Below are 72,089 nucleotides of genomic sequence, written 5' to 3'. Positions count from 1 at the left end.
GTGGGTCAGTGGGGGAGGGGCCTGGAGTGGTTCTGTGGGGGAGGGGCTTGGAGTGGGTCAGTGGGGGAAGGGCTTGGAGATGCTCAGTGGGGGAGGGGCTTGGGGTGGGTCAGTGTGGGGGATGGGATTGAAGTGGCTCAGTGGGGGAGGGGCCTGGAGTGGGTCTGTGGGGGAGGGGCTTGGGGTGGGTCAGTGTGGGGGATGGGATTGAAATGGCTCAGTGGGGGAGGGGCTTGGAGTGGGTCTGTGGGGGAGGGGCTTGGAGTGGGTCAGTGCGGGAGGGGACTGGAGAGGGTCAGTGGGGAAGGCGCCTGGAGTGGATCTGTGAGGCAGGGGCTTGGAGTGGGTCTGTGGGGGAGGGGCTTGGAGTGGGTCAGTGGGGGAGAGGCCTGGAGAGGGTCAGTGGGGGAGGGGCCTGGAGTGGTTCTGTGGGGGAGGGGCTTGGAGTGGGTCAGTGGGGGAAGGGCTTGGAGTGGGTCAGTGCGGGAGGGGACTGGAGAGGGTCAGTGGGGAAGGCGCCTGGAGTGGATCTGTGAGGCAGGGGCTTGGAGTGGGTCTGTGGGGGAGGGGCTTGGAGTGGGTCAGTGGGGGAGAGGCCTGGAGAGGGTCAGTGGGGGAGGGGCCTGGAGTGGTTCTGTGGGGGAGGGGCTTGGAGTGGGTCAGTGGGGGAAGGGCTTGGAGATGCTCAGTGGGGGAGGGGCTTGGGGTGGGTCAGTGTGGGGGATGGGATTGAAGTGGCTCAGTGGGGGAGGGGCCTGGAGTGGGTCTGTGGGGGAGGGGCTTGGGGTGGGTCAGTGTGGGGGATGGGATTGAAATGGCTCAGTGGGGGAGGGGCTTGGAGTGGGTCTGTGGGGGAGGGGCTTGAAGTGGGTCAGTGGGGAAGGTGCCTGGAGAGGGTCAGTGGGGGAGGGTTTTGGAGTGGGTCAGTGAGGGAGGGGACTGGACAGGGTCAGTGGGGAAGGCGCCTGGAGTGGATCTGTGAGGCAGGGGCTTGGAGTGGGTCTGTGGGGGAAGGGGCTTGGAGTGGGTCTGTGGGGGAGGGGCTTGGAGTGGGTCAGTGGGGGAGGGGACTGGAGAGAGTCAGTGGGGGAGGCGCCTGGAGTGGGTCTGTGGGGGAGGTGCTTGGAGAGGGTCAGTGGGGGAGGGGCCTGGAGTGGGTCAGTGGGGGAGGGGCCTGGAGTGAGTCAGTGCGGGAGGGGCCTCAGAGGGTCAGTAAGGGAGGGGCCTGGGGAGGGTCAGTGAGGGAGGGGCCTGGAGTGGGTCTGTGGGGGAGGGGCTTGGAGTGGGTCAGTGGGGGAGGGGCCTGGAGTGAGTCAGTGCGGGAGGGGCCTGAGAGGTTCAGTAAGGGAGGGGCTGGGGAGTGTCAGTGAGGGAGGGGCCTGGAGTGGGTCTGTGGGGGAGGGGCCTGGAGAGGGTCTGTGGGGGATGGTTTTGGAGTGGGTCAGTGGGGGAAGGGCCTGGAGAGGGTCAGTGGGGAGGGTTTTGGAGTGGGTCAGTGAGGGAGGGGACTGGAGAGGGTCAGTGGGGAAGGCGCTTGGAGTGGATCTGTGAGGCAGGGGCTTGGAGTGGTTCTGTGGGGGAAGGGCCTGGAGTGAGTCAGTGGGGAAGGCGCCTGGAGTGGGTCTGTGGGGGAGGTGCTTGGAGTGGGTCAGTGGGGGAGGTGCCTGGAGTGGGTCAGTGGGGGAGGGGCCTGGAGTGAGTCAGTGCGGGAGGGGCCTGAAAGGGTCAGTAAGGGAGGGGTCGGGGGAGGGTCAGTGAGGGAGGGGCCTGGAGTGGGCCTGTGGGGGAGGGGCTTGGAGTGGGTCAGTGGGGAAGGTGCCTGGAGAGGGTCGGTGGGGGAGGGTTTTGGAGTGGGTCAGTGAGGGAGGGGACTGGAGAGGGTCAGTAAGGGAGGGGCTGGGGAGGGTGAGGGAGGGGCCTGGAGTGGGTCTGTGGGGGAAGGGCCTGGAATGGGTCAGTGGGGGAGGGGCCTGGAGAGGGTCTGTGGGGGATGGTTTTGGAGTGGGTCAGTGGGGGAGGGGCCTGGAGAGAGTCAGTGGGGGAGGGTTTTGGAGTGGGTCAGTGGGGGAGGGGACTGGGGAGGGTCAGTGGGGAAGGCGCCTGGAGTGGATCTGAGAGGCAGGGGCTTGGAGTTGGTCTGTGGGGGAGGGGCTTGGAGTGGGTCAGTGGGGAAGGTGCCTGGAGAGGGTCCGTGGGGGAGGATTTTGGAGTGGGTCAGTGGGGGAGGGGCCTGGAGAGGGTCAGTGGGGGAGGGTTTTGGAGTGGGTCCGTGGGGGAGGGGCCTGGAGTGAGTCAGTGGGGAAGGCGCCTGGGGTGCGTCTGTGGGGGAGGTGCTTGGAGTGGGTCAGTGGGGGAGGGGCCTGGAGTGAGTCAGTGCGGGAGGGGCCTGAGAGGGTCAGTAAGGGAGGGGCCTGGGGAGGGTCAGTGGGGAAGGTGCCTGGAGAGGGTCTGTGGGGGAGGGGCCTGGAGAGGGTCAGTGGGGGAGGGTTTTGGAGTGGGTCCGTGGGGGAGGGGCCTGAGAGGGTCAGTAAGGGATGGACCTGGGGAGGGTCAGTGAGGAAGGGGCCTGGAGTGGGTCAGTGGGGGAAACTGGATATGTTTACACTGGTGGGAAAGTTCAGAACTAGGGGTCATCAATATAAGACAGTCACTGATAAATCCAATGAGGAATTCAGGAGTAACATCTTTATCCAGAGATTGGTGGGAATGTGGAACACACGGTCCGGTTGTGGTGAATGTCATAGATGCATTTTAGAGGAAGCTAGATAAGCACTTGAGGGGGAAAGGAATAGCAGGATGTGTTGATAAGGTGAGAGGAAGAAGGGGTGGGACGTGGCTCTTGTGGAGCACAAACATCAGCATGGTCTAGTTGGGCCGAATGGCCTGCATCTGTGCAGTAAACCGATTAGTTATTCAAATTAACAGTCAGCCCTATGTTGATTTGATCGAACCTAACCGTATCAGTCCTGGACGTTCAGCATAATATCTCAGTGTAATGTGCTGCTGTGTTACTGTGATACACTTGAACTGACTGTATTAATAGGACGTTGTGCACTTACTGCTCAATGTTAATAAAGAAATATTGGTTTATGATCTCACAGCCTGGCTTCCTTTGATGAAGGTTGGTTAATTCAGTCACTGAATGGCGTCCAAGTATTTCAATAGGGTTGATAATGTAAATGGTAATACTAGGCCGCAGAGACATCCAGTCGACTAAGGAGGGTTAACACACCATGCTTATACAGACTGTCACTGAGAAGAGGTTATTGCTGGTCTGTTGCTGTGAGGGGTTGCAGCGTTGCAGGGAGGCTTGGGGGCCTGGGGGAAGTAAAACCCAAGCCTTTAAGGAGGTAGTGTACAGGATAGGAACCGGAGCCTCCTGAATGATGCTGTGAGTGATTTTTCGCCGAGGAGACTGATTCCCAGTGGCGTTTGACCTAGTCACACAGGTGGTCAATGAATGGTAGGCCAGTCATGTATACGGAGGTCTATGCCGCATGGACTTAAGCTGAATGAAACACAAGCCCTACCAGGAGAAATGGCCAGGATAGGAGACAGAAGGTCTTGCAGAGGACAAGAGCATCAAAGATGGTGGTGAGGAGGTGGTTGAGCAGATCAACAGAATTATCGCGATGAATGGAGGGTCAAAGGGTAGGTAGTGGGGGTGGGGGAGATTTGCCCAGGGGGCACAAGGAAGTGGGTAGAGGAATGTGGCTTGTGAGGGATAAAAACAAATAGTCAGAGGCGGCCTTGTGTGTGATCGGGAGCATGGCAGTGGAGAGGCGGGAAGCTGAAGGGGTGCCCACAAGAATGGGTGGGTGAGTTTAGCAGGCGACGAGGCTTAGGGGAAGTTCAGGGAATGCAAAAGAGAGGTAGCAAGGGGCGCTGAAATGGAGATTGAAAACACTTTGGAGATTGAGGATGAGGAGTCACTACTGGCAGAGCCTGAAGAAGGAGAATTCCCAGTATAGTGGGACCCATATTCCCAGTGAGAAATGATTGATAATTCCATTGAGGTGGGATTGATATTCCCTGTGAGGTGGGATTGATATTCCCTGTGAGACGGGACCAATATTCCCAGTGAGATGGGACCAATATTCCTAGCAGGATGGAATTGATATTCCTGTGAACGGGACCAATATTCCCAGTGAAACAGGGCCAATATTCTCAGTGAGGAGCAATCGATATTCCTCGTGAGACATGATCGATATTTCCAGTGAAATGGAATCAATATTCCCAGTGAGATGGGACTGATATTCCCAGTGAGATGGGACCGATTATCCCAGTGGGATGAAATCAAAATTCCTAGTGTTACAACCAGGTGCGAAAGGTGTCCAGGGGTCTGTTACTATCTTCACCTGGTCTTAGTGTAACAGGGTTTAATTTTAAACACACTGTGTTTTGAGCTCCCCCTTTGTAAATCCTTGTTCACCGCTTTCCAATTATAAGGCAAATAAATGAGCACAAACAGGCTTTCTGTGCTTTAAAGAAGAAAGACGAAATTTATTAAACCTTAAACTTAAACTCTAATACGGTTAACGCCTACAGATATATGACACACCCACGCTAGCATGCGCGATACACACAGGCAAATAGAGACAGAAAAGAGCAGAAGGAAAGATAAGTAGAACAGTTTGAGGCAATATCTTGTTACTGTTTCTCCAGCTCGCAAGATATGGTCTTGCGTTTCATTGGGGCTCAGTATTCCTTGTAAATCTTGTTCACATGGGAGATTTTTCTCTCTCTGAGTTAATGTGTCTTCACAAGATTCAGTTCCGTGGGAAAGCGATGGAGGCAGGCAGAAAGGGTTCTGCTTCAGTTCCAGGAGCACAGCCTTCTTCACTCCATGATCACACAGCTTTGTCTCTTGACATTCCTTTGTTGGGAGTTCAAATTGAAAAAAAACTCCCAGGATGCCGAGCAGGTTAGTCATGTGACTAGTTCCTTATATGGAACAGTCTCTCCTGCGAGGTTTGTGGATTGGACCTTAGCAGTCTCTGGAATGCTAGCTCCCCTACCTTCAATGTCTGGTAATCAAAAGTCCATTGTTGGTTGAATGAGTCAGGGCATGGCCCTTTGTCCCTTGTTCCAACACTGTCGGTTACCATGGAAATGTCTTTCCGGTCAGGGACTTGCAATTTTAAGTTTTAATATTCATGTAGCAAAATAATGTGTGCCTCAGTCTTAGTAGGTGGGGGTTTTGGCTGACACTAGAGACAGGACAGATATTCCCAGCCAGATGATGTGAACACTCCCAGTGAAATGAGACTGATATTCCCAATGAGATAATAGCGATGTTCCCAGTGAGATGGGACCCATATTCCCATTGAGACGGGATCAATATTCCTAGTGAGGTGGGGATGATATTCCCTGTCGTTTGAGACCAATATTCCCAGTGAGGTGGGAGAGACATTCCCAGTGAGAGGCAAATACTTTTTCCAGTAAGACTCTCGACACATCCTCAGATTACAGGGGCTGTCTCTACTTTCTCCACATGCCTCCTTTACCCTTTGCTATTCTGTTGTAACCATTTACAACTCCTTTCGGCCCATCGTTTGTTTGTTCACTTGTTCCTTTAGCACAGGGGTGGGAAAACCCTTCGACCTGAGGGCCACATTTTTTTTTTAAAGAGATACAGCACTGAAACAGGCTCTTCGGCCCTCCGAGTCTGTGCCAACCAACAACCACCCACTTATACTAACCCTACAGTCATCCCATATTCCCTACCACTTACCTACAAGGGGGGCAATTTACAACAGCCTATTTACCTGCAAGTCTTTGGCTGTGGGAGGAAACCGGAGCACCCGGCGAAAACCCATGCGGTCACAGGGAGAACTTGCAAACTCCGCACAGGCAGTACCCAGAATCGAACCCGGGTCCCTGGATCTGTGAGGCTGCGGTGCTAACCACTGCGCCACTGTGTCTGGCAGGCCATAAATGTTCAAGGAACAAACAATTCATGTTCAAACAGGGGCAATACAATTTTGTTTTAAAGTGAACACCATTACAACTATGCTGTTGAGCAATGCATTGCATCCAACAACCCTGCCCAGCATCACAAATAACCTTAACACTTACAGAAAAAAGTGCTAAAAACAAAACCTCAAACTAAAATTCTAGTTTTTAAACAGTCAAAAGTATCTTTCTAAAGCTTGCCGGCAACAGCACCAGGAGCATTGGGCCATCTGCTGGCCCTTTAACATTTCGAGGTCTATATTAATAACAGACACAGCGAAATTCTAACATACACTGACCACAAACATTTTAACATCCCGAGAAACATTGACAACGCCAGGTTGTTCAAATGGAGTTTCATCCTCCAGCTGTTTAACTTAAAAATCCCGAGCATTGCGTGAAAAAATAACACCATTGCAGACGCTCTGTCCCGAGTTTAAACAGACAATACCACCAGCAAGCCTAGTGATAGTGACTGACGAATGCATGTGAATGAATGTGTGTAAGTGTTTGCTCACGCACATACACACACACGCAGAAAGAGACAGATAGAGAAGGGGGAAAAGAAAGTGACCTTTACTGGAGGGGACGTCACGGTAAACCTGTTAAATTTTCTTGGAAATCAAGTCCTCGATGGGCGCAGGCCTGAGATGATTGTAGATTTCTGTCTTGATTGGATGTTCAGTTGAAGATGGTGGGTCACTTCTAGTACTCACTGTTGGATAAGATAGACGTAGGATTCTGTCTTCTGGCTTGGCTGCAACACAAGCTGTTAGGATGCTGCTTCTCTCTCTCTCTCTCTCTCTCTCTCTCACTGTCTCTTGTTAAGGTAAAACTGTGTCACCTCTCACCTCCTGGTAGGAGACGTTCACTTCCCCTGGTGATCGCACAATGGCCCAGGACGTGGCTAATTCACACTTTCTTTGTTTCAGAAGAAGACGTTAAATTCTGAAATGTTTATAGGTTGAGATGCAATTGACACCTCTTAGCTTTGAAAATGTATCCTTTGTCTTTGCCAGACACTTTGAATACACAAAAGGCCAGTCCCCTTTTACTTCAGTGGCCATTTTGGATCATTGTTCACTTTTTAAAATAAAGGTTCATTTTTTTAAAGACAAAGTCAGTTTTCCATAACTCTTACCTTAGTCCCTAGTTTGTATCATCACACTTCTGGTGTGTATGACACTTCACCCACAAGGGTAAAAAAGGAAAGTCCTTGGATCTCATTTTTCACACCAATTTGTACTACTTTAGGAATGTTAATCTCCAGGACCATGTGATTGTTGTAGAAGCTTGTAGTATGCAAATTTCTGTTACTACTTGTGGCAAGGTTCACTGTTTGTACAAGCTTTAACCCTTTAGCTACTGCTTCCACAATGCATGGTGTTAACCATTCAAGCTCTGGCACTTTGATAGTTGTTATTTTTAGGGAGATAGTGGGTGATACATGTTTTTTTAGCCTCTGCGAGGCAGCTGGAATTTCTTCCTGTCCCTTGTTCTTGCTGAGTTCTGAATCTAAATTGTTGGGTTTGATTAGTTTTGGATCTGGAGCCCGGCCGTGTGATTCTTCAGTGGGTAGATCCACACTTTTAGTTTTCTTGTGATTTTCACAAGTGTGGTTCACTATTGGGTATGTTAACTTCCCTTTCCCTTTTACTTCAGAGATAGGTGTTTCCCTAATCTGCCCAATGTCCTCTACCCCTGCATGGGTAAGCACAGAATGACCCGACAGAATCCACCCCAGTGACCAACTTACTCTGTAAGTAAATTTTAACTAAGGTAACCTTCAGGCATTTGCTAGTGAGCCCATTTATTAATACCATGGTATTTGTTCTGCTTTCTGGTGGCATTTCTGTCAGCTTGGCTGCCAGTAGGGTTTGAAAACAACCAGCATCCCTGAGGGTGGTTATCTCCTTGTCTGGTGCTTAGGACACAAAAGGAGTCATTTTCCTTTTGTGCAAAGAGTTCTGATATGTGCTCTGCTCTTGAGTGATATTAGTATACAGGCTTACCCCTTTCAAAGCCACAGATGCGAGCTTGACTGTGGCGCCTCCTGCTGGTAGACCAACAATCGGCCTGTACATGCCCAGATTTGCCACACTGGAATCGGACAGACCCCTACTGGTTTTATCACCTGGATTCCTTCTTTTAAAAGTTGGAGACTGGTAGGGTTTTCCTTCCCTGCTCTCCTATTCTCTCAAGCTCATTTCTGCTTCCTCTGCATCCCTGCTATCTCTCCCTAGCTTGTATGAGTTACTAGACCCAACTTTATTCAGAGTTAGGGATTTGTGTGTTAATTCATAATCATCGCCCATTTTAGCTGCTTCCCTTACTCTTGTGACACTTTATTCTTCGATGTGCGTTCTTACACTACTTGGGATGCTATTTTTAAACTCTTCCAACATCACTTCTCTCAAATTTTCATATGAGGGTTCTAGCTTGAGAGACCATATCCAGCAATCAAAAGCGATATGTTTAATTCTTTTGAATTCAATGTAAGTCTGTGTGTGTCTTTTCTGGGCGAGTATGTATTTCTGTCTGTATGCTTCCGGTACTAGGTCATATGTATTTAGAATTGCAGTTTTAGTTTGTTCATAATGAGAGGAACTTTCTTCTGATAGCAGGGGAAAAGCCTCACGAGCCCAATGCACGCTCACCTTGTAAGAGGAGAGTTCAGAAATCTTTTGGCCATTTTAGCCCAGTAGCTATTTTCTCAAATGAGATAAAATATGGCTCAACCTCCTCCTCATTAAATTTTGGCATCGGTCTTGAGTATCTCAGCACATCAAAGTTTTATTCTGAATTGGGGATGAGGTTTGAGTGGCAGTTAGCATTTCATTTTGGGTTTGCAGTCTCTGTAATTCAAACTTTAAGGCTGCTTCCTTTCCTCTCTTTGCATCTCTCTTTCCTAATTTTCCTTCTGAAATTGCATCTCTTCCCTTTGCAACTGAAATTCTCTTTCCTCTTTTTCCTTCCTTACAGCTGAAACTGTACTTCCTATTCATCTGCAACGGGATTCTAGCTAGAATTACTTTTTCAGTCTCTGATTCCAGGCTTCCTTCTTCTAGTTCGGGGGTAAGTTTAAAATGGTTGGCTAGACTTTTCACCAGTTTAGGTCTCTTTGCTTTCCATCTGAAAGTGATTGCCACCTCTGTAGCTAAGCTTTTTAAAACTTCAATACTTAATTTGTTTATCTTATCATGGGATATCTCTCCCTGCTCTGCAAACAAGTTTGTTTATTATTCCACAGTTTTAGAGGTCAATTTGCCTCCCATTTTCCAAATCGATGGTTTATCTGGTGGTTCAGATACTGACTTTGAGCCCTCAGTTCAGCCACGTGGTGCAACATGGGTGGTTCTCACTGTTCACCTCCCCACCTGACCACAAGTGTATTTGTATTAGGGTTTAGTTCCTTGGTGTTTCCTTGTAGGTCTTTTAAAAACACAAAAAACAGTTGTTTATTGATCAATACGCCTTATTCCAAAACTGTCGCAAATGCTTCCATTCACTCATTCACTCACACGCGTACACACACACACACACACACACACACACACACACAGATACAGAAGGGAAAAAGGAAGTTGACTTTTAGTGGGGGTGTGGGGAGGTCACGGTAAACCTGTTGGATTCTCTTGGAAATCAAGTCCTCAATGGGTGCAGGCCTGAGATGATTGTAGATTTCTCTCTTGATTGAAGGTTCAGTTGAAGATGGTGGGTCTCTTCTAGTTCTCACTGCTGTATAATGTGGATGTAAGGTTCTGCAGCTGGGCAGGTGCTTTCTGACTTGGCTGCAACACAAGCTGTGAGGATGTTGCTTCTCTCTTTCTCTCGGTTTGTCTTTTGTAAGATAAAACAGTGTCACCTCCCACCTCCTGGTAGAAGACATTCTTATCTCTTTCCCATGGTGATCACACAATGGCCCAGGACGTGGCTAATTCACACCTTCTTTGTTTCAGAAGAAGACATTCAATTCTGGAATGTTTACAGGTTGAGGTGCAACTGGCACCTCTTAGCTTTGAAGATTTGTCCTTTGTCTTTGTCAGGCAGTTCAGTGGCCATTTCGGACCATTGTTCACTTTTTGAAATAAAGGTTCATTTTTTTTTAAAAGACAAAGTCAGTTTTTCATAACTCTTCAGAGTTAGTCCATAGTTTGTATTACACTTCCAGTGTGCATAACACAAGGAATTTCATTGTTCACCTTTTTGTGGGGAGGTGTCATGCACACGCAAGGAGAAACTATGAACTATAGAATGACCTCATGAAACAAGCAACAAACAAAAATCGGACGCTTTTCCTACAAAACAAAATGGAATCAAGAGATCAGGTGACCTTATCCTGTACCACTCATATGCATGGAAACTGCAAGAACCCTTAGCCGATCTTCATGTCTGAACAAGCCTTGGATAAGGCATTAAAATATAAATGACCCATTCTGTGTTAATGGCTACTTCTCTCCAGTGAATTGGGTTAACAATGAGTTGGGTCAAACTCAAGCGAATGGGAGTGAAAAAAACTCCACTTTATCAAAATGGAATGAAGATGAGTGACAGCCAGACTCCATTGTCCAAGAATGGCCTCACCACCACACACCATTTATGAGGACAATGGGAGAGGAACTCTGGTTACACGACAGAGACCAGATTTCTCATAAGAAGTTTTAATAAGAGACATTCTGTGCAGATGAACATATGAATTAGGAGCAGGAGAAGGCCACTTGGCCCATCGAGCCTGCTCCGCCATTCAGTAAGTTCATAGTTGAACTGATTACTCCACATTCCCACCTACCCCCCGATAACCTTCCACCTCCTTGCTTATCAAGAATCTATCTACCTCGGCTTTAAAATATTCAAAGACTCTGTCTCCACCACATTTTGAGGAAGAGAATTCCAAAGACTCACGACCCTCTGAGAGAAAAAAATTCTCCTCATCTCTGTCTTATTTTTAAACAGTGACCCCTAGTTCTAGATTCTCCCACAAGGGGAAACATCCTTTCCACATCCACCTAGTCAAGACCCCTCAGGATCTTATATGTTTCAATCAAGTCGCCTCTTACTCTTCCAAATTCCAATGGATACAAGCCTAGCCTGTCCAATCTTTCCTCATAGGACAGCCCGCCCATTCCAGGTATTAGTCTGGTAAACCTCTGTGCTGCCTCCAACGCATTTACATCCTCCCTTAAATAAGGAGACCAGTACTGTACACAGTACTCCTGATGTGGTCTCACCAATGCCCTGTATAGCTGAAGCATAACCTCCCTACTTTTGTATTCAATTCCCTTCACAATAAACGATAACACTCCATTAGCTTTCCTAATTATGTGCTGTACCTGCATACTAACCTTTTGCGATCCATGCACTAGGACACCCAGATCCCTCTGCATCTCAGAGCTCTGCAATCTCTCACCATTTAGATAATTTGCTTCTTTTTGAGCCAGAGAAAGAAGACAGAGAGATCAATCGATGCCATTGAAGAGACAAGACCAGCTAAGATTACCAGCTTTGAATTACAAGTAGGCAACAACTGGAGTCTGGCCTTGAACTCCCTACCTGAGAAATCATACCAGGACTTCACCAGTTACCTCTGGCTAGAATACAACAAAAGCAAACCGCAGCAATACATCCATTTTCCTAAACCTCCCAAGTCTTTCTTCAGTGAACAAAGGAAAAAGCCTACAGGCCTGCATCGTTTCAAGTCTTCATTCCCGGGGAAACACAAGTTAAACAGGACATTTTATACCACCAGACCTAAATGCGTGTTATTTTTTAATCTCTATCTTTTCTTTCGTGTGTGCATGCATGTGAGAGTTTGTGAAGTTGCGTACGTTTTCGGGTGTTGTATAATAAATATTTATCTTTCTCTTAAACTTATGAGAAAACCTGTCATCTGTCTGTTGACCATTAAAATGCTCAGGGAATAAAACACTTTTTTTTAAACAAAACATTGTCATCAGTCAGTTGAGAGATGAAAAAAGGGCAACCATCTCTATCATCTCCCCCCCCCCCCCGTCTGTAATAGATTGGGGGCTCGTCGTCCGGAATTTGAAACATTTGAATAAATGAATGAATTGGAAATGGGAGGTAAATTGATCATAAATTGAGAAAGAGCTAATTAATAATCTTGTTTTAAAAGAGCCTCTAGGAAATAGTGACCATAATATGATAGAATTTTACACGAAGTTTGAAGGTGATGTAGTTCAGTCCTAAACTCGGGTGTTAAATCTAAGCAGAGGAAACTACAAAAGTATGAGGGGCAAATTGGCTGTAGTACATTGGGAAGCGACATTAAAAGGTATGATGGTAGACAGGAAATGGATAGCATTTAAATACATAGTTTCAACAAATTTACATTCCTTTGAGGCACAAAACCCCAGCAGGAAAGGTGATCCAACCATGGCTAACAAGAGAATTAAAGATTGTACAAAAGCAAAAGAAGAGGCTTCTAAAGTTGCCGAGAAAAGCAGTAAGCCTGAGGATTGGGAGCATTTTAGAATTCAGCAAAGGAGGACCAAGAAACTGATAAAGAAAAACAGAATGTGAAAGTAAACTAACGAGAAACATAAAAATGGACTGTAAAAAGCTTCTATAGGTATGTAAAAGGGAAAAGATTAGCAAAGAGGTTTTAAGGATGTGACTAGCAGAATAGATAAGGGGGAACCAGTGGATGTGGTTTATTTGAATTTTCAGAAGGATTTTGATAACAGGGGGTTAGGAAGCAAAATTAAAGCAATTGGGATTGGGTGTAATATACTGGCCTGGAATGAGAATTGGTTTAACAGACAGAAAACAGAGAGTAGGAATAAATGGGTCATTCGCAGGTTGGCAGGCTGTGACTAGTGGGGTACCGCAAGGATCAGTGCTTGGGCCCCAGTTATTCACAATCTATATCAATGATTTGGACGTGGGGACCAAATTCCAAGTTTGCTGATGACATAAAACTAGGTGGGATTGTGAGTTGTGAGGAGGATGTAAATAGGCTTCAAGTGGATTTAGACAGGCTAAGTGAGTGGACAAGAAACATGGTAGATGGAATATAACGTGGAAAAATGTGAAGTTATCCACTTTGGTAGAAAAAACAGAAAGACGGAGTATTTCTCAAATGGTGAGAGATTGGGAAGTGTTGATCATAGATTCATAGAAAGTTTAAGGCACAGAAAGAGGCCACTTGGCCCATCAAGTCTGTGACGGCCGAAAAACGATCCACCTATTCTAATCCCACCTTCCAGTATTTGGTCCGTAGCCCTGCAGATTACGGCACTTGAGGTGCATATCCAGACTCCTTTTGAATGAGTTGAGCTTCGCAGTGAGTTCCAGACCCCCAACCACCCTCTGGTTGAAAAGGCTTTTCCTCATCTCCCCTCTAATTCTTCTACCAATCACTTTAAATCTATGCCCCCTCATCACTGATCTCTCTGTTAAGGTGAATAGACCCTTCACCTTCACTCTATCCCGGCCTCTCACAATTTTGTACATTTCAATCAGATCTCCCCTCAGCCTTCTCTGTTCCAAGGAGAACAACCCCAGCCTATCCAATCTTTCCTCATAGCTGCATTTTTCCAGTCCTGGTAACATCTCATAAATCTCCTCTGTACCCTCTCTACTGCAATTACATCTTTTCTGTAATGAGGTGACCAGAACTGCACACAGTACTCAAGTTGTGGTCTAACCAATGAGTTATACAGTTCCAGCATAACCTCCCTACTCTTATATTCTATACCTCAGCTAATAAAGGAAAGGATTCCATATGCCTTCTGAACCACATTATCGACCTATCCTCCTACCTTCAGGAATCTGTGGACATTCACTCCAAGATCCCTCACTTCCTCTACACTTCTCAGTATTTTCCCATTTATCGTGTATTCCTTTGCCTTGTTTGACTTTCTCAAATGCATCACCTCACACTTCTCCGGGTTGAATTCCATTTGCCTCTTTGCTGCCCATCTGACCAGACCATCAATATCTTCTTGCAGCCTACAACTATCTACCTCGCTATGTACCACACGGACAATCTTCGTGTCATCTGCAAATTTCTTGATCATGCCCCTAAATTTACGTCCAAATCGTTAATATATATCACAAGAGCAGGGGACCCAGTACTGAGCCCTGCAGAACGCCACTGGAAACAGCCCTCCAGTTGCTAAAACAACCATCAACAGTTACCCTTTGTTTCCTGCCACTGAGCCAATTTTATATCCACCTTGCTGCATTTCCCTGAATCCCATGGGATTTTATTTTTTTAACCAGTCTGTCATGTGGGACCTTGTGAGAAGCCTTGCTAAAATCCATGTAGACCACATCAACTGCACTACCCTCATCTATCTTCCTTGTTACTTCTTCAAAAAATGTGATCAAGTTGGTCAAACAAGATCTTCCCTTAACAAATCCATGCTGACTATCCTTGATTAACCTGTGCCTTTCTATGTGACAGTTTATCCTGTCTCTCAGAATAGATTCCAATAATTTGCCCACGACTGAGGTTAGACTGACTGGCCTGTAATTATTTTGGTCTATCCTTCACACTGTTTTTAAACAGAGGTACAACATTAGCAGTTCTCCAATCTTCCGGCATCACACTTGTATCCAGTGAGGACTGGAAAATGACGATCAGACCTTCTGCTATTTCCTCTCTTGCTTCTTTTAACAGCCTGGGGTACATTTCATCTGGCTGTGGTGATTTATCAACTTTCAAGGTGCTAATCCCATTAATACTTCCTCTCTCCCTTTGTTTATCACATCCAATACTTCACACTCATCTTCCTTAACTACAATATCTGCACCGTCCCCCTCTTTTGTGAAGACAGACGCAAAGTTTTCATGAAGAACCATACCAACATTTTCTGCCCCTGCACATAGGTTACCTTTTTGGTCTTTTATGGGCCCTACTCTCTCCTTAGTTACCCTCTAACTCTTAATGTATTGATAAAACATATTTGGGTTCACCTTGATTTTGCTTGCCAATATTCTTTCATTCTCTCTCTTTGCTTTCCTAATTTCCTTTTTGATTTCACCTTCACCCCTCCGCTTTCTACATTCTTCTTGGCTTTCTGTAGTAGTGTTCTCGGTGTCGGACATAAGCTTTCCTTTTCTGCCTTATCTTACTCTCTAGGCTCCTTGACATCCATGAGACTCCAGATTTGGCCGCCTCACCCTTTTTCTTTGTGGGAACATGTTTACTCTGAACCCCTTGAATCTCCCCTTTGAATGCCTCCCACTGTTCTGACACTGATTTACCCTCAAGTAGTTATTTCCAGTCTACTTTCGCTAAATCACTCCACAGTTTAGTAAAATTGGCCTTGCCCCAATTGAGAACTTTGGCTCTTGTTCTATTTCTGTCCTTTTCCATAATTCTGTTAAAACTGACTGAATTATGATCACTATCGCCAAAATGCTCTCCCACTGCCACTCCTTCCACCTGCCCATCTTCATTTCCTAAAACTAAGTCTAAAACTGCGCCCTCTCCTGTTGGACTTGCTACATACTGGGCAAAAAAGTTCTCCTGAATGTACCTCAGGAATTTTTCTCCCTCAATTCCTTTCACGTTAAAATTATCCCAGTTAATATCGGGGTAGTTAAAATCCCCCTACTATTACTGCCCTATTGTTCTTGCACTTCTCAGAGATTTGTCTATATATCTGCTCTTCCATCTCTCTCTGGCTGCTTGGGGGTCTATAGTACACTCCCAGCACTGTGATTGCCCCTTTTTTGTTCCTTAGCTCAATCCATATGGCCTCATTTGAATGGTGGAGCAGGCTCGAGGGGCCGAATGGCCTTCCCCTGCTCCTATTTCCTACGTTCCTATACCTGTAAGGAAAATCACAACAAGAGCTGTGGTCCAGGGGGCTAAATTTTCAGACGTTACGGGCTGCCTGAAGAAATCCAATCGGATCAAGGATCTAATTTTATGTCCCGGGTATTCCATGAGGTAATCCATAGCCTCAGCATCGAACAGCTAAAATCCTTGGAATATCAGCCACTGTCACAAGGAGCTCTAGAAATATCCCCAAACCTGAAAACCATGATCTGAGCCTACTGTTGTGGGTAACCCCCTGTTACGACCAGGTGAAAAATGTGTCTAGGGGTCTTTTGCTGTCTTTATCTGCTCTTATTGTAACAGGGTTTTACTTTCAAATACACTGTGTTTTGAGCTGTCCTCTTTGTGAGTCCTTGTTCACAGCTTTCTAATTATATGATAAAGAAACCAATTCACACAGGCTTTCTGAGGTTTAAAGAAGAAAGATGAAATTTTATTAGAACTTAAACTTAAACTCTAATACAGTTCACTCCTATGGATATACGATGTGCCCACTCTAGCATGCACACGCGATACACACATGTAAATAGGGACAGAAAAGAGGAGAGGAAAATATAGTAGAGAGGGATTTGAGGCAATATCAGAAGAGTTTCTTGTTTACTGTGCTTCGAGCTCACTTGATTGTAGGTAGTCTTGCTGTTCATTAGGGCCCAGTGTTCTTCTGAAACCTTGTTCATGTAGGAGACTTTTCTCTCTTTGAGGTTCACGTGTTTTCACAAGTTTCAGTTCTCTGGGAGGTGAGCAGGCAGACAGGAGAGGGTTCTGCTTCAGTTCCAGGAGTTCCCGGCTTTCTGAGTTCAAATGCCTTGTTGGAAGTTCAAACCTCAACAGCCAGCTAGTCATGTGACTAAAACTGGTCTGACCACTTCTTCTGTGTTTGTGGATTCTGCTATCTTAGCAGTCGACCTGGAATGCTAGCTCCCACTACCTTCAGTGTCTGGTAATCAAAAGTCCATTGTCGGTTGAATGGGTCAGAGCATGGACCTTCGTCCCTCATTCCAACTCTGCTAGTTACTATGCAAATGTCTTTCCAGTCAGGGGTTGCAATTCTAAGCTTTAACGTGCATGTGGGGAAATCATGTGCATTGGCGGGTGGGGGGTTTGCCTGAAACCTCCACATGATCAGGGCAAAGGGTTAGCTGTTCTGCTGTTCACCACAAGAGATTCACCCAACAAATTGACAAGCTTCAGTCCGTTGACATGAGGTAAGAGGCTCCCTTAAGCTGATCAAAGAAACATTTCTCAATCAAAGGGAGGAAACCTCATTGTTAAATCATGTATCAGTCTTCCGCAACAGCATGGGTTATGGCTAAGGAACACCTTAAAGCCTCCCTGCAGAACATGACAAGGCAAGCAGACAAACAAGCTGAGGCTCGGACATTTAAAACAGGGGATGAGGATCTGGTGCCGTTGCCGTTACAGGGTCCGTACTGCGTGGGGTAAAAGATCAATGAGGTCAATAACTTGATCAACACTCCAGACTGGAGAAAGAAACAACTTCTTAGGGAGGCTAGACACATTGGCCGGAACTTTCCGTCGGGCGGGAGGCCCCGCCCACCGACTGGAAAGTCGGTGGCGAGCCTGCCTCCACCAGGCCTGGGGAGTGAAACCAGATTTTACAGTCCCCAGGCCCTTAATTGGTCTTGGGCGGGACTTCCACCTCCTTGAGGCAGGAAGTCCCGCCTAATTGAGCTGCTGGCCAATCAGCAGGCCGGCAGCTCTTAGTCCCAGCAACCCCACCGGGAGAGCGGCCTACTGCCGGGACTACACCCAGCTATTGGAAGAAGATGAAGGATGGCCCCGGTAAAAAGGTAACGTTTTTAGGGCCTCGCTGGGGACAATCGGTCGGGCTCCGGTGAGGCAAGGGTTGGGGTCGGTTAGTGCGGGGGGCGCGGGGAGAGTATTGTGCGTTGGGGGCGGTTGGGGCTTCAGGGGCGGCCCTCGGCGGGGCACAAGGTGCCCGATCAGGAGGGCACCCCCCCTCCCCACAACCCGCAAGAAGGCCATCTTGTTTCATCAGGTGGGTTTTTTGAGGCCTGTAATAGCGGGTAGAGGCCCTTAAGTGGTTGCTAATTGGCCACTTATGGGCCTTGATTGTCCTGGGGTGGGTGGGGGGTGTGTGTAGGAAGTGTGCAGCACCATTCATAATATGGATGTCGGGGAGACCCCACCTATTAAACAAAACCCATAGCGACACGATAAAATGGGCGAAGGCTGAGAGGAGATCCAATACATGCTAGACAATGACCTAGTCAAAGAAGCTGGAGTTCTCCTGTTGTATTAGTGCCCAAGGCGGATGGATCTACGAGATTCTGTATTGGCTATCGAGAAGTCATTGCTGTGACCAAGAACGGAAGAATTTAGATTGGGGGCGGCTGTTAGAGGGTAAATCAACATCTGACATGTGGGAGTCTTTCAAATGTCAGTTGATTAGAATCCAGGACCAGCATGTTCCTGTGAGGAAGAAGGATAAGTTTGACAAGTTTCGGGAACCTTGGATAACGCGGGATATTGTGAGCCTAGTCAAAAAGAGAAAGGAAGCATTCATAAGGGCTGGTAGGCGAGGAACAGACGAATCCCTAGAGGAATATAAAGACAGTAGAAAAGGAACTTAAGCAAGGAGTCAGGAGGGCTAAAAAGGGTCATGAAAAGTCATTGGCAAACAGGATTAAGGATAATCCCAAGGTTTTTTATACATATATAAAGAGCAAGAGGGTAACTAGGGAAAGGGTTGGTCTGCTCAAGGACAGAGAAGGGAATCTATGTGTGGAGCCAGAGGAAATGGGAGATGTACTAAATGAGTACTTTGCATCAGTATTCACCAAAGAGAAGGACTTGGTGGATGATGAGCCTAGGGAAGGGAGTGTAGATAGTCTCAGTCATCTCATTATCAAAAAGGAGGTGTTGGGTGTCTTGCAAAGCATTAAGGTAGATAAGTCCCCAGGGCCTGATGGGATCTACCCCAGAATACTAAGGGAGGCAAGGGAAGAAATTGCTGGGGCCTTGACAGAAATCTTTGCATCCTCATTGGTTACAGGTGAGGTCCCAGAGGACTGGAGAATAGCCAATGTTGTTCCTTTGTTTAAGAAGGGTAGCAAGGATAATCCAGGAAATTATAGGCCGGTGAGCCTTACATCAGCGGTAGGGAAATTATTAGAGAGGATTCTTCGGGACAGGATTTACTCCTATTTGGAAACAAACGAGCTTATTAGCGAGAGGCAGCACGGTTTTGTGAAGGGGAGGTCGTGTCTCACTAAATTGATTGAGTTTTTTTGAGGAAGTGACAAAGATGATTGATGAAGGAAGGGCGGTGGATGTTATCTATATGGACTTCAGTAAAGCCTTTGACAAGGTCCCTCATGGCAGACTGGTACAAAAGGTGAAGTCACATAGGATCAGAGGTGAGCTGTCAAGACGGATACAGAACTGGCTCTGTCATAGAAGACAGAGGGTAGCAGTGGAAGGGTGCTTTTCTGAATGGAGGGATGTGACTAGTGGTGTTCCGCAGGGATCAGTGCTGGGACCTTTGCTGTTTGTAGTATATATAAATGATTTGGAGGAAAATGTAGCTGGTCTGATTAGTACGTTTGCAGACGACACAAAGGTTGGTGGAGTTACGGATAATGATGAGGATTGCCAGAGGATACAGCAGGATATAGATCGGTTGGAGACTTGGGCGGAGAAATGGCAGATGGAGTTTAATCCGGAGAAATGTGAGGTAATGCATTTTGGAAGGTTTAATGCAGGTGGGAAGTATACAGTAAATGGCAGAATACTTAGGTGTATTGACAGGCAGAGAGATCTGGGCGTACAGGTCCACAGGTCACAGAAAGTGGCAACACAGGTGGATAAGGTAGTCAAGAAGGCATACGGTATGCTTGCCTTCATTGGTCGGGGCATAGAGTATAAAAATTGGCAAGTCATGCTGCAGCTGTACAGCACTTTAGTTAGGTCACACTTAGAATATTGCGTGCAATTCTGGTCACCACACTACCAGAAGGACTTGGAGGCTTTGGAGAGGGTACAGAAGAAGTTTACCAGGATGGTGCCTGGTCTGGAGGGCATTAGCTATGAGGAGAGGTTGGATAAACTCGGATTGTTTTCACTGGAACGACGGAGGTGGAGGGGCGACATGATAGAGGTTTACAAAGTTATGAGTGGCATGGACAGAGTGGATAGTCAGAAGCTTTTTCCCAGGGTGGAAGAGTCAGTTACTGGGGGACATAGGTTTAAGGTGAGAGGGGCAAAGTTTAGAGGGGATGTGCGAGGCAAGTTCTTTACACAGAGGGTGGTGAGTGCCTGGAACTTGTTGCCGGGGGAGGTGGTGGAAGCAGGTACCATAGAGACGTTTAAGAGGCATCTTGACAAATACATGAATAGGATGGGAATACAGGGATACAGTCCCCGGAAGTGCAGAAAGTTTTAGTTTAGGCAGGCATCAAGATCGGCGCAGGCTAGGAGGGCCGAATGGCCTGTTCTTGTGCTGTACTGTTCTTTGTTCTTTGTTCTTGACCCGAATGGGCTCGTACCCGTTTCTTCGCATCGTAGACCGTACTGACCGAGTAGGCAATTCTGCTTTCATCAGTGAAATTGATTTATTAACAGGAATCTGGCAAGTCCCCATGACCAGCCAAGCTAAGGAAATCTTGAATTTTCTAACACCAGAAGGCCTATTCCAGTGCAAAGTCATGCCATTCAGTTTAAAGAACGCCCCAGTAACCTGACGAATGAAGCAGTCCCTTGCTCAAACAATTGTGTTGTCTACCTTGATGGCCGACTGGTCGACAGCCAAACCTGGGAAGACCACCTAAAACATTTACATATAAAAGCGAGTTCCCGAAACCCAAAGTGACCTTTTTGGGAGATATTGTATGTCAAGGTCAGGCGTTGCTATTGGCAGCAAATGTACAAGCCCTGATCGATTTCCCCAGTCCCAAGACCAAGACAGAGAGCTTGCGATTCCTCGGTATGTGCAGCTTCCATAAGAAAATGTGTCCCGAAATTTCAGCACCCTCTTTCCGCACCAAACTTTAACAGATCACACGCCGTGTCTGATGGTGAGGCCATTGTTAGACAATGGGATCTGGGTGTCACTCATCCTCCTCCCGTCTTGATAAAGTGGAATTCTTTCACAGATGCGTGGTTCGAAGTTCATCGCGGTGTCAAATATAAACACCAAGGTTACAGTCGGCTTCCGCCTCTGACAGTTTCCAGGGAGAGCTTCCTCACTGTCTACGGCACCTCCAAGTTTCGGGCCATCTGCAAATTTTGAAATTGTGCCCTGTGCCCGAGTCCAACTCATTAACATATATCAAAAACAGTAGTGGTACTAGTGGGAACACCACCCTCCAGTCTGAAAGACAGCCCTTCACATACTTCTGTTTTTTTTAAATCCCTTATTGAATATTATACCCATTGCTTCTATTCCCCCATTTATGCTCAAGGCTTCAATTTTACTGACAGGTCTAAAATGTGGTCACTCATCAAATACCTTTTGAAGATCCATACACCATATCAACCGCACTGCCCTTATCCACTTTCTCTGTTACCTCATCAAAAAACGCAAATCAAGTTAGTCAAACACAATTTGCCCTTAATAAATCCGTGCTGACTCATTCACTCTCTCCACCACCGACGCACATTGGCAGCAGTGTGTACCATCTACAAGATGCACTGCAGCAATGCACCAAGGCTCCTCAGACAGCACCTTCCAAACCCGCGACCTCTACCACCTGGAAGGACAAGGGTAGAACATGCACGGGAACACCCCCACTTAATGAATTAAAAAAAAAACTCTCACTAATTAGTCTATGCTGGTCCAATTGGCTATGAATTTCCTTCTGGATTAGTGTTTCTCCAAGCTTCCCCGCCACCAACGTTAAACTGACTTGTCTGCAATTGCCAGGTTTATCCCTCTCTCCTCTTTTGAACAAGGGTGTAACATGTGCAGTGCTCCAGTCCTCAGGGGGATTGAAAGATCGTGGCCAGTGTCGCTGCAATTTCTCCCCTTACTTCCCTCAGCAACCTAGGAACAGGAGGAGACCATGTAGCTCCAAGAGCCTGTTCCACGCCATTCAATGAGATCGTGGCTGACCTGCAATATCTCCATACACCCACTGTCATGAAAACCCGATATGCCAAATGGGAAATATTAGTTTCATCGGTTGGAACCTTGCCTGTGACTTTTACTGGAAATTCTTACAAATAACTTTTTTTTTTAAAAAGAGTAACCCGGCAGCCAAGATGACCACTGAAATTTACATTTGAAACACGAAAGGATTAGACAGGACTGATTCAACCGAGCCAGAACAATGGGGTCCTCTCTCATTAAATTACCTGAAATGGCTTTATCTATACGGTCGTCAAGAGCCATCGACACCCATTGACTTTGAAAGTGCCAACCCCCACCAAGTGTGATTGGACAGCTTGAGGGGTAAAGCCTTGAATATCAGAGAAGCTACCAGAAGGACCTCATTAAAAACACAAAGAGGTTTGGGAATGTCATGTGACTGCTTGTGCAGTTCTCAAGAGACTAAGCTTTGTCACACAGAAAGCAGAGAACAGTAACTGAGAAGCCATCCACAGAGCATCTCTGTCTCTCTCTCTTTCTCTCTCTCTCCAGAGATGCCCCAGCTGCAACTGGTAAAGCCTCCAGCCTACAGACTCCCACCACCACCACCAACGAGGGGACAAGGATCGAACCCCCTTTTCTGCCTTCCAGAACCTGAGAAGCAAGCCTGCAACCATGCACGTGGCCCAGCGAGGACCTCAGGACGACACTTTCAACTGAGGACTCTGGGACTGATATTCAGTATTAAAATTCCATTTATTCCGGACTCTACTCCAATCACCCAACTCTGTTTTCCCTCTGTAATCTATTTTTGTGGGTGTGTGAGACTTTCGTATGATTGTGGGCATGAATGTGTAGTGTATTTTAGTAATTTTAGAGTGTTAAGAATAATAAACTTACATCTTTCTCGCTTAAACTCAAGAAAACCTGTCTGATTGGTTCTTTTGCAATTATATTAGAGGATCAGGAGCAAGCGTTCACTGAGGTGGGATGTTCAACCACTGTGTAAAAAAAAAAAGGATAAACTCTGTTACGGTCAAACCAGAGAAGGGATGAAAGGGGAGCCCGAGACCCCCCTCTTCACCTGATCATAACACTGCCTTTGCCCCATATCCTTCAATACCTTTAGTTAATGGAAACATAAAGTTTAGTTTTAAACTTAACAATTGATCTAGGAAGAGAGCTCAAACTTCTACCACCCTTTTGCCTGAAGAAGTGGTTCCTAATTTCACTTCTGTAGGTCCTACCTCTAATTTATTTTGACTATGCTCCCGAGTCCTAGACTTCCCCAACCAGTTTCTTCCAATCTATTCTATTTGTGAGAATCATCGAATGGTTACAGCACAGAAGGAGGCCATTCAGCCCCTTGTGTCCATGCTGCCTCTCAGCAAGAGCATCTCACCTGGACTCACTCCCCCGCCTTTTCTCCGGAGCCCTGCAATTCTCTCAAGACCTCAGTTGAAATCCGCCTCCAGCACACTTGCAGGCAGTCCATTTCACATCCTAACCATTCGCTGCATTTCTTCGCATCGCCTTAGATTCTTTTGCCAATCACCTTAAATCTGTGCCCTCTGATTCTCGATCCTTCCGCCAATCTCTCCAACAGTTCCTCCCAATCTACTCCGTCCAGACCCCTCATGATTTTGAACATCTCTATCACATCTCCTCTCAACCTTCTCTTCTCTGAGACCAGCCCCAGCTTCTCCAATCGATCCACTGAATTCCCTCACCCCAGGACTATTCACGTAAATCTTTTCTGCACCCTCTCTAATGCCTTCACATCCTTCCTAAAGTGCGGTGCCCACAATACTCCAGATGAGGCCAAACCAGTGTTGTATACAGGTTCATTATCACATCCTTGCTTTTGTACTCTATGCCCCTATTTATAAAGCCCAGGATCCTGTATGCCCTATTAACCCGCCCTGCCACCTTCAACGATTTTCACACATATACCCCCAGGTCCCTCTGCCCCTGCACCCCCTTTAGAATTGCATCCTTTGTATTGCCTCTCCTTGTTCCTCCTACCAAAATGTACCACTTCACACTTCTCTGCATTAAATTTCATCTGCCACATATCTGCCCATTCCACCAACTTGTCTACGTCCTCCTGATATATTCTATCACGAATCTCCTCACAGCTCACAATAATTCCATCTGTAGTTTTGAAATTGTGCCCTACACACCCAAGTCTAGGTCATTAATATAGATCAAGAAAAGCAGTGGTCCTAATAACGACCCTGGGGAATGCCACTGTAAACCTTCCTCCAGTCCGATAAACAACCGTTCACCACTACTCTCTATTTCCTGTCACGCAGCCGATTTCACGTCCATGCAGCCACTTTATTCCATGGGCTTCAACTTTGCTGACAAGCCTGTTATGCGTCACTATATCAAACGCCTTTTGGAAGTCCATATACACCACATCAACCGCATCACCCTCATCAAAAAACGTAATCAAATTAAACACGATTTTCACCTAACAAATCCATGCTGGCTCTCCTTAATTAATCCACCTTTCTCCAAGTGACTGTTAATTTTGTCCCAGGTTATCATTTCTAAAAGCTTTCCCACCATTAGGATTAAACTGACTGGCCTGTAGTTGCTGGGCTTATCCTTACACCCCTTTTTTGAACAAGGGTTTAACATTTGCAGTTCTCCAGTCCCCCGTCACTAGCCCTGTATCTAAGGAAGATTGGAAGATTATGGCCAGTGCCTCCACAATTACTTCCCTCAGTATCCTCAGATGCATCTCATCCGGCCCCTGTGACTGATCAACTTTAAATACAGCCAGCCTTCTAATACTTCCTCTTCGTCAGTTTTTAGCCCATCCAGTATCTCAGCTACTTCCTCTTTCACTATGACTTGGGCAACATCTTCTTCCTTGGTAGAGACAGATTATGAAGTATTCATTTAGTACCTCACCCATGCACCATGCATAAATTTCCTTTTTGGCCCCTTATTAGCCCCATTCCTCCTTTTACCACCCTTTTAATATTGATATATCTTTCAAAGACTTTGGATTCCCTTTTATGTTAGCTGCCGGTCTCTTCTCATACTCTTTCTTTGCTGCTGCTATTTGTTGTTCACTTCCCCCTCTGAACTTGCTATATTCAGCCCAGTTCTCACTTGTCTCATCAACCTGGCATCTGTCATACGCACCAATTTCTGCTTCATCTTACTCTTTATCTCTTCCGTCATCCAGGGAGCTCTGGCTTTGTTTGCCCTACCTGTCCCCCTCATGGGAATGTACCTCGACTGTTCCTGAACTATCTGCTCTTTAAAGGCAGCCTATTGTTCAATTACAGTTTTGCCTGCCAATCTTTGATTCCCATTTACCCGGGCCAGATTTGTTCACACCTCGCTGAAATTGGCCCTCCGCCAATTAATGATTTTTTACTCTGGATCGCTCCTTGTCCTTTTCCATAGTTAACCTAAACCTTATGATACTATGATCACTGTCCCCTAAATATTCCCCTATTAACACTTGACCCACCTCATTCCTCAGAACCAGATCCAGCAATGCCTCCTTCCTCATTAGACCTGGAAACATATTGCTCCAGAAAATTCTCCTGAATACACTGAAGAAACTCTTTCCCCCTCTCTGCCCTTTGCATTATTACTATCCCAGTCTGTATTAGGATAATTAAAGTCCCCCATTATAACTATAACTCTTGCATCTCTGTGACTTTCTTGCAAATTTGTTCCTCTATGTCTTTCCCACTAGTTAGTAGCCGAAAGAATACACCCAGCAATATAATGGTACCTTTATCATTTCTTAGCTCTAAACAAATTGATTCTGCCCTTAACCATTCTAGGACATCATCTTTCTCCAGCACTGTAATATTCTCCCTAATCAATCCAGTTACCCCTCCTCCTTTCTTTCCTTCCTTCCTTTTCTTTCCTGAACACTTCATATCCAGAAACATGTAGTACCCAGTCCTGCCCTTTCCTGAGCCAGTTCTCCATTATCACCACAACATCATATTTCCTCATGGCTACGTGTGCCTGCAGCTCACTAACCTCATTTAGCACATTCCGTGGCGCTCCCCTTAATATCTGGAAAACTTCAATTAAATCACCCCTTAAACTTCTAAACTCCAGGGAGTAACACTCATATTCATTTAGTCTATCCTTTTAGTGTGACCCTTGGAGTTCAGGTATCATCCTAGCAAAATCTGTACTGTACTCCCTCCAAGGCCACTATGTCCTTCCTGAGGTGTGGTGCCCAGAACTGCTCGCCGTACTCCAGGTGTGGAATAACCAGGACTTTATGTAACTCCAGCCTGACTTCATTTTTCATCTCATCTGGATTGGGTGACATACCCACTTTAATTACTGCCAGCTTTTCTTGTGCCTTCCCTTTATCTCTTTAAAAAAAATATGATCTAGTATTCCAACAATCCCATAGTTTGTGGTAGCTCTGTGTTATGATCCTGTAGTTTATTTTTCAGGAAGAAAAGGCTGGGAAAAGGAGCCATACTGCTTTAAGGCAGCAGGCTCCAGCAGCTAAGTAAAAGAATGCATTTTCGTTGCCCCACCCTTCAGCCATTCTGAGACTGTGATTCAAAGGGGGCATTCTCTTTGCCTTGGATACAGCCACTCAGACTGAGCATCGAGAGATAAATTGTAACAAATGTAGTGACAACAGCCTGTTCTAACAGAGAAACCAGACCTTCAGCTGCTTGTTCACACCTGAAAGGAGAGCTCTCAGACCATTTAAACTGAAGGAAGAGAATTTAGTCTGTTTATTTATTCTCTCAAGCCAAAAGAGATCTCTGATAATTTAAACTGAAGGAAGGGGAGATAGACTGTGACAATCTTTTATCCCTCAAAAATTCTAAAGCCAAATTGATTCATTAACAAAAAAAATGTTGGCAAGTTGTTGAAATTCATCGCTGGAGAAGGAGCAACTATTTAGATTTCTGAATTAGGCTACGAACTGTTTTACTGTTGAAGAACCTTTTTTCCCCCATCGGACAGCTGCGAGGACTTCAAGCAACCTTGGACTGTTCCACATCGAGCAGGAGCGTAATATGCAAGAACTCTAATTTTTTTCTCATTTAAATGTTATTTATGTTTTAGTAGAGTTTAAGAATTTAGTTTTTCTAATTAAACAGTTAATTTGTTGATTTAAAGACACCTGGTTTGGTTAGCCTCATTCGGGGGTAAATAGATGGTACAATTTTGCTGGGCTTTCTTTAATTTGGAAAGCTTAAAATGATATGTTAGGTGATCTGTGGAGGGACGGGATTGAATTAACAGTGCGTTTCTCCCACCACAATCAAAATTGTATATTTTGATTGGGGGCTTTGACTGGAGAGGTCGGTTGTAACAATACTCACAAGGACACTGGTTGCTGAGGAAACCTGCGAGCTCGGGTCCGTCTCAGGTGGTCAGTCCTTCGACAGATCTCCAGGTGCAACTTTGGAATGGCTGACCAGGCCGTTCTACCGACTGCAGTACCAATGTCAGTGAGGGCTGTAGCTTAATACACCTTCCTGACCCTGGCCCTTGGCATAAAGGCAATACCTTAAATCGGATCATCCAATTGGGTTATTAATCCCACCCTGGCCATACAGGACCACCCCCACATGGTCACATCCTACCCTCAGCAAAGGGGAAGGCTCCAGGGGCATGCCAATAATGGGTGTGATTACTGTATCTTGGGAAGGCGGCCATTCACACATTCCCAAGCGTCCATTGCCGAGTTCAGCTTCTGTATATAAAGTATCTGTGGTAATCCACCACCTCAGGGACATACCCTGACATGTCTGCGTGTCTATTTTAGTTAAACCAGTTCCAGAAATAACGTCTTCATTCAGAATTCGCCCTTCGCAGCTCCATCTTCTGACCACCACGAGACCAACTCTGCCTACAGGACTTCACCCCAGCCAGCTTACACTCATTAATATGAAAGAAATATAAGCTCAGTGGACATGATTAAGAGTGATTCATACAATTAAAAGGTAAATCATTTATTGGCTTGCAAGAACTCGAGGGCATAGTTTAAAAAGATAGAGACAGGCATTTGAAGAGTGAAATTAGAAGGGCACAAAGAATACTGGAATAGCGATAGAGAGAAGAGATTCGATAGTCAGGGGAACAGACAGCTATTTGTAGCTGTAGATGTGAGTCCAGGATGTTGTGTGGCCTCCCCGGTGCCAGGGTCAAGATGTTACTGAACGGCTGCAGAGCACCGAGGGCTGGGGGGGGGGGGGGGGGGGGAGGTGAAAAGCCAGCAGTCGTGGCCCACATTGGTATCAACGACATAGGTAGGTTACATTGCTCAGTGTTGTCTGTAGGGCACCAGCTAGTGAGAAGGATGTAAGGAACAAATTAGCAAGGAGATTACAGACGGGTGCAAAAAATTATAGGGTAGTTATAATGGGGGACTTTAATTATCCAAACAGACTGGGATAGTAACATGTAAAGGGCAGTGAGGGGCAAGAGTTCCTAGAGTGAGTTAAGGAAAATTTTCTATAGCAGTATGTTTCTAGTCCAACAAGAAAGGAGGCACTGCTAGACCTGGTTCTTAGGAATGAGGTGGGTCAAGTATCAGTAGGAGAGCATTTAGGGGATAGTGATCATTGCATCATAAGGTTGAGGCTGACTATGGAAAAGGACAAAGAATGATCTGGAGTCAGAATAATTAACTGGGGAAAAGCGGACGTCAGTGAGGTAAGAACGGATCTGCGACGAATAAATTAGAGTGGAAGCTTGGCTGGAGAAACGGTAGCTGAACAATGGACTACCTTCAAAGAAGAGATAGTTCAGGCACAGTCGAGGTATGCTCCCTCAAAGGAGCTCCCTGGATGACAAAACAAGTAGAGATTAAGATAAAGAAGAAAAGGTGTGCTTATGCCAGGTGGAAAATACTATTGAGAACTCGGCTGGATATAGGAGCTTCAGAGGGGGAAGTGAAAAAGCAAGAAAGAGAGAAACAAAGAGTGTGAAAGAGAGACTGGTAGTTGACATAAAAGGGGATCCCAATATTTTCTGTAGATATATAAATAGTAAAAGGGTGGTAAAAGGAGTGGGGCCAATTAGGGACAAAAAGAGGATTTGCACATGGAGGCAGAGGGCATAGCTGAGCTTTGCATCGGTCTTTACCCTGTACCCAGATGTAACCCTGGTAATGGTGAAAGAGGAGGCAATACAGACACTGGAAGGGTTTAAAATTGAAAAGGTGGTGGTATTGGATAGACTGTCGGTACTTAAAGTGGATAAAGCACCAGGACTGGATGAGATGCATCCAAGGATACAGAGGGAAGTGAGAGTGGAAATAGCAGAGGCACTGGCCATAATTCTTCAGTCTTCTTTCGACTTTGGAGGGGGGGGGGGGGTGGGTAATGGGGAGCAGTGGGTGGGTGGTGCCAAAGGACTGGAGAATTGCAAACGTTACACCCTTGTTCAAAAAAGAATGAAAAGATAAGCCCAGCAACTACAAGCCAGTCAGTTTAACTTCGTTGGGGAAAATTCTAGAAAGAATAATTCAAGACAAAATTAATAGTCACAAGGACAAATGCAGTTGAAGAAAGCATGGACTTAAGGGGAAATCATGTTTAACTAACTTGCCGGAGCTTTTGAAGAGGTAACAGAGAGGATTGATGAGGGCAATGCTGTTGATGTGGTGTACATGGACTTTGAGCAAAGTTACAGCTCATGGAATAAAAGGGATGATAGCAACATAGATACGGAATTGACGGAGTGACAGAAAACAAAGAGTAGTGGTTAATGGATGTTTTTCGGGCTGGAGGAAGGTTCATGGTGGAGTTCCCCAGGGGTTAGTTTTGGGACCCTTGCTTTTCTTGATATATATTAATGACCTTGACCTTGGTGTACAGGGCACATTCTCAAAGTTTGCAGATGATACGAAACTCGGAAGCATTGTGAACTGTGAAGATGGTGTAGAACTTCAAAGGGACATAGACAAGTTGGCGGAATGGGCAGACAGGTGGCAGATGAAGTTCAACGCAGAGAAATGTGAAGTGATTCATTTTGGTAGGAACATAAAATGACAATTTAGAATAAAGGGTACAATTCTAAAGGGGGCACAGGAGCAGAGGGACCTGGGTATATATGTGCATAAGTCATTGAAGGTGGCAGGACAGGTTGAGATAGTGGTTAATAAAGCATACAATATCCTGGGCTTTATTAATAGGGGCATAGAGTACAAGAGCAAGGAGGTTATGTTGAACTTGTATAAGATACTAGTTCGGCCTCAGCTGGAGTATTGCGTCCAGTTCTGGGCTCCGCACTTTAGGAAGGATGTGAAGTCATTAGAGAGGGTGCAGAAAAGATTCACGAGAATGGTTCCTGGTATGAGGAGCTTGAGGAAGACAGATTGGAGAAATTGGGACTGTTTTCCTTGGAGAAGGCTGAAAGGAGATTGGATAGAGGTATTCAAAATGAGGGGTCTGGACAGAGTAGATAGAAACTGTTCCCACTCCTGAAAGGATTGAGAATGAGAGGGCAGAAGTGGCACAAGGAAAAGCTTTTCCACACAGCAAGTGGTTAAGGTCTGGAATGCACTGCCTGAGTGTGTGGTGGAGGCACGTTCAATTGAAGCATTCAAAAGGAAATTAGACTGCTATATGAAAAGGAAGAATGTGCAGGGTTACAGGGAGAAGGTGAGGGAGTGGTACTAGGTGAAATACTCATTTGGAGAGCCAGTGCAGACGCGATGGGCTGAATGCAGTGCAGAAGGCAGCCAACAATTCTGTGATACCACACTCAATAGGGTGGTAGAAGCTTGGAGCTCTTTTCTGCAAATGGCAGTCGACGCTAGATCAATAGTTAAATTGATCAATTTTTAAAACTGAAATCGATAGTTTTGTTAACCAAAGATATTATGGCATACGGGGCAGGCAGCTATATGGAATTAGATCACAAATCAGCCAGGATCTCACTGAATGGCAAAAACAGGCTCAAAGAACTAAAGGGCCTTCACCTGTTCCCATGTTGCTAAGTAGAGGTATAAGAGTACATAAGCCAGCAAGGTATGCTGAACCGATACAAAACACTAGGTCACCCCAGCTAGTTTATTGCGTCCAATTCTAGGCACCACAGTTTAAAAAGAACATGGAAGCTTTTGTGGGGATAGAGATTTACTAAAATAAAACCAGGGATGAGGGATTACAGTTAAGTGGATAGATTGGAGAAGCTGTGGTAGTTCTTCGAACAGAAATCTAAGAGGAGATTTAATAGAGGTGTTTAAAATCGTGAAATGTTTTGATAGTTTCTCATTATTTACTCTGTTTCCATGGCTGAAGGGCTGATAGTCAGAGGGCACAGATTTAAGGTGATTAGCAATAATAGAACTGGAGGTGACGAGAGGAGAAATTTCTTTATGCAATTTATGGTTAGGATTTGGAATGCACTGCCTCATAGGATGGTGGATATAATGACCTATTCAAGTGACAATACAAAAACCCGACCCAACCGCCTCCATTTTCCCCCCGCACCTGACCCGGACACCGCAATGTTTTTTACTTACCGCCCGATCTTCAGGAAGCTGCAGCTTGAGCGTGATGATATCATGGAGACGCTCACAGGAGTTTCCCTGCTTGACGTCCCAGACTCCCAGCTCAGATAAGTTTTTAAACTTGCCTGCAATTCCTGCTGTGTGCGTCCGGCCCAAAGGCCAGACCCGGAAGAGCGGCCTGACCCGAACCAGACACGTCTTCGGGTCCCGTTAGGTTCGGGTCAGGTCGCAGGCCTTTAGGTGGATACTGATTCAATACCAGGCTGCAAAAGGTAATCGATAAATTAGCAGAGACCCGCAAAACATTTGTGTTACAATTAATACCTTTATTGCAACAGTACTTCTTTAAATCCTCATCCCATGCCATTCCTTTCATCCCATCATCCCTTCTTGCTATGCCATCCCCAATTCCATACCTTCCTATACTGTTCCCACCACCAACCAACCCCCCCCCCCCCCCCCCAATTCCTCCAGCTAGGGTAACTTTGTTGTTGGGTTCCCCTTATTTCAGCTGTTTATTCTCCACCAACACACACCCACCACCCATTGGCAGATGCATGCACCTCATGTACTCCAGTCGACACACATCAGAGCAGTTACACCTCAAAGCAGCATCCGGCAACTTCACAGAAAAGTAAGTTTTTTTGAAGGGGTGGGGGCGGGGTAAGAGGCGGAACCACTTCAGAGCATGTGAACATACACAGCTTCGAGCCCTGCTCCTCATTGATTTCTCTGCCTACATTTATGTTGCTGAAATGTCTCCCAAAGGTTGTTAGGCTCACGTTGTTACACGTTGTACCTTAGTGTTGCAGTAAAATGTTACAATATTGAGTTAACTCATTGACACCCCACAGGTGCAAAATTTCACTGGATCACCATTTTACCGTGATGGATCACCATCACACCGAGTCTGTGTCGACCACCCATTTATACTAACCCTACAGTAATCCCATATTCCCTACCACCTACCTACACTAGGGGCAATTTACAACAGCCAATTTACCGATCACCTGCAAGTCTTTGAATGTGGGAGGAAACCAGAGTACCCGGTGAAAACCCACGCAGACACAGGGAGAACTTGCAAACTCCGCACAGGCAGTATCCAGAATCGAACCTGGGTCCCTGGAGCTGTGAGGTTGCGGTGCTAACCACTGCGCCGCCCATTTGACCAATCAAAACAGCCCAGACAGACAAAAACTGCTTATCGGAGAAAAAATTGCATCGATGAGGCACGAGCAGGGGAGTGGCCTAACTGGATTGCACTTTGAAAGAACTGGCACAGGCTTGATGGGCTAAAGAATCTCCTTCTGTGCTGTACTATTCAAGGATTTTATTTACTTACTGGTTTGAAATGGAGTGGTACCTTGCACTATGAACCTAGGTATCTCCAAGAAACCACAACAAGCATTTTGTGAAAATCTTTATTGAACACATGCTTTACAAAAAGATCCCTCGAATGCCTGTGTTGAGGGGATACAGCCCTCACTGAAAGCTCTCCAATCTAGAAAGATGGTACTCAAATCACCAAGAAAAACACTTTACATGCTTGTTCCAGCAACACCATAATCCAACAGATATACAGAAGTGTTAGCTTTGCACACAAAAGTTTACAAGAAAAATAAGATTTGCCTTAAATCAACTGGCCAAAAAGGGAAAAAAAAAACTTTTCAAATTACATAGCCATTTCCAAGCTGGCTGAAGGCAGGCACCTACTTATCTGCTATTCCAGGACCATATGGCCACAGTAGTGCACAGCAATGCCAGACACACCACATTGCCACTATCAGCCATGTACAGGTCCCACATGCACCCAACTCGGATACATATGGTGTTAGAGCAAGTTCTCTCAGCCAGCATAACAAGAGTAACTGAGAGAATCTTTAGGCCTCTCGTTCAATTTCTCAAATGGCTGTTGAGAGTGTCTCTCTCTCTGCAACAGGCTACCTAAATAGCCATCTCAAATGTCTGCTTATGCACAGCAAGGACCCAATGTCAGCCAGCTTTTGCACGTTACTCACTGACTTACTTCTCAGCCCTTACTCGCCACCACCAAAAGATATGAAGCAGTAGTCATTAACCTTCAGAAGCCAACGTTTGTAACATTTCCTGAAACTCCTAGAAAAATGGTTAGTTGCAGTAACAGTTTTTACAACATACAAACACCAATATTCTAATTTCATGAAAGCTTTTTTCTTTTGTGAAATTATTTCTTCAGCAGGAACATTTCATGAGCAGGTAGAGGACAGGGCGCAAGTCTCGAGATTTCTTCATATCAACTTGGGGGTGTTCCAATCCAGTGAGTTTCCCTGTCTAGTCACTAAGCTGAGGCAGTTCAGCATATACCTGGGTAGAATTGGATGTCACAGCACTTGAACTAAGCCAGCTGTTAGACATTTAAAGGACATAGCCCATATTCTACAGCAGCAGGAAAAGATCAGGTCTCTTCAGCTTTACAGGCAAGATCATGTTTGCAGTTTCTTAGTGAAGTCTCCCCCTCTCTGTTGAGTAGGGGCCCAGTGGTACAGGCTCTTCAGCCAAGTCTATAGCACATCAAGAAACTAACCAGTTACACAAGTATCTTGCTCTCCACTCCTTGCATATGAGGCCATAATTAAGTGGCCGTTTCACAGAAGCCCAATCTTCCTCGCTCCATCTGGGATGCAAGAATTTTCCTCCAATACCAGCATGCATTTTCTCACATTCAGCTGGTGACCGGATCATGCTCAGTTGCATTCAGTTTTAAAAATATTTAACTGCCTTCAAAAAGTATCACCGCCATTGACCATCTGACAAGTTGACATCTACAGGCATGGCCCATTGTATGGAAGACAGCAAGTGTGCTGGCAAGATACATACTGCAAGAGACTAAAGAGGCAGGGTAAAAACTGAATGGAAGAGAGGAGCGAGCGCAAAGGAGACAGATATTGATGCATCCTAAATATAGGTTCATCGCACTCCCCAACCCCCGTAACCAAACTTAATAACTGCAGCACTACTTTCAGCATTAAGCACAACCAATGTTTTGCAAGTTCCAAAACAAACCAGGATACAAGTCTATACGTTGCACTTATGTGTCCCTCTGCTAACTTTTTGAAAAACACAATCTCAATGAGTAATCCAAACGATTTCAGTTCACATACTTGTTAATCAGTCTCGGTCTATGATAGGGGTCACAAGTTCTTGCTTCCAGACTGGCCATTATAGTGCTCAGACTTTTGGGCACATAATTTGATACAACACTGCACTTAGAACAAAAAAAAAACCCATTCTCTTCTCTCCACAAACACTGCACACAAGATGTTGTCTACAGTTCAGCTTTCAATATGGCCTCAACAATGGGGAGCAGTTCATCCACCTCCTACAGCTTTCCTCATGCTTGGAGGCTGGGTGCACAACCCACATCAGCTGGATTAAGATGGCACAAAAGTCCACTTAGAATCCCTATCCCAACTCCCTCAGTGGTCTGATGATTAAAAGGCACTGAACTCCACAGGCCAAGACATCCCAGGTTTTGCTCTTACGTTTCTGTGAAACTAGCTAGGCTTAGCCAAACCAGCGGTTCAGGCACTACTGGCTTCGTTAGATTTCATTTACCACCACTATCCAATGATCTCTGTTGGAAACTGCATGTGGATATCAGGTAAGAACCTCACAAGAATGGAATGGTGCCAAGACCCATGAAGCTGTATCCAGGAAGAAATCGACATCTAAGGGAGGGAGAAGAGAGTGGGAAGGACTGAAAAGTAGAGGAGAGTGAATTTTTATCCATCAGAAATGGAATCAAATGTTAAGTAGGAGAGCTGGAGGGCCAGAAACGAAGAATTTTGAAACACATAGAAGCTACCAGTTGTGTCAATATTTGTAGCTTTTAATTTACCTGATCTGGTGACAGACCAATAAGCCACAGAATCAGTTTTAGAAAAAAAGGAATCGCCGATGGTCCCTGGGGAAATATCAAATCTATCCTTATTGGACACAGGTTAGCATTCTCAGCAAATTCAGGCCCATGTGATTTGGAGTTACGTTGAGATGCTCTTGTGGCTGATGAGCTGGCTTCATGCTCTTGGCATCTGCAATTAAAACTGGAGAGTCACTTTTTTCTTCAGTGACCCACTAGAGCTACAGCCTTGTGCAATCAATCGGGCAGCTGGAGTATAAAAAATAAATGAGCTTTCTATGGAGTTGAATCAGAAAGGTCAGTCCAAGCAAACTCTGCACTTCCTACCTCATATGCACAACATATTGTTGCACGAAACCACGCAGAGGCCTTGACAAAGGACTTGCCACTGCTGACAGAATGCTTGTATTTGCACCGACGCAACAGCACCAAGATCAGCACACATCACAAGCTCCTGATCCAGAACTACAGGGAAGGGACTGAATAAAACAGAAGTTGTAATAATGGGCTAATTACTTCTCTTTATTTTACTTCATATAAAGAAGTTAATTAGCTTAACAGTTAATATAGTCAATTATCTCAGTTCCAGGTAAATCTCTCATGGAGAAATATTCTGAAGCAGGACGTGCCTGCCCTTTTCATAGTCATCCTCGTCTACGTTGACAAGCAGTTGGATTGCCTCTTGCCCCACGGCTTGCTTCAGTGAGTCTGTTATAAATACACCTTTCAGTGCCTCCAGCAGTGAACCATTGATGTAGTCATTCCAGAAGGCATCCAGGTAAGAAAGCTCGGAGAATTTAATGTCACAGATGATGGATCCCAAGTCCCGGGATTTCAGGATGGTGTTTGCCTGCCCAAAGAGGTCAAAACAGCGATCCAGGGGGTCCTGTTTCACAGAGACTACATTCCCTCGGAGCACGGTATTCTGATCAGAATATACAGCTCGCACTCGTAGCCTTATGTCTGCATTAGGAAAGAAAACAGCAAATGTTCTGTATTAGCGCGCCTGCTGCAGACACTTCACTTTTCAGTAACTGCCAATGAATGTTTGTTGAAAGGATCCAATCATCAGGAACCCACAGCTGCTAGAAACCAAATTGCTTGAACCAAGGGCAAGTCCGGCTATAACCAGAAGGGATAAGCTTTAAGGGGAGGAGAATGGGAACGACAACTGGGGAGTGGGGAGGGACGGGGGGCTGAGGTGTAGTTTCTTTTACAATGTCACATTTCAGTCAGTCCTTTAAATATGAGACACACACAGTTCCTGGTGACCGTATCCTTTCAACCATGATTCACAAGAAGATGGCAATGCTGTCCCGCCATCCCACCCGAATAAAGTAAATCAGATAGTCATGCAATATGCAGAGCTGGCTGTAATTTACACTAACACCCTTTCAATGCCTACAACAAACCTGTAGTTAAACACCAAGTCACAAGGTTCCAGCCGCTGTGGCAGAATTGACCCATTTCGTAGTTAACTGGATTCTCGCAGAAACAGGAATAAATCTCTTCAATTTAAAGAGATGACATCAATGGATTTTCAAAAGCTAACAGGATGCAAGTGGGCTCTGCAATTCTTGCTACAATGAACATTTCTAACACTACAATATCTTAACACTCACTTTGGTCAGGATACTTTATGTTGGGTTACAAAGAACACACCTGACTGGGTAAACTCAGTCGGTATGATTAACAAGGGCAAACCAGTATATTTACAAACTAATCAGAGTCAGAGGGTTGCTACTGGCGGTGTCAACTCACTTCAATATTAACTAACAGTTATCATGGGTAACAAACCAGGCAGCACAGGCCTTGGGTCATAGATGGGCAAATGAGCCATGACTTGCATTTACAGATGTGTACCAGTTGATGGCACAAAAGCCCACAGGAAGTGGGAGGGGGGACAGGGAGAACTAAGACAGCGCGCGAAAGACAAATGGAATGAAAGACAGGCAGAGGGAGATGGAGAGTGAAAGAGGCAAAAACAGAGAAATGTAATTTCTCCTTTTTCTCCCAGCATTCAATTACTTTTGAAACAGATAAGGGATGCCATCTCTTTACAGTGAACCAATGATTGCCATTCTTTTGGGTACAGCCACAACACATGAAAGCTGCTCCCTTCAGTACAGATCGCGCAGTAATCGATGCATTTCACATGCTGTGACTGAACCACTACAAGGGCACCTTCAGGTTTAAACAAAGTAACAAGCAAAGAGGAAATGCCATTTTCCTTTACTCTGCACTGTGCCATGTATGGAGTGTAGGTACAAAGGACTTGCAACTCTCAGTCACACTTGATCAGTGTTGTGGAAGGAGTCATGTTACTCTAGTTTTGTTGCCTTACATGCAATGTTGCACCTTTACATGAGTGCAACATAAATCTTGAACATAGTCTGAGGTTTCTCAAAGAGGACGACAATTTGAGAGTTGGAAGCTACTAAACACGTTCGCATTTCTAGCTCGGACCTTTCCTTCAGAGTGAAAGGCTCTATAATTGTGCATTCTCACATTGGCTAGCTTGTACTGCAAATGCAAGTCAATGGCTGGGATATACAGTCAGCACTTCAATGGCCTGACTGCCAACAAGCTACACTGTTTATTGTGAGCACCGAATGGGAACGATCCAATATTTGGCTAAATACTTTTAGAAATTTGGATTGTGTCTAGTTTGGCTACACTACAATTTTTCCCTTTGTATAGAAAAGGAAATATTAACACAAGAGCTCCAACATCAAGATCGTATTAAAGTTTCAGAATAGTTCTGGATGTGAAACTATGAATGAGATCCTTAGAAGCAACTTTCTGGCTTGGTGAAATCAAAGTGTGCTTTAACATTGGATCAATCCCAATGACTTTCCTCCCACTGGTTTCGAGAGGAATCATATGGAATGTGGAACAGGACCTTTCACTTTCTATGTATAGTGGAGCTTAATAAGTGGAGAAACATAGGCTTCTTCATTTCACACCAGATCCACTCAGAGACTGGAGCGCAATCTCTGCAAAATGGTGCAAACATTTCACTAAATTTTAGGATGAATAGAGGGAAAGGAGGAGTAAATAATTCTGTGGCTGAGAGAAACTGTGCCTTTTTTTTGTCGATTTAGAGTTCTGAATAAATTAGAAACCCTCTTTTAAATACCTATACAATGTTAAACTTTACAGACAGAAATTAATATTTGTGCCATGAATTTTTTTTTTAAAAGAACAAACTGTTTGAGCTCAGGGCAGCACTGTTTGCTGTTGCTAATTACACCTAAAATCACACCCAAATACTGGGTGGAGTTTGTTGCTACGTTCATAGTACCAATACTTTTAGCCACAGTTGTACATACTGAGGCTCTCGTTTCTCTCACTCCCTTTTAATAGTGAAGAACAGGACGAGCAAGTCAGTTAATACCATTTAGTGAAGAAATGCAGGTGATTGAAGGATTTTACATACGCTGAGCACCATCATGAATTTTCTTTACATCACTTTCCCCTCATGGATGGACACCTGTGGAAGCAGCAACTTGTATAATCACATCTCTGACCCCCTCCCACCAAGGAGAAAGCGGATTCAGCAACATAGTGACATTTACCACATAACAAAATTTACTATTGACAAGTCGAGTAACAAATCAACAAGATATATGAGTGGTCTCCATTATACAGCAGATTCAGTTTGACATTTTGATTAACAATATCTGATATGAAGGGGGATTTCAGCACACAGCCCTGAGCCCTGCACGGGTACGTTGCAGCCCTTGTAAAATGCTCATGGCCTGCTGGAGGGATGTAAGTCATACTACTCCCCACTCATCAGTAATATACAGAGCCATCATTACAACAGAACCCTTTGAGTACAGTCTCCCTAGGACTGTCCAAACACTTCAGTACTACAATTTGAGAGGAGACCATTTTTACAGGAGTAAGGACACAGCACGTTGGCCAATTTTTAAAAACAAGTTGCTCTTCAAAATAAAATGTGAATACATACCCCAAAACAGTAATCAAAGGGTTAACAGTGGGGGGGGGACTTCCCACTACACAGACCAGCCAAGGAAACGGGCAGGGGATGGGAGATGGATAGCACTCTCTCAGGCCCTGGTAGTAAATATAAGTGGGTATTCACAGAGTTCAGTCAGGGTTTAGAAGCACTGCCGAAAGCAGCACAGGTTTTTAAAGAGTGGAATCTCTAAACTTTTAAACAAAGAACATACTGGCTGGTGAAACAGTAACACTAAAAGATTCATATATTGATCTATATAACCTCAGCAAGGTTCACTGGTCAGAAATACCCAGCATCAGACAAGTCAGCATTGTGTTTTAGATTTTGTTTCAGTGGCATTGGTTAAACTACTTTTCAGTAATGGAAAAGTTCTTGCCCGAAATGGAGCTGTGACCTTTACAGGCACCCATATGCAAATACAAGGGTAATTCAGAGATTCCACTCAGTCCTCATCTCAGCCAATAGGTAACATGTGTAGGAACCTGAGCTTTCCATACAAATTGGATTCACAAGGCTTTTCCTTTTGCAAAAAGCAGGGCACATGTACTAAAAGCAGCAAGAGGCGTGCTCATCTTACAACAGAACATCCAGGGCTGATGTATAATTCTGTTTCTGTAGTTAGGGGAAGGTTTCTCGCTAATTTCAGGAGAAATTTAAAATTAACTTGGGCTGCATAAACGATAAAAAATTTCAGAAATCAACAGCAGCAATGTAGATTCTGCACTTCATGTGCACAGTAGGCACATTAGGAAAGAGAGAGACATATGCCACGAAGCAAGGCTGAGCCTGATTGGGCGAGTTATACAGCACATTCCAAGTGCCTGACTTTGCTTCCGTTCCAGAATCTTGGAATCACACACAGCGAGATACCCAGAAGAAGCATCTGTCTGCAGTTCAGCATATCGTTCTGGAGCATTAACTCTTTGCAGCCCACTTCCCCAGTAAGACCATGACAGTTGAGAACAATTACATCACATGCCTGTAGATCAATATACTGCAGCCTCCTGGGTGAGAGCCCCAAATATGAGGGCCTTTTCAGCTAATGCCCAGAAATTTGACCCTCACAACAGACAGGTACTTTGGACTATTTGGTCTGGACACATTTAATCAAACCCCAGCGGATTATATTACAGTTAAGAGTCATTTCCTTGCAAATTCAAGCCTTGCTTTTTGACCTGAAAATAGTTGCAGCTGGACCAAACAGAATGAGTTGGACAACTTCTGAATTTGAACTTATACCCGCTGAGTTACGGTGCATATCTGGACAGGAAAGCCTTGTCTGACTTTTTTTTTAAATCCAACACTTTTCAAAGTACATGTATAATCCTGAGTGTACAGCAGGAAAGGTGTACAGCATCATTAATTGCCTGTAACTTTACATCCTGTCACAAGGTTGTTCTCCCTACTGGACGGGAACCACTTGGCAACCGCACAGCACCCAGCAGATGTATCCTTGACAAACACATTTCGAGACGGATATGCCAGTTGAATTCACTGACAAACACTCTGTTCAGCATTTTCCAACCTTTGGTTATTGTGGGGATAAAGACCACCCCCAATTCCAGCTCTGAATCTCAAGCTCCATTGTGAGAAGATGTGCACCTTAGTCCAAAAGACAACGTAGATACAGTAGAGCAGATTGCTTTGAGAGTGTAACTCCTATGTAAGTTGATTTCCTTGAGGCTGAGGGGACCCCCGTTTGTTTTAACTCCTGCGTTTTGCTGGTGACAATTAGTCCACCAGCTCGCTCTTTGCGTCTACTTTATCATCTTGCTGCAGAGTGTAAACTGTGAACTGAGAGAGACAGGTTTTGACTTTTAAAACATTTCTGCCACTTGATAAATGCTTCATCAACAGAACAGTTACACAGCTCAGACTATACAATTGGCAACACAAACAGGCAGGCCTCACCTTCACAACACATACCCACACTAAGCTCAAAGAAAACAGTGGCAGGAACATTAGTTGCTGTACCTCCAAGACACATGTGCTGCATGATGGAGATAACAATGACCACATGACTAACAGTGGGCTATTTTTGCTTTGTGTGTGATTGGCCACTACGTAATACAAGAATTAGTCCTCCTCCCTCTTCAGACACCTATTCAACCACCAACTTGCAGCTATTCACTGAAGTGTGGCAGAACAAGCGACAAACACCGGAACCAGTGCTCTTAGCCCAAGGGACTCATCAGTTCAGTTTCATCAGACCAAGTGGTATGGGTGGGAAATGACACGAACAATGATAAAGTGAGTCCAAGGGTGGACAGGGTTTCACCCTCGGGGTACAAAAAGAAAAACAAATTCTAATATTTGTTTTTGGTCCCAGACTGCTAAAAAGTTCAATACATTGTATTCCAATTAGAAATGTACAGAAACGCAGACGTCACAAGTACTATTAAGAAAGCTGTAAAAGGGCAATTAGTGCTTAAGCTGTTCTTATGACTGCAGTGTTCATAATGATAGCATTTGCCGCATACAGATCCTTGCCTTCTTAATGGTTCTATGATTCAGCCCTGAAGTCAGTCACCCTCCCAATAAAAGGCTTTCGGTTGGATTTGGAAAGCATACGGCGATGTTAGAAGTCTGATGTAGAGTAACAAGTGGACTCAGTCATTCCATCTGTCCATTAAAAACAAGGAGCCCAGGACTACTTTCGAATATATACATGGGCAAGGTCAGAGGACAGGACAGTGCTTTATCCCCCTATTAAGGCTTTAGACCCATGTGCAAAGTCTGATAATTGACCGTAATTATGGAACTGGATGTCCATCTCAGAGAGCATCTCAAAAGTGTCACGACTGCCGCAAACCAATTCCACTTTATCTTTCCAAATTTTAACGATAAGCTTTGACCAATAATCACATGCAGATTCCTGGAAAACATTCAAGTTCTTTGGGAGTTAATCCTTTAGGGTGTTTCTTTTAATAAAACATGTGCGCTGAAACTAGTTTTGTGTAACAGCAGAAAACAGGCACAGCCCAGGCTCCCACGCCATGGATGGGCAATTCCAAACGTTTACCAATTCTCTCTAAGGGACAGTGATCCCTCCAGTAGTGGGTGGAAACCGGGTTCCTGTCAGACCTCACACCAGCATCGACCATAACATTTTCCACAGGAAATCAGTTTGCTTCACTAACAATCTGGATATTCAAAACCCACCAGAAAATGGAAGTCAAAACCTCTAGTCTTTTATGGGAAGCATCAGCAGCTTCTCACCAACCTTCCCCCACCCCTCAGGACCCATCACCAACACATTTGGGGGAGTTGTGAGTGTTGTTGAGATGCTCACTTACTAACTGCCCAGGATTTTATAATGGAAGATAATGCAGGAACCAAGTAACCAAAGGCCACTTCATATTAAGTAAAATCTGAACCCAGATCTGGGATTGAGGCCAGTCGTTGCGATATACAACATTGAATGGAGACTTCTTTTTAGATGGAGCAATGGACTCAGGATCTTTTACATCCTCTGTTTGCTATGGTAAGATTGTATGCAGCAGATTGCAGGTAGTTAGCAATTCCAATGGTCCCTTTCTTTAGTTTGAAGCAATTCTGGCCTTTCATGTAGACATTGAGGACACAGTTCAGAATGTGCTTTTAACGAGGACAGGACACTGCGTTCCATCTACAGGGACCAGCCTGGCTGCCATCTTCGACACTCTGGCCACTGAGTATTTTAGTCTAGCAAGTGTTTTCCCCCTCAACAAGATTAAAGGTTTACCTTTTTCTATTCTTGTGTCAGAACATTTCCTTAAAGTTGAATCTTTGTCAGAGACACAGACTCTCTTATCACCAACCTTTGAGTGGTACACCTGTAATTAAATGTTTGATCACAAATATCCTCAAAAAAACAGATCGCACGACAGAAGCTGAAGTGTGTTCAAGTATAAAACAAGTTACAGTACTTTTCAAAGCACATACAGCTAGATTCTACTATGTTATATTATGTTATAAAACAAGAGTCCTTGGACTGCTTTTAAAGAATTAAGGTTTTTTTTGCGAATAATATTTGAAGAAAATCACATACTGCTTTTTTGTCGTTGATGCTGTGCTCGGACCTACCAGAAACTTCTGCTGCCACATCATGAAGGAAGTTGTTGTACAAGAGAGCCAACCTATGTTTTTTTGAAAGAACGTGTGCATAGAGAGACTCTTCTTTAGAACAGATATCTTGCGGATCGCTCAGAGGGTAGGATTGCTGTCACGTAGGCAACATGGACACAAACAGGATCAACACATTTCACCAGACTTTTGCAAAGCAACGTTTTGTTCCAAAAAATTCCTCACACCATTTATTTATTTAACACTCAAGTGTGAAAATGCAAGTAAATCAACTCAGAGGAAGGGATCCACCATTGCTCTTGTAGATATGCTAATTAACAGGGTGCCTTACTGTAGGGTTACAATCCTCAATTCACTAGGAGTGACAGAGTACTGCAACATTACAGTTAAACTCAAGACCAATATACTGCAACAATCCCAGTTCATTCAGGAACATGACATGCTGAAGCTCTTTGGACCGTGTAGATTATTACAATATGCTCACAGACTGGTGAAAAATTGCTAGTTTGAATGAGTAATGGAAAGGTTCAGAGGCACAAGCCTTGCTCACTGTCACGGATGTTAAAAGGATTTGCAGCTTTAAAGGTTGTCAGTACAAATGGTAGCATCTCTGTGGTTGGAGAGTGTAAATCAAACTCACTCTGGTCTCTGAAGCACAAACAGCTGAGTGCTCGACTTCCAGACGTTGGTAAACCTGAAACCCGAGGCTGCTCGTCACTTCAACATTCCTACCCTTACGCAGGCTCCTTTGTGGGAAGGAATAGCAGGGGAGCGGGTACAGGTCGAGAACATAGGGACTGGCCACTTTAGTGTCGCTTCTTAGAATACAATGATCAGAGATGTTATGACAAAGTTATGGAGGATTAAATCTAGTGTATCAGGAACAGAATGCAAGAGAACGTTATTCAGGAAATTCAACCTTCCAGTCAAGAAGCTGCATCTTCCAAAATTCCGTCGCGCACCCTTTGGCAAATAGTCTCACAGAACAACCTTAATAATGGCCTTCAGCACATCAGTCTGGAAACGCACTTAGACTATGAGCTGGACGAGAAAAGAAATTTGACATTTCAATTGCTCAGTGGGCTCTGACTGAGGGGCTTTATAGTTGAGCCCGATCCAGTGTGATATCCATAGAGATACGCTTTCCCACCAGATAGCCAGAAGGAGCTGCAACTCGAATGACTTCCCCGCCTCCTTAACACAGACCAGGGACTGAAGCTGGGCTTTCTTTCTCTGCATGACTCAGCAAAACACCAGGGGGATGTATTTATGTACTGAGCCACCAAGGGAAGCTTGTGACCCTTGAAGAGTTCTTGGCATGCTATTTGTGTGTGGTTGAACATTCAGCAGAGTAAGGAGTCATGCACCTGCCCACCCAATGGTGTCAAGATATAGATTAGCTAGATGTCGGTTGCATGAGCCAACATCTCCAGGCTACTGTAAGTATATCATTAAAAAAAAAACTGCACTTTTAATACTTAAACAGCAGTGGACTGAAAGGATTAGTATGGGATCATTCACACAATACGATTGGAAGACCAGTCTGTGAGCATTTGAGTACAATTGTGACTGCTGAGTTACCCAGAAGCATGCTGAGACAATTCAGTTGACACTCGTTTTTCTTGTGCAGGTTTCACTCCTGCAGTTGTTTACAGATTGCAATCTCATACTGTGGTGCTTGAAGTGGACTGAGGAACATTATGGACTGTCTCGGACAAAAAAAAGCAAACCTCCTGATTCTTCCAAGGTTGAAATCATGCAAAGTACTGACCTGTGGATCCTATTAACTAGAACAGCCCACACTTCCAAGGGGGAAAAAAAAAATCCAGCTTTTAGAGAAGGTAGTTCATTGCTTCTCTAGGGATGGTTACTCCAGATCAGTCCCCCACACACATTGATTGCTTTGAATGCCACCCCCAGGCAACTAATCTTAATGAGAAATGACACAATGGGAATTTATATAGCTGTGGGAAGCTCATTTGACAGCAGGGAGGTCTTAAGGACTACCATTCTCTCAGAGACAAGCTCATTGCACTGTCACTCCTCACTAACACATGAATGTTCAGCCCCCACTTGTACACAAGGCCAATAAATATGGAATTCCACATCTTCTATAATGAATTCAAACTTTACAATTCACTACAAACATTAGGCACTGCTCCCAAAGGTACAGTGACAGTTTTTCCTCTGCAAACACCATCCCTTCTCAATACAAAAAAATGCATCAGGTTTACAGAAGTTTTGTTTTGCTGGAGTGACTGGTTTCTTTTAAGAATAGTTGGAACTCCACAGCCAGTTTTATCTGGCACACATCTGAAATCAATTCTACGTTAACCAGTTCTCTTTGGGGTGGGGGGTGTGAGGTGTGAGGGTTGGGGTAGGGAGGGGTTATTTGTAATTGCTAGGTTTATTCATTTGATAGAAAAGTTCTCATTAACAGGACATGCCTTTGCTGATCCCGTTTATTATAGCCATCCATCAACATGTACTTTCTACCCTGATCTTTCAATTTTATAGTAACTCCATTTCACATTATGATATTTATTTATGGTATTTATGGTTTTTACAAGGAGGCAGCACTTAGTGCCCAACACATCACTCAACTTGATCAATGTATATTGAACTACCTGGATAGTGCTTAGCTCCTCATAAACTCTCAAACTTTGCAAGGGCTGAAATCTATATAAGAACTGAAAATAAACACACGGGCGCAAATACTCACCACAGGTTGCTCGCTGTTGATGGGGAGACTGATGCTCTGTTCCTTCACGGTTGCGGAGCACATTTCTCTTACGTCCCCTTCGCTTACCAGCGCCTTGACCTCTCCTGCGACTTGTACTCTGTCGTTTGTTCCGAGGTGTACCTGTACAGAAAACACTGCTTTTAACACAATTTCTAGTCCTAACTCAAGAGCAAGTAGATAAAAATCACGGGCAGCCATCGGGTCCATCATGACTGTGCTAGCTCTAACTGTAGCTGTCCAATCCCATTTTCCACTGCTTCCTTTTCAAATATTTATAGGATGATAGGTTCTTGCAATATAGGAGGCCATTTGACCCAGCTTGCCTGTGGCAGCTTTTTAAGAGCTATGAAATTAGACCCACTCCAATCCTATTTTTCCATAACCATGCAACATTTTCCACAATTATTTATATAATTCCCTTTGAAAGTTACTATTGAATCTGCTTCCATCATCCTTCCAGGCAACACATTGCAGATCATAACTCACTGTGAAAATTTCCCCACCACCACCGCATCTGCGGTCACTACTGGCGTTAGGCTGACTGGGAGAGTATCAGACCTGGTCATTTTTAATGTGAAGCTACCTATTTCCCCAAGTCTCCATCTCCTATTAGGTCACTTTCTCATCCTGCTTTGCTCCCCAGAATTAAATCCAGCACTGCATCCTTCTTCCCTAGGCATGTAATCAACTGATTGAGGAACCCATTCTTGATGCAACGAGAAGTGCTTCTTATAATGCATCTCAAATTGTCTTATCCTAGTAACCATCACAAACCTTTTAATTTCTTTCCTATAACTTGCCAACTCCACTCCCCCTCCCGCCCCACCCCCAACCTCGCCCTGAACCAGGCTCGAGAAACAGGATATCCTGTTTGGCTCCAAGTGGAGCTTCCGTCCCCATATTCTCCCCACCACACACTGCCTATTTCCACCTGCCTTATCTCACTTAGCTCGCTGTGCTGCCAAAATCCTTAATCATGCCTTTGTGACCTCCAGACCAATGCTCACCAGGCCATCAGCCCACTCTCCATAAGCTTCTGCTGCTCATATCCTACCCTGCACCATCCTTCTTACCAGTCACCCTTGTCCTTCCAACATACATCGGTTTCAGTGCCCCAAAACGTCAACTTGAAATTGGCAGCTTTGCCTTCAGCCTATGTCCCATACCCCAGAATTTCCTTTCCAAGCCACTCTGGTTCTCCACTTCAACAGTCTTAGTTAAGGCCCTCATTCACCAAGCTTTTGCTTACCCCTCCGAATCTTGACTATTTTGATTGTACCCTGCCTTTCCTTACAGTGCTGTGAAGCATCCTAAACCATTTTCCTACATTTTAAAATCCACAAAACAGATGCAAGTTGTTGCATTTGATCACGTATAACGCACAATATTCCTTATAATTTAATGATTCTGATGTACTTATTTAACATTTTACTATTCCAATTGAATTTTTTGATGAACAGGGAAGGTTGATGAAGGAAAAGCAATAGATGCTGTCTATATGGATTGTAAGTGTTTGACAAAGTACCACATAAAATGTTGGTTAACAATATTGAGGCTCATGGAATAGGAGGGTCATGGTCAGCTTGGTTAAAAAGAACTGGCTTATGGACAGCAAACAGCAAGTCTTGGTAAATGGTTGTTTTTCACACTGAAGGATGGTAGACAGTAGTGTTCCGCAAGGGTTAGTGTTAGGAGCACTGCTAAGATTTAGATACTGGAATGCAAAGTAAAATTTCAAAATCTGCAGATGATACCAAACTTGGAGGTGTGGCATTCATTGGGTATGATCCAATTGAAAGCAACAGGACACAAATAGGCTAGCAGAATGGACAGCCAAGAGGCAGATGGAACTGAATAGAAAGAAGAATGAGGTGATGCATTTTGGCAAAAGAGATAGGGAGAGGCAATATAGACTAAATGGCAGAATTCTAAATAGTATACAGGGACAGAGGAACCTGGGGGCTTCATGTATATAGATCTTTGAAGGTGGCAGGAGATATTGAGAGAGCATACCAGGCATAGGGGATCTTAGGCTTCATAAATACAAGCACAGAGTACAAAAGCAGGGAAATTACATTGAACCTTTATAAAGCTTTGGTTAGGCCGCAACTGGAGTATTGGGTCCAGTTCTGGTCACCACACTTTAGCAAGGATGTGAGGGTCCTTGGAAGCGCGCAGAGGAGATTTACCAGAATTGTTCCACGGATGAGAGATTTCAGCTACAAGATTAGGGTGGAGAAGCTGGGGTTTCTCTCCTTGGACCAAAGAGGTTGAGGTGAGATTTGATAGAGGTGTACAAGGCTTAGGCTTATGACAGGCTTAGATAAGGTAGACAAACAAAGCTGCTGCCATTAACTGAAGGTACAAGGGCCAGGGACACAGATTTAAGGTTTTGGGCGAGACATGCAGGTAAGTTTTTTTTTAATAAAACAGAGTGGCAATGACTTAGAACTCACTGCATGTGAAGGCAATTAATGATTTCAAAATTAAACTGAATAGGCACTTGAGGGAAATAGACTTGCAGGGCTACAGGGAAAGAGCTGGGGGGGGGAAATGGGACTGACTGGATTGCTTTACAAAGGCATGGACCTGATGGGGCGAATTGCCTCCTTCTGTGTTGTAATGACTCATGATTTTTGCCTGGCCCAGTGTGATACAGCACCAAGACTACCAATTTATCAGCCCCCATCTCACCAATTTTCTCCATCCTTTCTGAAGGCAACAACTCCTCACTGATGTACAGTTCAATGGATATACCATCTCACCAAGGCATCAGCCTAGTCAGCAAGCATCAGCAGGCTGTTAAACCACAGAAGGTGCCACAGCTAAGGCTCAATTTTTCTTCACCTGACCCCCTTACATGCCATAATAAAAGCAAAATACTGCGGATGCTGGAAATCTGAAACAAAAACAAGAAATGCTGGAATCACTCAGCAGGTCTGGCAGCATCTGTGGAAAGAGAAGCAGAGTTAACGTTTCGGGTCAGTGACCCGAAGAAGGGTCACTGACCCGAAACGTTAACTCTGCTTCTCTTTCCACAGATGCTGCCAGACCTGCTGAGTGATTCCAGCATTTCTTGTTTTTGTCCCCTTACATGACATCTTCTGTAGGGATCACTTGATAGCAATCATGAGCAGAAGGCTTATCCTCACTTTCAAAATGCTCCATAGCCTTGGCCACCAATCCACTCTCATATCCCTGCAGACATCCTTCCTTCCTCTGAGATCAGGTTACTCATTGTTCCCCACTCTCACTGCTCCATCACAGGCCACTCTCAGTCACTACCGACAAAAGCTCACAAAACACTTCTCTTCCGTAGTGCCTTCAGCTTTCACACACCTGCTCGCTTTTTTTCCCTATGTTCAGCATACATTAGCATGCCTCTGACTCCTCTATCCCAGGGTTGGACTCTTCTCTACCAGAGTAGTATGTAAGAAGTGCAAGCTGTTATATGTCTCGGGTACTTAGAGGATAAACTGTTCTGCCACTATGAAAGCAGAATTTGTTCATGGAACAGCCAGAAGACAAGAAAGACAGATTACCCGATTCCCATTCTCTCGGTGTTGAGTTAGCACGCTCAGAATTTAAACAGTTTTCCATCTGCTCTCCAGCTCTTGACACAGGACCTCCGTAAGTGCACCTCTCAGGAGACACTGGAAAGATGGAGAAAATAAAAAAAGTTAATTCGGAAAAACCACCTCCGACTGTATCTGGACCTACTAAGTAACCCAAAAGTGAAAAGCAACCATTTTAAATTCTCCATCTAGTATTTTTAACCCAAGTTTAATAACGGTTGATACAGGATTAACCTTGGAATGACCAAATAAATCTGACAGCATCATAACGTGGGCATTGTTGAATCACACTACAATGCAACTGCGCAAAAGCTGAAAATAAGTCAATGAAAACAGTGCGGGAGGGAACATTAGAACAATGCTTTTTGGCATCACAGCCCACACAGTGGGGGGAAAAAATCCAACTATTAACTCACCAACGCAAAAGAAAAACAGTAGCTATGAGAACTGGAAAATGAGAAAGCAGGCAGTGGAATTAATCTATAAAAATTGAGCTAATGGTCTTTTCCTGTTCTAAAAAAAGCCTGGTTAGAGAAGATAAAATGAAGTGGCACCTCCATGGTACTACGCCTAGAGTGTTATAAAGTTGCATGATTACAAAGAGTGCTATGATATGGAAGTAGGAAAGCAAGGCACAATTAAATAATTTTGGAAAAGCTTTGCAAGAGATCTCCTCAGACAATGCATTGACAGATCCATAATTGATTCCTCAGAGATTTCCTTAAGAAATTCAAAAATGTTCCCCTCATACTTCAATTATACAAATAAATCACTGCATTGAACAGAGGAGAACATCTCTGCCCTTCTTCTGTTGCAGGCTTTTGTAGTGATGGTCATGAAACATACACAATTTAAAATTAAATTCCTCTGCATATGTCCTACAGCACTGAAACAGGTCATTTGATCCAACAGGTCTCTTTAATGTTTATCCCCAAATGAGGCTCTTCCTCTGCTAATCACCTCTTCCCATCTTGTCCCCATTTCACTCTATTCTCACGCCTCTCATGCATGCTTGAATCCTTCCCTTAAATGCATCTGTGTTATCTGCTTCAACTACTCCATATGGCAGCATGTGCGACTTTGCATAATACTGCACAAACAAATCCCTTTCAAGTTCTTGGTTTGATCGGTTAGGTGACCATTGTATATTTACGCCCCTGTCCTGGACTAACCCAATTTCTCTTCATCCGCTCAATCGAACCCCTTCAGTGTGCTTTAATCTCTTATTTGCTGTGGGCTTGGAATTATTTTCTCGTCCTAAATCGGTTCCTGTTAAATATTTTTTTGTTTATATGCAAAGAAAAACAGAACCACTTCACCGCCTGTGTTTTCTGCGAAAGGGCCATGGATGGCCTTCTGCACAATGCCGTGCCGGCCTCTTAAAGGAAGATGTTCAAGGTTGATGGAGAAATGCTGATGGGGTTAGGTGAAGAGGGGTGAACAAGTGGAGGTTAGTGTGGAGCATTAACACTGCAATACACCAGGAAAAGGACACTGAGGAACTCAGTCAGAAGGCATAGGAGGCTGCCACTGGGCCCATCGCGTCCATGCCAGCTCTCTGTAGAGCAATCCAAATCAGTCCCATTCCCCAGCACTTTTCCTATAGCCCTGCAAGATTATCTCCCTCAAGTGACTATCTAATTTCCTTTTGAAATCATTCATCGTCACCACTGCTATCAGCTTCGTTGACAGCAAGTTCCAGGTCATTACCACTCCCTGTGTAAAAACGTTTTCATCATATCCCCCCGGCATCTCTTGCCCAAAATCTTGAGCCCATGTTCCCCGGCCCTCACGCCCCCGTCACTGGACTGAGCCCGCGTCCCCCGCCCCTCGTACCCGGAGCCCGCGTCCTCTAGTCTTTGTACCATCAGCTAATGGGAAAAGCCTTTGTCTATCCTATTACAACCTGTCAATCTTATACACCTAAATAAAGTCTGCCCTCATCTCCTTTGCTTCAAGGAGGAGATCACCAGCTTCTCCAACCTAACCTTGTAGCTAAATTCCCTCATCCCTGGAACCATTTTGGTAAATCTCCTCTGTACCCTCTCAGGGACTCTCACATCCTTCCTAAAGTATGGTGTCCAGAATTGGATACAATACTCTAGTTGTGGCCTAGCTCGAGCTTTATAAAAGTTCAGCATAACGTTTCTGCTTTTGTACTCAATACCTCTATTTATGAAGCCCAAGATGCCACATGCGTTACTAATTACTCTCAATATATACTGCCACCTTCAGAGACCTACGCATATAAACCACCAGGTCCCTGTGTCCTGGTATCATCTTCATTGTCTGCCACACCTCCAAATTTGTTATCAGCCCCAATTTTGAAATTTTTTTCTGTATTGTAATATCCAAGTCATTTACGCATATCAAAAAAGCAGTGGTCCTAGCACTGAACCTTGGTTAGCCCCACTGTCTATCACCCTCCATTCTGAAAAACAACCATTTACTACAACTCACTGTTTTCTGTCCATAAGCCAACTTTTTTTTAAAAAACCAAGTTGAAACTGACCTTTCTATTCCATGAGCCTCAATTTTGGTAACTGTCCTTTTATGTGGTATTTTGTCAAAGGCTTACTTCAAACCCATTTAGACAACATCCTTCATCAACCTTCTGTTACTTCATCAAAAAAAATCAACTCTTCAAAAGCCCCAGTGAATTTCTCAATTGCTGAATTATTACAACTGCCTCACTCACTCAAACAACTCCCAGACCATCTTTACACCTGTCACACTGTCGCTCTCCACTCAGTTTCTTCACATCCATCCTATTAAAACCCTTCACAGAAATCGAACAGAAGAACACAAGAAATAGGAGAAGTAGACCATATGGCCCATTGAGCCTGCTCTGCCATTCAATACGATCTTGGGCTTCAATTCCACTTTCCTGCCCGCTCCCCATATCACTTGATTCCCTTCAAGACCAAAAATCTGTCTATCCCTGCCTTAAATGTATTCAACGATGGAGCATCCACAACCTTCTGGGGTAGAGAATTCCAAAGATTTACAACCCTTTTGAGTGTAGTAATTTCTCATCTCAGTTCTGAACGATCAGCCCCTTTCTCTAAGACTGTGTCCCCGCGTTCTAGATTCCCCGACCAGTGGAAAACAACCTCTCAGCTTCTGCTCTATCAAGCCCTTTCAGAATGCCCCTCATTCCTCTAAACTCCAGAGAATATAGGCTCAATTTACTCAGCCTATCATTAGACAACCCCCTCATCCCAGGGACCAATTTAGCAAACCTTCGCTGCACCATCTCCTTTATTAAATGTGGTGACCAAAAGTACACACTATGTTCCAGGTGCAGTCTCATCAAAGCCCTGTATAATTTTAGTAAGACTTCTTTATTCCTGTACTCCAATTCCCTTGCAATAAAGGCCAACATGCCATTTGCCTTCCTAATAGCCTGCTGCGTCTGCATGTAAACTTTGTGCTTTGCTTGTAAAGTACACCCAAGTCTCTCTGATCAACACTAACCAGTTTCATACCTTTTAAAAAATATTCTGCTTTTCTATTTTACAACCAAAGTGAACAACCTCACACTTCCCTACATGATACTCCATTTGCCATCTTGTTGCCCACTCACTAACCTGTCTATATCTCTTTGCAGCCTCTCATGCCCATCTGCAGCTTAGCTTTCCACCGAGCTCTGGATCAGCAAACTTAGATATATTACTCTCTGTCCCTTCAACCAAGTCATTAATATTAGAGTGCAAATAGCTGAGGCCCCAGCACTGATCCTTGCGGCACCCCACTATTTACTGCCTGCCAACTTGAAAATGTCCCATTTATGCTCACTCTCTACTTCCTGTCGGTTAACCAATCCTCTATCCATACTAATAACATTAGCCCCAACACCATGAGCCCTTAACTTGCCTATTAATCTTTTATGTGACACCTTATCGAATGCCTTTTGGAAATCCAGGTATACTGCATCCCTTTATCTACTCCACTAGTTACATCCTCAAAAAGTTCTAATAAATTTGTCAAACAGGACTTCCCTTTCATAAAACCAGGCTGACTTATTCTAATCATACTATACTTTTCCAAATGCATTGTTAAGGCTTCTTTAATAATAGCTTCCAGCATCTTCCCAATGACTGATGTTAGACTAACTGGCCTGTCATTCCCCGTTTTCTCGCTACCTCCTTTCTTGAAAAGCGGTGTAACATTTGCCAACTTCCAATCTGACGGGACCATTCCTGAATCTAAGGAATTCTGGAAAATCATAGTTAGCGCACCCACTATCTCTGCAGCTGTCTCTTTTAGAACCCTGGGGTGTAGGCCATCTGGTCCCAAGGACTTGTCAGATTTTAGTCCCTCAAGTTTCTCCAATACCTTTTCCTTGGCTGATATCAATTTCCTCATGCTTTTTAGCCTCTAGGTTACAGCCTATTTCTGTGTCTTCTGTGAAGACAGACAAAATATTTGTTAATGCCTCTGCCATTTTCTCATTCCCCATGATGAGCTCTCCTGTCTCTGCCTCTAAGGGACCAATGTCTACTTTAGCTACTTTTTTTTTAAATCAAAGCTCTTGCAATCTGCTTTTATATTGCTGGCTAGTTTACGCTCATATTCTATTTTTACCCTTATCAAATTTTTGGTGGCTCTTTGCTGGTTTCTAAAACACTCCCAATCCTCAGACTCGCTACTATTTTTTGCAACATTGTAAGCCTCTTCTTTTAGTCTTATACTCTCAACTTCCTGAGTGAGCCACGGATGGGTCGTTCTCGACGAGTTTCTGTTTTGGAAAGGAACGTACTTTTGTTGAATCCTTTCAATTGTTTCTTTAAATATTTCCTACTGTTCATTTATTGCCATACCTTTTACCCAATTAACCTTAGCCAGTTCTCCCCTCAGGTTCTACAACGTATTGCTCCAAGAAACGATCACAATAAAATTCGACAAATTCATCTTCCAGGCCACTGTTGCCAATTTACTTGTCCCAGTCTACATGCAGGTTAAAGTTCCCCACAATTAATACATTACCTTTGTTACAAGCTCCAATAATTTCCCATTTAATGTTCTGTCCAGTAATATAACTACTGTTAGGGGGCCTGTAAACTATTCCCACGAGTGTTTTCTGACTCCTACTATTCCTAATTTCCACCCAAACTAATTCTACTTCATGATCTTCTGAGGCCAGGTCCCTTATTAATGTCCTTATGTCAACTTTTACTATCAGGGCTACCTCTCCTCCTTTGCCAGTCTGTCTGTCTCTCTGAAATATTGTGTACCTGGAATATTCATTTCACAACCTTGATCTCCGTATAACCAGTAATGGCAATTAAATTTAGATCATTTACCTCTATTCGTGCAACTAATTCATCTATCTTATTACAGATGCTTCCTGCATTCAGATAAAGGAACTTTAAATTTTTTTACCTCTATTGCCTGCAATTACCTTATTTGCCAATCTACAGTTTTTGTTAAAACTTTGTCCCTTCCTGTCCCATTCTATTGGCACATCACTATCCTGCTCCGATGCCCCCTCTTTGGATTTTTAAATTTCTCTTTACCCAAACCCTCCTCCCACCTCTGTTAGTTTAAAGCTCTGTCTACAGCCCTAGTTATGCGATTGGCAGGGACACTGGTCCCAGCCCAGTTCAAGTGAAGCCCATCCAAACAGAATAGCTCCCTCTTCCCCGAGTACTGATGCCAGTGCCCCAAGAATCACAACTCCTTCTTCCCACAAAACTCAGCCACGCTTTCAGTTATGTAATCTGCTTGACCCTGTACCAATTTGCGTGTGGCTCAGGTAACAATCCGGAGATGATGGACCCCAACTCCTCAAATTCCCTAAGCAGAACGTTTCTGGTTCTACCCATGTCCTTGGTTCCCACATGGACCACGACAACTAGATCCTCCCCCGTCCACTCCCACTCCAGGTTCCTCTCCAGCCGTGAGAAGTCCTTAACCCTGGCACCAAGCAGGCAATACAGCCGTCGCAGCTCCCGGTCACAGCAGAGGACAGTATCTATCCCCCTGACTATACTGTCTTCAATCACGACCACATTTCTCTTCACTCCCCCCACTGAAATGGCATCTTTCACCATGGTGCCATGGTCAGCCCACTCATCCAACTTGCAGTCCTTCGCTTCATCCACGCAGGTAACAAGAATCTCATAACTGTTGGACAAGGTCAGGGGCTGAGACTCCTCTATCACAACATGCTGATTTCCCCCTACCTGTCTCATTCACAATCACCCCCTCCTGCCCCTGACCATCCGCCAGCTCTAATATTCTCCCTACTCTAAGGCGGGTGACTGCCTCCTGGAACAAAGCATCCAGGTAACTTTCCCCCTCCCTGATGCTCCGCAATGCCTGCAACTCAGCAATTCTAAGCTGAAGTCGTGCAAGCTGCAGATGCTTACTACAGACACGGTGGTCCGAGATTGCAGTGCATTCCTCAGATTCCCACATGCTGCAGTTGCAGGACACCACCAGCCCTGCCTTCTCTGTACAGCCTTATTTTTTAATTAGTCAATTAGTTAATATTTCACACAGATGAAGTAATGGAAAGTTGCACTCACCTACCTTGGAGTCAAAGGAAGACTCACCAGCTGCTGGAGGCAAAAAAAAGGCAACAGGAGCTCCTCTTTTCCCCTCTGCACCGAATTCCCAACTTCACTCCGACAATGTCTCCTCTCATTGTGTCCCCTTGCTGCATTTGGTTAAGAAACTAGTCTGTTTTATATAGAGATTCTGATGACTCACTAGCTAGTTCAGCTTCCTGCTCAATAATTAAGACCTATTGAACTCAACTACTTTCAACTGATTGACAGCCAACTCTGTCAGTTGTCCTCCTGGCCTCTTTCTCAGAGCAAAAAAGAGCCACAGCCTACACAATCTTTCTTGCTAATTGCAACACTCAATTCTGGTAACACCCACGTAAATCTTTTTTTGCAACTTCCTTTTCTTAGTTTGGAGACCAGGACTGCAGAGTCTTCAAGTGCCATCTAAAGTGCCGTATCAGTTTAACAAAACCTTCATGCTTTTGTATTCCATTCTTCCAGAAATAAATCCTATTACTGTTTACACTTATTAACTGCATTACTTATTACTGTATTAACTGGAGTTGCTACTTTTAGCAATTTACATGTCTGCATTCCCAGATCTCTTTGCTCTTGTACCACTGATTTAGTTTCTTATCTTCAAAGGCATAAGTATCCTCCTTATTCCATCGCTCATTGAATTTCATTTGCCAGTTATCTGCCCAGTTGCAAGCCTGTGTGTCTTTCTGAATTTTGGCGCAATATCATAGAATTGTACAGCACAGAAGTGGGTCAATCAGCCCATTGTGCTTCTTTAAAAGGGTTGCCCACTCCTCTTTCCCCGTAGCCCAAGTTTTTCAAGTACATATCCAATTCCCTTTTGAAACTTTTTGAATGTTTCCACCACCCTTTCAGGCAGCACATTCCAGATCATAACCCACTGCAAAAAACAAAAATTCTCTCCTCCCCTCAGTTCTTTTGATAGTCTTACACATTATTCACTACATGTCCAGTTTGGTAGTATCTGCAAACGTTGATGTCATAACTCCAACTCATGAGACCAAATCACTGAAGTATATGACAGAAAGTGGTCCCAATATGGACATCATAGGACAGTTGAAGAAACTTTCCTTAAGACTCAGTATTCAGTTCTGTAGTTATCTTTCAATCCATGCTGCTTTGTAGCCAGGCCCCAAACGCCACGACCTTTGTCAGCAGTCTCTTATGTAACACCTTAGCGAAGGCCTTCTGCTAGTCCATGTATGCCACATCCACTGCATTCTCTGTCTACTCTTACTTCTTCAAATAATTTAGGAAGGTCGATTAAACAATCTTCCTTTTAAAAATCAACATTATATTCTTTGCCTCTACATGTTTTGTCATCTGATGTTTCAGCAAAGATTCCAGTATTTTTCCTACCATTGACATTTAGAGAAGTAAGAGAACTCTAAAGTCCTCTGGATTAGTTCTGGCTCCCTTTTTGAAGATAGGATTACATTTGCAATGGAGGGATAATAAATTAGCTTGAATTAAGGATTGGTTAACAGACAGAAAATAGGAATAAACAGGTCATTTTTGGGTTGGCAGGTTTTAACTAGTGTAGTGCTGCAAGCTTCAGCCGTTTACAATATATATTAATAACTTAGATGAAGGGATCAAGTGCAATGTTTCAAAAATTTCCTGACAATACAAAGCTAGGTGGGAGAGTAAGCTGTAAGAGCTGCAAAGGGATATGGACCAGTTAAGCAAGTGAGCAAGGTGACAGAGTATAATGTGGGGAAACTGTGAAATTATCTACTTTGGTAGGAATAGAAAAGCAGAAGTTTAATTTAGAAGACAAGTCTAGTAAATGTTGGTATGTAGAGGGAACTGGGTGCCCACACAAGTGAATTACACAGAACATTAAAGTGCAGGTACAGCAAGCAATTAGGAAGGCAAATCGTATGCGAGCCTTTATTGTAAGGGGGTCGAAGTACAAAGGACAAGGAAGTCTTGCCACGTTTGTATAGAGATTTGGAGAGATCGCACCAAGTACTGTGTACAGTTTTGGTATCCTTACCCAAGGAAGGGGTGCAGTAAAGGTTCACTAGATTGATCTCGAGAGAACAGTGTGCTGTTCAATGAGGAGAAATTGAATAGAATTCTCTACCCTAAAGGGCAGTGATGCTCAGTTGAGATTGACACTCTTTTGGACACTGAGGGATATGGCAACAGGGCAGGAAAGTGGAATTGAGGAAGATTAGCCACCTTACTGACTGGTACAGCTTTTTTTTTTAAAAAGAGGCTTTATGGCCTAAGACTGCCTCTATCTTTCCTACATTATGTCCTTGCAGCCCTCGGGCACTATTTCTTTAGCTACCAAATTTTGAGATATGGAAACTAGTGTCTTTGCTATCTCCTGGGACACTATCTTAAGTTTGCTTAGAATCTTTGTTTCCATATTAATTGTTGTAATATCCCTCAATTTCCATCACTGCCATTTTCTGCTAGCCTCTTCAGTGAAAACGGAGGCAAGTGTCTATTCAGTATCCCTTCCACTGAAGTATTTGCACTAAGTTGGAAAATCTGATGTACATGATCACCACTGAACCTACAAACAGATGGGCTGTAAAAGACAAAGCAGCTCTCCAATGTTAACATGCAGAGATTTATTCACCAATTCAATTTTTGGCACAGAAGACTACTATGAGCTATCAGGAATAGATTGTATATTAGAAATTTTGCATCTGGCAATCATTTCCTGTCTGCCACACTTATCTGTCATAATTGTGTCCCTCCTGGGTATTAAAAGTTAAATTGTTGGATATACTTATCTTGTCACGATTAATGTTCCACATAAAGAGATTTGGGGAAGAGTTAAATTTAGATGCTGGGCTTGTAAAACCAAGCATACTGACACAGGTTTAAGGCAACAACTGGACAGACAAATGCTAGTTTTCCCCAAAGCTGCAAGGGCAAGCTTTGGCCAGGCTTGTTTTAAGTCAAGCAAGATGACCCACTAAAGTGAGGACAATTAGCAAGCTCATTATTTTGTATTACTGCACAAAATCAAATAGCACTGATTGAATTAAGTGAATTTATGTTCACTGTTTGTGAACAGTTTAATGATTTGCACCTGGTCACACTGTGCAAAGTATTCTCTCCATCGGCCTTTGAGACCGTTGAAGCAGCACATGTGAAACTGTATGTAATCAACATAATACTCCATTTGTTTGCCAAGGGATACATTGTTACATCCCTGGGTTAGATATTGGGAAGCATGGATCCTTTTAGCAGTTACCTTTCATTTCTCCCATTGTTAGCTGGCAGTGCTACTTCTCCAATATCTACTGCTCTAGTCAAGTTTTTTTTAAATTTTAAATTCTTGTTCATTTTAGGTAAAATTGTTCATTTCATTTAATATTAGATTTACCTAGCTCTACTGCTGTCTCCACAGGCTTCTCCCTTTCACAGTACCTCAATGTTGGGCCGCCTGTCTTACAGGGCTCCGGTCTCCGTCTGTCTGTTGGGCCTATCATTTGCCGCAGGCCTCTGCTCTGTAACGTTTGTTGTCCTTTCCTCACCTACCCACGATTGCCATACATCTGCTGTTTTCACCAAGAACATGGCAACTCACATTTAAAACATTACAATTTATCTATCGTCAAACAACTGACTTAAAACAGATGTTTAATTTTCCAGCAAAGACTGCAGTCAGATGGCAAGGGTGGGGGCAGCGCGATACAAGTGGAGAAAGGAGGGCAAACCAAAAAAAGGACTGGGGCCGCTTGGACAAGTGTGTGGGAAAGGCTTGTAGTTTTCCTGTGTGGATTACGTGAGTGAGTCTACGGTGAAGGAACTGTTTGGCCAGGGCATTTAAGAGCAGAGCAAAGGGAGCATTGACATGGGGCAGAGGGGAAACAATAGGGATGGGTGGATACAATGGAAATGAGGGTATAGGGTTGAATAAAGCAGACCAAATGGAGTCGGGGGAAAGGGCATTGGATGATATGGAGCCTTTGGCCACCTGCAATCAGGGAGGATTGCAGCTAAGTTGGACAAAAACAGGTGAGGGAGGATAAATGGATGGGTCTAGAGTTGTGGTGTGCAGCAAGCCTTTGATGAAAAATCATACTGGTAAGTTGAACAATTTTATTACACTACAAATCTAATTTCTACTGCTAAATGGTTCAATTTAGCGAGAATCCAAGATAACAACGACTTGCATTTATATAGCATCTTTAACACCGGAAAATGCTCCAAACCACTTCACCGGAGTATCAGACAAATATTGATATCGACCCAAAGGAGGAAATATTAGGGGTGATTTGTTTAAGAGGCATTTTTATAAAGGATCTTAAAAAGGAGAGAGTCAGAGAATTAGAGATGAAATTAAAGATCTTAGGGCCTAGATGGAAGAAGGCAGTCACTAACGACATTGGGAGAAGAGTTGAGAGTTGTAGGGATGGAGATGAGACACAGAGAGGGGAAAAGCCATGGAGGGATTTGAACACAAGATTGAGAATTTTTAAAACAAGTCAGAGGCATTTGTGAACTGGGAGCCAGTTTAGATCAGCAAGCACAGTGGTATTAGATGAGGGGGATTGATGTGTGTTTGGATACAGAATATTGCATGAGCTCAAGTTTATAAAGGGTGGAAGATGGTTGACTGGCGTCAAGAGCATTGAAACAGTCAAGTCTACAGGTAACATGTATGAAGGTTTCAGTTGCAGATCAGCTGAGGCAGGGGTGGAGATGGGCGATGTTACTGAGGTGGAAATAGGTGGTCCTTATGATGACAGCCAATGGGATTTTTAGGAAGTATTTGGGGTGATTTCATGGTTCTCCCTTCTACAGATTTTATTTGAAGCTTTCTTCTGACTACTCCATGTTGACTTGTTATTTTTAGGTGTTCTTAGTTTGCACTGCAAATTTACGTACCTAATTTTGACTACTCTTTCTATTTCAGTTGCGATTTGTTGCTGTTTTATGAACATGAAACTGGGAAAAGAGGAACAGGAGGAGGAAAGTCAGTCTCTCAAGCTATTGTGTTAGATCATGGCTGATCTGTAGCTTGACTCCTACATACCGTCTTTGCTCTATATGCCTCAAAAGCATTACCTAATAAAAATCTTGGTCTTGAAAATTTCAATTGACCCAGCATCCACAGCCTTTTTGAAGGGCAGGGCAAAGAATTCCAGATTTCACTCCTGAATGGGCTGAGCTATAATTTTAAGACTGTGCAGCTTCTCTGGATTCATCAACTTTTATCTGCTCAGTTGAATCCATTTAACATTTTAAACCCCTTAATTATATTACCCCCAACTGTCTAATCTCAAGGCAATACAAGCCACGTTTATTCAACCCATCCTCAGAATTTAACTTTCTAAGCCATTCCAGTGAATTTGCACAGCATTCCATTGAAGGGCAATATATCCTGTCTATATCCTTTTGTAAATTCCTGCTCCCATCTATCCTACATACTGTACGCCTCCTAATTAAAATGCCATTTGCAAATTTGGATATACAAGTCTCTGTTTCTTCATCCAAGTCATGGATATATTTATGGCGAAACCTGAAGCCCCAGTACAAGTGCTAGTGGAACACATCTCATCACATCCCACTACAGTACGTTCCCATGATCCCTACTCGTCTCATATTTCCACCTTACTATCACATCATAAGGTTGCTGTCAATTCAGTATGCTCCCTTGTGTGGAACCTGATCAAATATCTTCTGGAAGTCCATTTGGACAACATTCATAGACAATATCTTATCCAGCATGTTAGTGATCTCTTCAAAATATTCAACTAAATTAGTCAGATATGACATACCCATCACAAATCCATGCTGACTCTCTTTGATCAGCTCATTCTTGTTCAAAAGCACAGCCACTCTGTCCCTGATGCTAAATTCCAGTAACTAGTTTCTCTCTCCCTTCTGCCTTAAAAGAATGGAGTGATATTTGCAATTTTTCAATCCAAAAGGCACAATTCCCAAATCAAGAGTGCTTTAGAAAATTATGACTAACACATCCACGATTTCCCCACATTTCTTTTAACACCCTAGGGTGGAAACAGTCAGGTCCTGGAGATTTATCGGTTCCCATTAACATTTATAAAAACCATATTAAATCCAGTTACGTTCCTACCAGTGGCTTATTTTTAGATGACCTTGTACTGCTGGGTATTTTGTTCTCTTCCTCTACTGAGAAGACAGATACAAAGTACTCATTTAACAAATGTCATTTCCTTATTGCCGATTAAAGTACCTCCCTAGAGACGGTGAAGCATTTGTTTTGGATTGGCTCCTTACCAACAGCAGGTAGATTCATGAAATACATTTATGTTCTTTCAGGTACGACAACTGTACAAAAAAAAATTGGAGGTAGCAGTTTTTTACCTATCTATTTATTTCATCATGGCTTGCTATAACAAATGTTAATATAATCCTTTGTTCAAAAACTGCATTCTTCCTCCTTCACCAAGTACCTCTGCAGCAATAATTTCGACTTTTTAAATTCAGGACTCTGAAGACAGAACCTCCTTGTGTTAACTTATGCAATTTTTACCTGTTCTATATAAAACTGGCATTTGAGTTTGCAGTACAAGTTAAAGCAGCTGCTGTAAGCATTTACACTTTAAAGTGTAGACTTATGAATGATTTCATTGAGGTTTATGATGATGATAGGAACAGATTGTGTTTGTGGAGAGTTTCTTTCAAGTAAATAGGTTAGGGAGGACCAGGGGTCACAATTTCAAATGATACAAGGCCAGATCGTGGTTAAATGCTAGGAAGTGGTACTTTCCCCAGAGAATAATGGACTTCTGCTGGCTCGTACCCTGAACGTTAATTTGCTGAATTCCTTCAAGCAAGAGGTGGATCCGTTTCTGGTTGAGGTGGTCATAAAATTGTAACAGAAAGAGAGATCGGGCCAAACTACTGCCCTGGGTTAGTTTTGATTGCTCAAATGGACAGGAGGGGAACTTCCCAGATTCCCCTGCAAATTGATCTGGGGTTTTAATCTTTCAAGAGACTACATGGTTTCAGGTAAGATGAGGTGGTGCATACATTGTGTGCACAAGGCTTTCCTGTTTGGCTGGAACAGGCTGAAGGTCCAGTGGATCTTTTCCTGACTGCCACTTTTGCATGTCTATTAGAGGAGTGATGAACTGGCAACTTGCATAACCTGGCATTCAGGCTTCGCACAGTCACAGATAGAAAACATTATCTTATGCATTTCAATAAAGAAATGTCCTTCTACAGAAGAATTATTTTCCCCCCTGTAATTTCTTTTGGGCCTCCTTATCTCGAGAGACAATGGATACGCGCCTGGAGGTGGTCAGTGGTTTGTGAAGCAGCGCCTGGAGTGGCTATAAAGGCCAATTCTGGAGTGACAGGCTCTTCCACAGGTGCTGCAGAGAAATTTGTTTGTTGGGGCTGTTGCACAGTTGACCCCTGTAATTGGTCATCTTTTAACATTACAGACCTTATTTTTAGTTCGTGCTCAACAACTCCTGTAAGGATTTTCAACACATTTAGCGATTTGAGTTTTTCCCCCCTTTCATTAACTGATTCACTTTTCTTGCATTTATGTTCTCTTTTTCAGTTATGATTTGTTACAGTTATGAATATAAATTTTTTAGATGATCAGACGCAAAGGGGAAGATGTAGCATTATACATGAACTATGAAATAAAGCAAATCTATCTATACAGTTATAGAGACAAGGATTTGGTACAGTTGTATGTCATGTACAACTGAAAGTATGAAAAAAGTACCATCTGTGAGCTGTCAATGATCCCTTCTGCAACGATGCTCCTTTAAACCATAGGCCTGATCAGCACATCCAAGCATACGCGGACACTTTGAAACATCTTGCAGCTGCTTGGTGAGAATTAGTATTGTAACAGACTTTGAAGAAGCAAAACACCATTTGATTGGAACATCCTTCAAAACATTTGTTTCTGTTGTCACATTTTTGTCAGCTTTTTTCCCCCAATTATAAATGCCTGTGCAGACATTTACAATCGAACTGCCCCTGTACACTTTCCATGGTCAATGTGGTGGCATTCATTGCACTGCCCGTTCCCCAGCCTGGAATTCAGAGAGAAAATGTGTATACTGTACTCAAACTTTATTTCTCTGCTTCACAAATTGCAGTAAGTTTGCTGATTATAAATAATGCAAACTAAAAAGTATTGAACAGAAATAAAGAGTGTAAGGTTCTATGATTTTAAAAAGAACACAGGAATTAGGAGTAGACCACTCGGCCCTTTGAGCCTGCTCCGCCATTCAATAACTACATGGCTGAAATGATTTCTCTACATTACCACCTACCTCCAAAAACCTTGCACCACCTTGCTTATCAAGGATCTATCTACCTCTGCCTTAAACATATTCAAAGACTCTGCTTCCACCGCCTTTTGAGGAAGAGAGTTCCAAAGACTCACGATCCTGAGAAAACATTTCTACTCATCTGTCTTAAATGGGCGACTCCTTATTTTTAGACAGTGACCCCTGGTTCTAGATTCTTCCACAAGGGGAAACACCCTTTCCACATCCACCCTGTCAAGACTCCTCAGGATCTTATATGTTTCAATCAAGTTGCCTCTTACTCTTCTAAATTCCAGTGGATACAAGCCTAGCCTGTCCAATCTTTCCTCGTAAGGTGGCCCGCCCATTCCAGGTATCACTCCAGTAAACCTTTGAACTGCTTCCAACGCATTTATAAGGAGACCAATACTGTACACAGTACTCCAGATGTGTTCTCACCAATGCCCTGTATAGCTGAAGCATAACCTCCCTACTTTTATATTCAATTCCCCTCACGATAAACATTAACATTCTATTAGTTTTCCTAATCATGCACTAGGACACCCAGATCCCTCTGCATCTCAGAGCTCCGCAATCTCTCACCATTTAGATAATATGCTTCATTATTCTTCCTGCCAAAATGGACAACTTCGCATTTTCCCACATTATTCTCCATCTGCCAGATTTTTGCCCACTCACTTAACCTATCTATATCCCTTTGCAGCCTCATGTCCTCTTCACAACCTACTTTCCTACCTATCATTGTCTCATCAGCAAAATTTAGCAACCATACCTTCGGTCCCTTCATCCAAGTCATTTATATAAATTATAAAAAGTTGAGGCCCCAGCACAGATCCCTGTGGCACACCACTCGTTACACCTTACCAAACAGAAAATGACCCATTTATGCCTACTGTTTCCTGGTAGCTAGCCAATCTTCTATCCATGCCAATATGTTAGCCCCTCCACCATGAACTTTTATTTTTTGCAATAGCCTTTGATGTGGCACCTTATCAAATGCCTTCTGGAAAGAGACTGAACATGAATCCAAACCTACATTAATAAAAAAAAACTTGGTTCCAAGTATACTCCACTCTCAAACCTGCTTGACCTCACGATTACACAGTCAGTACTGCCTCAACGTCTATGAACATCGGAACAGAGGAGACCATTAAGTCCCTTGAGCCAGTTCCACCATTCAGTTATCTCACGGCTGGCGTGCATCTTAATTTCATCCACCTCAAAATCCTTCTGATTTAATATCAAGTTAGCATCGTCATGCTAGGCACCCCTCCCCCCCCCCCCCCCACCTGCCAAAAATGAGGCACATAAATTTTGTCATGAACATTGATTTTAAACTGTTACTGGCCTGAAGAAAGGACTTGTTAAACAGATCAGCTGTGACTGGAAAAGACTTTTACACATTAACAGACAGTACTTGGAAGGTCAAATTCCCTGACGCATTCGACCCACAATGGACCTGAATCACCAGGTATTGCGTGCAACAGGAGCAATTAGTCATATGACTAACCTGCCTGGCAACCTGGGTTTTTCTGAATTGTATGAAGAATTTGAACTGAGTGAGTCTGTTTGCTTCTGGACTGAGAAGATCTCTCGTCTGCTCCCATCTCTTTTTCACAAGCCTCTGAATCTACTGAAGACACATGAAACCCAAGAGAGAAAAGGCTCCTACAGCGAACAAGGTTTAAGAATACTGAGCCCCAACAAAAAGCAAGATCTACCTACAATCAAGAACTCTACAGTGAGCTCGAAGAACCGTAACAAAAACTTTTCAGATATTGCCTCAAAATTTTCCACTTTATTTTTCTTCTCTTTTCTGTCTCTATTTGCATGCGTGTATCACGTATGCACGCTCGAGTGGGCACGCCATGTATCTGTAGGCGTCAACCGAATTAGAATTCAAGTTTAATAAATTTCAACTTTTCTTCTTTAAACCTAAGAAAACCTGTTTGTGCTGGTTTCTTTGCCTTATAATCGGAAAGCGGTGAACAAGGATTCACCAAGGGGGAGCTAAAAACACAATGCGCTTAAGAATAAAACCCTGTTACAGTAAGACCAGGTGAAGGCTAAAACGAAACCCTAGACCTCTCTCACCTGATCATAACAGCATTTATTGCTGTTCCACAGTTCTACCACCCTTTGCATGAAGAAACATTTCCTAACTTCTCTACTGAATGGGATAGCTCTAATTTTAAGATTGTCCCCTTAACCTGGACTTGCACACCAGTGAGAAAAGATATATATTCCAGGGGATACATTAGCATTCTCATTTTGTTTTCAAGTCTCTCCATTGCCTTCCCCCTCCTGAAGAGGAGCGGTGGGAGGTGGATCATGTGGAGCAGTTGGACCGAATGCCATTTGCAACAAGTGATCAGTATTTATGATACACGGGTCTCCTCATATTGTGATTTGATGGAAACTATATCTGCTCATTGGGATGTCTGCACCTCGGGAATATAACTTGGAAGTTAGAGCCAAGCCATGCAATTAGGAAACACTTCTAAATGCAAAGGGTGGTGGAAGTTTGGAACTCTTTTGCAAACAGTAGATGCTAGGTCAGTTGTTAATTTTAAATCCGACTGACAGATTGGTTCTAAAAGATATTAAGATATATGGACAAAGGCTGGTATAAGGAGTTTGTTCACAGATCTGTTATGATTAATTGAATGGCAGAGCAGGCTCGAAGGGCTAAACGCTCTCCTCCTGTTCATTCCACACATCATCTTATCCCAACATAATATCCTTCTATTCCCTTTTCCCCCTCATGCGTTTATCCAGCTTCCCCTTAAATGCGTTAACTACACATTGCCTCAAATCCTCCTGTGGTAGCGGGCTCCACATTCAAGAAGTTTCTCCTGAATTCCCTACTGGGATTTATCAGCGAATCTCATATTTCTGGCCCTCTAGTTTCGGTCTCCCCGAGAACAAGAAAGAGCTTCGCTGCATCTACCCTCTCAAACCCCCTTCAAAATTTTGAAGACCTCTGATCAGGTCAGCCCTGCAGCCTTCTCTTTTCTGGAGAAAAGTGCCAACGCCCCATTTCCCCGATAGTTACAACCTCTCAGTTCCGGCATCAGCCGTGAGGTTTGTTTTTGTGTACACACTGTCTCCAGCGCCGCCATATCCTTTTAATAATACGGAGACAGGGGAACTGAGTCCAGTATTCCCAGTGTGATCGAGACATAAAACAGGCCAACTTTGGGTTTGGCAAACTTTGCCCGAATTCCCTATTGGATTTATTAGTGATTACCTTCCATTTGCAGTCTCCCCCGAGTGGAAACACCCTTTGTACGTTTACCCTATCAAATCCCTTTCAGTATTAGTTTGATCAGTTCCACCACCACCCCTCAGCCTGGTCTTTACAGGGCAATGCTGGGGTGGGGGGTTGTTTCATTCTCCCCGAGGCTCCCTACCTGCTCTCCCCCGCTTCTGGCCGACATAGGGCAGCAGGTCGTGCCGGGTGATGACTCGGAGGAGCTGCAGTAGGTTCCTGAAGTTGCTCTCGTCGCACAGGCCCCTCCGCTCCAGCTCGAACAGCAGCCGCACCCCGCTCTTGGGCCGGTGCAGGGCGCCGCTGTCCAAGGCCTGGCTGCGGGCCCGGCGGCCGAACCGCTCCAGCCTCCGCTCGGGCGCCGGGCCCCGCTCGGCGGCCGCCGCCGCCGCCCCCTCCTCCTGCTCCTCCTCGCCGCCGCCGCCGGGGGCCGGCTCTTCGGCCGCCGCCCACAGGGCCTGGTCCAGCGGGTAGGCCTCGTCCAGCAGGAAGGACAGGGCCTCGACGTCGGTGTGGCTGAGTTGGGAGCCGACCAGCTCGAACATCTGGTGCAGGGACAGCATCCGGTAGTAGGCCAACACCTCCTCCTCGTCCCACAGCGCCCGCTTGACAGCCGCCATCGCCCCGGCACCTGAGCGGGACCGCCGGTAACTCCCTCCCCCCCTCACAGGCGGGCAGACTGAAACGTCGCCTTTCCTGGGCACGGCTTTCGACGGGCTGCGGCTCGGTCGTGATCCGGGGTCGGTCGTCGTTGTCGTTTCTTCCTTCCTTCTGGTACTTTCTAGACGCTGGCCTCGCGCATGCGCCAAACCCTTCACCAACCGCCGCTCCTCCGCTCGCCGACCGCGCCTGCCCAATTGGCGCTACGACGCGTGCGCCCTCGGGCGGGGATGTTCGCGTGACAGGGCGCCTCCACGGCGCACGCGCGCCGTTCTTTATGACGTTAACCTCCTTCTGTGACGCAGCCTCTCCCGCCCCTCCCCCCGTTTCAAAAATAAACCGTTATTTCCGTTAACGGACGAAAGGGGAGGGGGCGGTGACAGGTTGGTCGGAGCCGATTCACTTATGGCGCTGGTGCCTTCTTCCCAACTGAAGATCACTCTCCCCTCCCGCTCAAAAGAAAAAAAAATCGGCGTCTCGGGTTCGAAACACTTTGAAACAAATCTGGAGGTTGGGGGAGTGAAACGAATTCTCTTTTTTTTTCCCCCCCCCCTTCCAAAGAAGAAAAAAAAAGTCCGATAATGAAGCCGCCGTCCGCCTTCCTAACTTCTCCTACGCCCCGCGCGATCCTCCACACAGGCCCCGCCGAACGCGTCTGCGCAGTAGCTCCCGCCTCCATCTACTGATGACGTGCGCGGGGGGAGGGGAGGGGGGTTTGGGTGACGTCAACTTATTTGCATGTGATTATTTTCCGCCGGGTCCCCGGGAGGAGGAGGGGGTGATTGACAGCTTGTTGCCTGGTGACGCGCGGCGGAGGCGGGCTCTCGCGCTTTAGCGAGCGCTGAATGGAGTCAGCGCCCACCGATGGAAGCGCCGGTAATGTGCACTCTCTCTATCTTCTTAATTTTTGCATATTAATATCTTCTCTTTGCATAATTTAGAGCGCCTTTTATTGATTGCAACAGGTGGGGGTGGGGGGAAAGACTAATGCAGAAGCCTGGACTCTTCTTCAGTTGCTAAGCAGCGATTTGCACGAGTTCTGGGTGTTTTATGTCATGCAACGAAATGATACATATATATATATATAAAAAATTTCAACAGATTAAGTATTTGCAAAAGATGATCTGTGCAATGCAAAAAAAAAGAAAAGCATGGTACAACAAAGCTGCAGTATAAGTAAGAGATTGAGTGGATTATTAAGTTATTGTGTTCTGCAGCATCAAATAATCTGGGGTTTAAGATTTGATTTCGTGATGAACTTTTGCGATTTCTTCCTGAAAGACGATTTTTAAAAAAAAATGACAATTTGGCAAATAATTTTAAGGTGCGCAGACAATCTGACAAGGTTTGAATGATTTAGTGGGTGCAAGGAGAGAGTGTATTCATTCAGTGGTAGAAACGCGTGGAGGTTTCGTTTATAAATATTTTTTTTTCTTACGAAAGGAAATCAATGGAGAGGGACGGAAATTAATGTCTTGTGTACATTAGCCCCCCCTAAAATCAATTAAAAGGTGTGGAATTGGGGTTGTGAGGTTTCAGCTGCTGCACAAAGCAGAGGAAGGAAGGCAAGTGCTGCAGTATCTGCTGTCGGCATTGTAATTCACCAGGAGCTGCAGAAATACAGCCTTAACTTCAGCATAATGTCCCTGTAAATGGGGGTGGGGGAAACAGGCTCGTTCCTTCTGCTCCCAGCCTCGTTTTATTCCCCCCTCCCCCTCAACAGTTTAAAGCATTAAATGCATGCTGCCAAACACAAGGCTCTTTTATTTGCAGGGAGCATTTGAAGAGATCTTGTGTGTTTTTCTCAACAAAAAAAAAATTCCCTTTTTCGCATGCAATTGCAATGAAGCTGCCGCGTTTTATTTTTTGGAAGGTGTTTTGAAAATGTTGGCATGCAGCCTGTGCGTTTTAACCACCCCCACAGGGGTCTGCATGGTGGGTGTTCATTGTTAATGGGAATGTGTGTGGGTGCAGGAACCTGCCCCCACTCAGTATCATGCAGGATGCTATATATACACCCAGGGGGATGTTTGCTGTGTGCTTCTTCCCTGGCAGTCAGTTGGAGGACGGGGTTTCATGGGTGTACCGGGGAATTGCTGCCAAGTTACAGCTGTACCGCTGATGGCACGTCTGACCGCAGTTGGTAGGTTCCCGGGTTGAACACCACCCCCCCCCCCCGCGAACTCGAGGCGTTTAAAATGAGGCCATTCAGCCCCTCCCCCCGAGCCTGCTAGGACGAGGCTCTTCAGCCCATTCAGCCATTCAGTTACCAGGCGGCTTAATCTGTCCTTGAGGCTACATTTACCCGCCCACCCAAGCTTGACCTAACACCTATTGATCCCAGTCTTGAAAACCTCAGTTGTCCCCCGCAACCACAGCCTTTTGAGCAGAGTTCCAGATTACCACTACCCTCTGTGTGAAATAGTGCCTCCTGATTTCAACTGAACCCTAATTGTTAAGATTGTGCCCCCTTGTTCTGGATTCTGTCACCAGAGGAGGTATTTTCTCTGCAGCCACTCCATCAAATCCCTTAATCATTTTAAACACCTTGAAAAAGCCCCACTGACATATCCAGCCAGTCTGTTCAATCCCTCCTCATCATTGAACCCTTTTAGTCCCAGTATCATTCTGGTGAATCCGTGCTGCACCCACTCCAAGGCCAGTTTATCCGTCCTGAGGTGTGGTGCCGAGAACTGAACACCCATCTCTGAACAGCTGTGACAACTTCCAACTTTTCTGAGATAAATTCCATTAAGTCCTTTACTTTTTAGGAACTCTCCAGTAGTGTTTAGTGATTTGTGTACATTAGTACCCAAATCCCTTTGCTCCTTTGTTCGAATTTAGGGGTCGATATTTATTCAGCATTGTTCGTCCACCTGGGCCAATATTTGATGTTAGAACACAGAGTACTGTTAAAATACAAGGATCGCCCTACCGGTCCCCTTAGACACTCCTTAAAAACTGCCTCTTTGACCAAGCTTTTGGTCAGCCGTCCTAATATCTTCGAATGGTAGATGTCAAGTTTTGTTTCAAAATGCTCCTGTGATGTGATTTGAGACGTTTTACAACATTAATGGCAAGGATTGATGTTTAGTATTAGAATATAGGGACTGATACTTGATATACTTAATGTTAGATTAATATTTTGGGGAGATGATGGTGCAGTGGTAACGTCACTGACTTAGTAATCCAGAACGCAGGTTAATTCATGGGGATGCAGGTTCAAATCCCACCACGACAGCTGGTGGAATTTCAGTCAATTAGTTATTTTAAAAAAAAATCTGAAATTGAAAGCTAAAATCAGTCAGTAATGGTGTCATGAAACTATCATTGATTGTCATAAAAACCCATCTGGTTTGCCAATGTCCGTTAGGGAAGGAAATCTGCTGTCCTTACCCGGTCTGGCCTACATGTGACACCAGACCCACAGCAATGTGGTTGACGCTTAAATGCCCTCTAAAATGGCCGAGCAAGTCGCTCAGTTGTCAAGGGCAATGAGGGATGGGCAACAAATTCTGGCCTGGCCAGCGATGCCCACATCCCATGAAAGAATTTTTTTTAAAAGCCCAATGTGAAATGGTTAGAATATATAAAGTACGGGACAGAATTGAAAAAGTTAATATGTGAGGCTGATAGATGGATCCGAGACAGATGGTGAGGAATGAAACTAGATCCTTTCCTTGATACTTCTGCACAGAATGCAATATTACATATCTCTACTTTCTGTTCACCAACAATACTTGTGGCCAGCAGCCTCTCT

At 44.4% G+C, this 72,089-nt stretch overlaps 2 protein-coding genes across 3 annotated transcripts in view; both read right to left on the bottom strand.

Annotated features, from left to right (window-relative positions):
- The window catches only part of LOC137352859 (platelet-activating factor acetylhydrolase IB subunit alpha1-like), a 24,190-nt gene extending 19,257 nt beyond the window's left edge, over positions 1 to 4,933 (bottom strand). The window contains exon 1 of the mRNA XM_068018711.1: positions 4,655 to 4,933. Within this exon, the coding sequence (XP_067874812.1) occupies positions 4,655 to 4,933 (279 nt within the window). The remainder of the gene's footprint in view (positions 1 to 4,654) is intronic.
- A 27,794-nt stretch (positions 4,934 to 32,727) lies between these two features.
- dedd1 (death effector domain-containing 1) lies at positions 32,728 to 68,996 on the bottom strand. Of its 2 annotated transcripts, XM_068018429.1 has the most exons (6): positions 67,812 to 68,996; positions 49,557 to 49,667; positions 45,994 to 46,134; positions 43,272 to 43,324; positions 42,931 to 43,021; positions 32,728 to 36,181 (listed from the first exon to the last, which is right to left on the bottom strand). In XM_068018429.1, the coding sequence occupies exons 1-6, from the start codon at positions 68,287 to 68,289 to the stop codon at positions 35,817 to 35,819; spliced, it is 1,239 nt and encodes a 412-aa protein (XP_067874530.1). In that variant the 5' UTR covers positions 68,290 to 68,996; the 3' UTR covers positions 32,728 to 35,816. The 2 variants fall into 2 exon arrangements, with proteins under 2 accessions (XP_067874530.1, XP_067874529.1); XM_068018428.1 differs by lacking the exons at positions 42,931 to 43,021; positions 43,272 to 43,324 and having other exon boundaries at positions 67,812 to 68,993.
- Positions 68,997 to 72,089: the final 3,093 nt, after the last annotated feature.

Source organism: Heterodontus francisci, chromosome 39 (genome assembly GCF_036365525.1).
Source record: "Heterodontus francisci isolate sHetFra1 chromosome 39, sHetFra1.hap1, whole genome shotgun sequence".
In the NCBI taxonomy this organism is placed as follows: domain Eukaryota; kingdom Metazoa; phylum Chordata; class Chondrichthyes; order Heterodontiformes; family Heterodontidae; genus Heterodontus; species Heterodontus francisci.
The sequence above is the reverse complement of the archived record's forward strand: the minus strand, read 5'-3'. Positions and strand labels throughout refer to the sequence as shown.

Excerpts from the sequence above, each read along its gene's own strand:
- dedd1 (XM_068018429.1), bottom strand. The coding sequence starts at position 68,289 with ATGGCGGCTGTCAAGCGGGCGCTGTGGGACGAGGAGGAGGTGTTGGCC. Across the intron at positions 43,022-43,271 it reads TGTGGCAGCAGAAGTTTCTG|GTGTACCACTCAAAGGTTGG; the intron begins GTAGGTCCGAGC and ends ATTTAATTACAG. Across the intron at positions 36,182-42,930 it reads TGACACAAGAATAGAAAAAG|ACATAAGGCTACGAGTGCGA; the intron begins GTAAACCTTTAA and ends TTCCTAATGCAG.